Source organism: Carica papaya, chromosome 8 (genome assembly GCF_054855325.1).
Source record: "Carica papaya isolate Zhongbai chromosome 8, ASM5485532v1, whole genome shotgun sequence".
Taxonomy (NCBI): Eukaryota; Viridiplantae; Streptophyta; class Magnoliopsida; order Brassicales; family Caricaceae; genus Carica; species Carica papaya.
Window position 1 is genome coordinate 4364190 of NC_142316.1, and position 70917 is coordinate 4435106.

Below are 70917 nucleotides of genomic sequence, written 5' to 3' on the forward strand. Positions count from 1 at the left end.
TTAAATTTAGTTCATAAAAAATTCAAACCAAATTGAACTATTTTAAAAAATCAAAGTAAACTAAACTAAGTTTATTCATATTAACTTTTTGAAAATTTTATAGTTTTCACCGTGCAATATTAACTTATATTCATAGTAATTCGTCTTAAAGTAACATTTTCACCTAAAAAAAAAAAAAACTTATATGTATAATTTAGCAAAAGAAAAACAAGTTATATGTACATCAACGATAGGTATAGTTAATGGTTTACTATAAATATATTAATGAAATGAACATATTTTTAGCTATTTAATAGTTTATTATGTATTTAATATTATTTTCTAATTATATATAGTTAGATTTTGGCTTTATTTAGTTAGTTTGATTTAAAGTATTTCAAACCTTACTGAAATTAAATAAAAAAATCTTTTAGTTTGATTTCCAATCAAAATCATGAAATGAACATATTTTTAGCTATTTAGTAGTTTATTATGTATTTGATATTATTTTCTAATTATATATAGTTAGATTTTGGCTTTATTTAGTTAGTATGATTTGAAGTATTTCAAACCTTACTGAAATTAAATTTAAAAAAAAAAATCTTTTAAGAGCTAAAAATCAAACCAAAAACAATCAAGAATCGGTTGATTTAGTCTTTTAACGTGCACCAGATAACTTATATTACTAATATATATATATATATATATATATATATGTATAGAGAATAATCTTTATTCTTTATTTTATGTGATAATTCAATATTTGAACAAACAAAGTTATGTAAGAAGAAAATTAAGAAGTATATTTATGGGGGGTTGTGGGTGGCAACGTCACCAATCTTGACTGCGAGAGTGCAGTGCAAATCTTCACAGATGAGGCAAATATATATATACATATATATGTATATATCGATATGTTGTATATTTGACATTTATAATTTTGAGTTGAATAATACACCCTCTTCCTCCCACTGCGATTCTAATTAAGTATAAATACATGAGATTAGAAGATACAATTACACACAACACAATCATGACGACGGGGAACAAAACATCCATTAAAACGACGTCGGATGGAGCCTGGCAAGGCGACAATCCCCTAGATTTTGCTCTCCCTCTCCTCATTCTTCAAACCATTTTGATCATCGCCGTTAGCCGCTTCCTTGCTTTCCTCCTCAAACCCCTCCGCCAACCCAAAGTCATCGCTGAGATTGTTGTACGTATCTCTCTCCCTCTCTCATATTTACACCTATCTATTATTGTTTAGTATCACTTGTATCATTAACTTTTACTTCTCATGCGTTACGCTATCGTTATATTATTTAATAGAATAATTTTGTTAATTTTCAGGGTGGAATCTTGCTGGGTCCTTCGGCTTTGGGTCGAAATGAAGACTACTTACACAGAATATTCCCTTCATGGAGCACTCCGATTCTGGAATCAGTGGCGGCAATCGGTCTTCTCTTCTTTCTTTTCCTCGTCGGACTGGAGCTTGACTTATCCTCCATTCGCCAGAGCGGCAAGCGCGCTTTCGGTATAGCACTTGCCGGAATCTCTCTCCCTTTCGTCTGCGGCATCGGCGTTGCTTTCGTCCTCAGAAAAGTCATCGATGGCGCCGACAAAGTCGGCTTTGCTCAGTTCGTCGTCTTCATGGGTGTTGCTCTCTCCATCACCGCCTTCCCTGTTCTCGCTCGTATCTTAGCCGAGCTCAAGTTGTTGACCACCCACGTGGGTCAAACCGCCATGGCAGCCGCCGCCTTCAACGACGTCGCAGCATGGATCTTGCTCGCCCTCGCCATCGCTCTCGCCGGAGACGGCGAAGGCGGTGGGAAGAAAAGTCCGTTAGTTTCCATCTGGGTTCTTCTCTCAGGTCTCGGGTTTGTTATCTTCATGATGATCGTAATCCGCCCGGCGATGCAATGGGTTTCTCGCCGGAGCTCCGGCGGGAACAACGTAGTAGACGAGGCTTACATTTGCTTGACTTTAGCTGGGGTATTAGTGTCCGGATTCGCGACAGATCTGATAGGGATTCATTCGATATTCGGAGCGTTCGTTTTCGGGTTGACAATTCCGAGTGGAGGAGAGTTTGCAGAGAGATTAATGGAGCGAATAGAAGATTTTGTGAGCAGTCTGCTTCTGCCACTTTACTTTGCGTCGAGTGGTTTGAAGACGGATGTGTCAAAGATTCGAGGAGGGAGGGCGTGGGGGTTGCTGGCTCTGGTTATATCGACGGCGTGCATAGGGAAGATTATGGGAACGTTCGTGGTGGCGATGATGTTTATGATGAGTACCAGAGAATCATTAGCGCTGGGTTTTCTCATGAACACCAAAGGACTGGTGGAGCTCATCGTTCTCAATATTGGCAAGGAGAAGAAGGTGAGTCACTGAGTTTAATCTGCATTAGTTTTTTTTTTTTTTTTCCGTCAACTTTTACAGTTTATTATTTTGGTTAATTGAATTATTAATTTTTAAAACACCTATATACTTAAAATTTTATTAAAAAATATATTTAGATTTTTAAAAACTGTGCTATAAGATATAATTTCAAAAAAAGAATATAGAAAATAATGTCAAAAGTATTTTATGAAAAAAGAATTCTTAGTAAAAATATAAAAACATAAAAAGAATTAATAGAAGATGTACATAATAAATTATATATTATAATAAAAAAATTATATAGATTATAATTTTAAAGTTTATACTAAACTAAAAATTTAAATAAATAATTATATATATATATTTAAATGAAGATGTATTAATATATAAGTAATCAATTAAATTTTTTCGATTAAAATGGGACAATGTTTTTTTCTTAGATTGAGATTAAATTGTATAATCTATTGAGATTTTTTTTGTAATAAACTAAAACTAAGTCTCTATTTTGAAGTATATATATGTATATTATCAAATTAAATTTACTTTAAAAAATATTTTGTGACAATGTTGGTTCCTCCTTATATACATATATATAATTTATTAATAACATATTACCAGAGCCTATATATATATACATATATATATATGTATGCAAGTATTTGTCTGTTTAAATTTGAACTAAATCTACTGGTCTTTAAACCAAACAAAAAAGAAATCCATGACCCACCTACCCCTTGACTTATGCTCATGTTCTTTAATTTGAGCAGATTTGTGCTCGTGTTGAAATTAATTATTAAAAAATTTATTTATAAATTGAGACCTTACAGTATATATATATATATATAACCGCATTTATATGTTAATTTATGATATAATTATTAATAAATAATAAATGACAGGTGCTTAATGAGGAAAGCTTTGCTATTCTAGTTCTAATGGCACTTTTCACCACCTTCATCACAACACCAACTGTAATGGCTATTTACAAAGGACCTGGTAATGGTGGCAAATCTGATTTGAGCCATAAGCATCGTAAGTTAGCCAATAAGAATCCCAAAGACCAGCTTAGGATCTTGGCTTGCCTTCATGGTCTCCAGAACGTACCTTCTCTAATTACCCTAATTGAGTCAACTCGGAGCACCAAAAAATCCCAACTCAAGCTCTTCGTTATGCACCTTGTTGAACTCACAGAACGCTCATCTTCCATTATCATGGTGCAACGAGCTCGTAAAAACGGCCTCCCATTCATCAACCGCTTTCGCCGTGGAGCCTGGCATGACCAAGTTACAGGTGCCTTCCAAGCCTACAGTCAATTGGGTCGTGTCTCCGTCCGACCCATTACGGAAATCTCTTCTTTATCCACCATGCATGAAGATATTTGCCAAATGGCTGATACTAAAAGGGTGGCCATAATCATTTTGCCTTTTCATAAACAGTGGAAAGGCGATGATGATGAGAGCATAGAGAATGTGGGACATGGGTGGAGATTGGTGAATCAGAGAGTTTTGAAACATGCACCTTGCTCCGTTGGAGTTCTTGTTGATCGTGGATTTGGAAACAAGGCGAATCAAACTCCTAGCCCTAATACTATCATCACTCAGAATATTTGCGTTGTATTTTTTGGTGGACCAGATGATCGTGAGGCCTTGGAGTTGGCAGGAAGAATGGTTGAACATCCTGGAGTCAAACTTACCCTTTTAAGGATTATTTTCGATATGGGACCGGAAAGTCCTTCCTTCGTCGAGGATGATGAGATAATTGGTGAATTCAAGAGTAAATGGGAGGCTATAATGGAGTACAAAGAGAAAAGAGATAATAATATTAAAGAGGAAATATTGGAGATCGGACGAAGTGGGGATTATGAGCTAATAATAGTAGGAAACGGGAGGTTTCCGGCAAATATTGAGGCAAAGTTCGCCGACCACCACCAACCAGAGCATGCAGAGTTGGGACCTGTAGGTGACCTATTAGCTTCTCCAGGATACGACGTCGTATCATCTGTACTCGTCATTCAACAGCATCAAATTGCAGATACAGATCATGACACTTCATTGCCAAAAATTACTAGCCCTGATGGATCATCAAACGTTTGAGAGAAGTTTAATTACTTTTGAGCTTTCTAAAATTTGCAGTACATAAAATTTTAAATGATTTCCAAATTATGTCTTCTCTTGGATGTAAATATACTCATCTTGTTTTTCTCAGTTATGCAAAGAATTTGGAGACTGAAAGTAACAGAATTTTCATTTGATAATTTTAATACAATTTTATTATCTTGTTTAATTTATAATATTTTAATTAATGATAATGGCATTTTATCATAATTAACATATTAGAATAAAAATTTTATTTAAATCTGCACTTAACTTTATATATATATATATATATATGTTTTAATGAAAAAAGTTTCTTTTAATCTCTTAGATTATTAATGTAGTTGTAGCTTCCAATTACACTTTAATTTTAACCAAGGCAATCATCTTTATACACACAATATGACTATAAAATATTTGGTCAAAATTCTACTTTTAACTTCAAAATTATTAGGATACATGATGTTAATTTTCTGAATTTGTATGATTTTAATGATTGATAAAAACTTAATTAGTATTAATATCTGTTAATTACCCTTTTGAGATAAGAAGTACAACATAATTCAAGAAAGTGGAATGAAATACTTAAGACCACAAGACTAATAGAAAAAGAAAAGCAATTAATTTGAAGAATATCTAATTTTTCTATTTTGCCGTTTATCATCTATATAATTAAGTGTTTTAATTTTGAAGTCTCCAAATATTTTTACTCAAAATTCTTCAACAAACTTGCTTTTAGCAACTTGTAAGAACTCTGTATATTTAATGTATCGAATGGAATACGTTCTCTTTTCAACTTATTTTGTTATCATTTGAACTCATTTATAATTCTAAAAATTCACTAATCCACTGATACAAATCCATGATGAGTAACAAAATTTCACTTTAAGATATATTTTCGTTCATAACACATTTATGTAATTATCATTAACTCCTCTCTAAAAGTGTTATACATACGGTCAAGTTAAAATATAAACTTAAACATAATTTTTACACATAAAAGAGTTGAGTTTGCTCAAAAATTTGAGCTTCATATTAGAACACACAAATGTAGCATGACTTTCCTTTCTATTGCATATGAGATCAATGTCACTAATTTTAATATCCTCACACGATAAGCAATTGTTGCAAGCAAAGTTAACCACCACCTTAGTTATAGAGGTGTCATAAATATTCTTGAAAACAACATTACTAATCTTAACAAGTGAGTGACTCTTCAAAAATAATATAAAAAAATATATGTATGAGAAGTATGATCATAGTTTTAATTTGAATCAAACAAATTATATGTGATTGTTTGTACCTATAATTTATACAAATTATGTAGGCAGTATTGTTGATTGATAAAGATTGGATTGCTGACGTTTTGCATAATAATGTTCTCGAAGTGCAACTTTGACACTATTAAGTTTACTGAAGTAGAATGTCAAATCTTAATTCTTACACAATTCATGATGTTTCTGATAGTGCAATTCACATTGAGGTCCCTTCTACAAACACTTCATCGTTATACTTGTCAAGGCTTTATATGCTTATTCCATGACTAAGTCTGCACACAACTTTCACGATATTCAAGTTTTTAGTGCTGCCTCCGATGGAGATGCAATTATTGCTAATTGAGATTATGTACTTAGTGATGATGATCCCATTTGATCGACCCAAATGGATGACATTTGTATTGAAACTTTCATCTGGTGTGGTAATATTAATGTAGTGGAAAGTAATATTTTTGCAACCTAAGATGTTGATATGGAGGTTTTTGTTATCTAGGGAAGTTATGTGATGGACCACCGCATTGGTAAGTATGTTGAACCTTAAACTCAGTTTATTTTTCAAATAACAAAAGAAAAGAATAAAAATCTTTTGTTAGTATTAATAAACACCATAGTTAGAGTTAAAAATCTTATATACTTAAAGTTAGAAACAAAAATTTATACTTGTCTCGTAGAAGAATTGAAGATTAACTTGCAATTATATGTAAATAAAAGTATATTTTATTTATTACGCAATCTATATTTTAAGAAACTTAATTAACCTCCTCTAAAATATTAAAAAAATATTAAAAATGGTCAAAAATATGAATGACGAACTTATGATAGACGATTTTTTGTATTTTCTGTTCTTGTCACATTCATTAATGACCGAAACAGTTGTACATTGGCCATCAAAAACTCCATCACCAAGTAAGGTAAGGCGGTCAATATACTACAAGGTAACCCAATTGTCAACACCTTCGAATTTTTTAATGTCATGAGAGGGTAACAAATTACTTTAAATTTCGATTACAATAAGAGTCTTATAAGAACCTTTTAAAATAACATATCCTAAGTAATAATTTTCTTCGGGGATCAAAATTTTTTTGCATTCCAAAAAAGTGTATGCTGCCTTAAAAGCTTTTAAGAAAACTTACAAAAATCCAAAACATAAAAATTCAATAAAAAGTACGTTTAGGTAATATTTTAGTAAATATTTTAAAATAAAAAATTTAATTGAACCACTACATATATCGTAAATTATTGCATAATTAAAATTTAATAACCTTTTACGTAATATATTTGATTAATATCAATCTTTCTATCATATAAGATTACGTCATGTATTCTATTTCTTTGAGCTCTAGCATCATATACCAGCAACAATACAAAGAATGCAAGAGCAAGTTGTTGGAGTTTTATCCTCATTTGCACAAAATTATTGATTTGGATGAATTAACTTTAAAATATTAATTAATATTAGATTTTTTTTTTTTTTTCCAACAATGTTTAAATCTTCTTGAAGGAACTTGCCAAACCCGTACATATCCATAACACGGAAACCCATATACAAAACCAAGGCTCTTGCCATTAAGCCCACAAAAAGCTTTGCTCCATTTGACGGCACCGTTTTGGAGTCCCTTGGGTTCCTTCAAGCTTCTGATCGACAAACACAACACAACGGCTGGTTAGGGTTTCTTCCAACAAGCAGGTACATGAGGCTGAGAGGGAACAAACGAGGCTGAGAAGGAGCTAACGAGGCTGAGCAGCTTCGCGTGGTGATATCAGAGCAAAAAGGCAGAGGTTCTTGCAGAAATTGCCAAGTTTTTCCGAGTAAGGACGACCTGCATATGGTGGAAGGAGCCAGAGAATCCGATAAGGAAGCAGTAGTTTTCAAGGAGCAGGTGGAGAAAGCCAGACTCGTGACTATAAAAGGAGAGGCTGTTTGGGAATCTGGAGGTGAAGGAGAAGAGAAAATCACCGAGTAGAGAAGAGAGCTTCGTGAAAAAGTCTAGGGTTTTCAAAAGGCAATCTGTGCCGAATTGTAGAGGTTCTTCTGGAGAGCTATCACAGAGAACGAATAAGAGACTAGGAGAGAAATCGGGAGAATTCGGAGCCTAAAGAGTTTCTGTGATTGGTATGTTTTCTTTTCACCTCTACAAACCGAAAGCAAAGATTTGGGGGAAATGTTACATAACCGAGAGAAAAATTTACATCTCTGTTTATTGAATAAAGCCTTTGAGTAGGTTAATCCTCTCAAGGATCAATACAGTAAACAGTGTGATGCGATGCTCCTTTTACTTCTTCCTGCTGTCATTGTTCTTTTAGGCATAAATGTCTTTGGGCTTTGTAGTTCCTTCCAGCACGATCTCTTCTGGCTTTCTATGTTCATTTGAGCGTACAAATCGTAGACCATACTGAATAAGTAAGTCAACCATTGTTTTGTGTTTGCATAACAACGCAGACAAAGGCTTGCTTCACGGAAAATATATGTTCACAAAATGAGCATACATCATTAGCGATATCAAATAAGCAAGTGAACTATTGTTTCCTTTTGAATCAACAACTTAGACAAACTAAGGTTTGGAACAACAAAAATACTCTTTATGCAATCCTTCCATGCTTCTTTACACATGTGGAAAAGGTTGTGTGGGTTCAATTCATCTGAATGAGTAAAGTTGCCCTTACGTGTTAATCTGTGCATCGTTTCTGTTGATTAATTATTTTACTATGTTTACTGGTCATTTTTTGTGAGTTTTTATATTTGCATATGGGTTTTTCAACAAATTGATAGTTATAGGGAGATTGGATTGAACTTGAAAACAAGCAGCAGGGCGGGCACACACATTTAATTCCTCCTTAATTCTTCATGTACTTAATTTTTCCCACTCTTTTATTGATTTATATATTGAATTTTGTATTCTTCATGGAAAATGTACACCAATACGTGTGCATTGTAGTAGGACTAACTAATTTTAGGCCCTAATTAATTACTCAACAAGATGAGTGCTTAACATCTTTCTTTCTTGTTTCAGTTTTCTGAATCCTTCCCTCTGAATATAGAACAATACATAGGTGTCCAAAGCTGTTGGTTAATTACTGGGATTTTTGGTGTTTATTTTCCTCGTCATCTTTATGTTTTATTGTGATTGTGAGCTGAACTTAATCATAGATTGGTAAATGAATGTTGATTTTAGTACTTATCATTCACTGTTTGATAAGCCTCGAATAGAAATTATGATTTTGTGGTTTAAGAAGGTGTATGTTTATCCTTTGATTGTATTTGACTTGGTTCATTTTCATAACTGACCCTTTTCTCTTCTCTTCTTGGTTTCAGTTTTCTTATTTGTAATACAATCTCTGCATAGTCTCTTTGTCTAATCTGAGTGTCAAACCCCACCTAGTATGTCTCCTATCAGAGATGATGATGACTATGAGGATGAGGGACTGGATGATGAGGAACAAATCCTTGATGAGGAGGATGAGTACGAGGATGATGAAAGTGTTAGAGGGGGTGGTTCAAGTAAGAAAAGGAGGAGATCTGATTTTATTGATGATGCTGCGGAGGAGGATGACGAGGAGGAAGATGAGGACGAAGAGGATGATTATGGTGGGGGAGGAAGATCTAGGCATAAAGCTAAGAGGAGATCGGGCTCTGAGTTTTTTGATCTTGAGGCTCAGGTAGATAGTGATGAAGAAGAGGAAGAAGAAGATGGAGAAGATGGTAAGTGTTTAACCTTTGTCCATTCTCTGAGAATGTATTTTAGTTGGAAAAGCTAGCTCCTTTGTTTAGTAAATTCCTATAGTAATGGTTGCTTAGTTTGGGTGGTCTTGATGCTGCATTGCAAAACATGCTTGAACTGAAAGCTTGGGATATTTATATTCTGAAATACAATTTTGTAATTTTTGAGTAGCGTTTCTCAGTCAGTGTCTGTTTGCTGGACTGATATGATGGCTGTATTATAAAAGTAGAATGGTGATGGTCAATTGAGTTACTTAGTATATTTGGTTGTTATAAGTAGAGGATGTTTCATCACATTCACAGAAACTAGTGAAAACTTTTTGTTATTCGTGTCCATTCCATGTTGCTTCTTTGTTTTCAATGGGGCATTCCGTGCTTAACAAAGCAAGTTTGCTTTTACTAGGTTCCCTTCTGCTTGGTAATATTTATATCAATATGAGGACACTTTCTCTTATAATTGTGGGTTTTTTTCTACTTTGAGTTTTGTATGTTTTAATTCCTAATAAAATTATGATTTTTCCCCCAAAAAATGCTTTAAAACCAACTCATTTTGTTGAATGTGCAGACTTCATAGTGGATGGTGGAGCTGAACTACCTGATGAAGATGATGGTAGAAGGATGCACCATCGCCCTATGCTGTCTCGGGAGGATGAGCAAGAAGATGTTGAAGCTCTTGAGAGAAGAATTCAACAAAGGTATTCCAGGGCAAATCATACAGAATATGATGAAGAAACCACAGATGTAGAGCAACAAGCTCTTTTGCCATCTGTAAGGGATCCAAAGTTGTGGATGGTGAAATGCGCGGTATGATGTTTTTTTTTTCTTCTGGTTTTTGTTCATAATTCATTTTTATCTGTTGGGAACAACGTTTGCTGAAATTTATCTGGATGTATGTCAGATTGGCCGTGAGCGAGAGGTGGCTGTTTGCCTTATGCAAAAGTACATTGATAAAAGAGCTGAATTACAGATTAGATCTGCTATTGCTCTTGATCATCTAAAAAATTATATATATGTTGAAGCAGATAAGGAAGCCCATGTGAGGGAGGTATGTTATTATGAAGATACTTGCATGATTTGTAATTACTTACCAAATCAGGCTTAGCAATATTCTGAGGTGTACATTATTTGTACATATGCATATGTAGAGTTAATTTGAAAATTTTATGGTTCAGGCTATCAAGGGCATGCGAAACATATATGCCAATCAGAAGATACTGCTTGTTCCAATTAGGGAAATGACAGATGTACTATCGGTTGAAAGCAAAGCAATTGATCTTTCAAGAGATACCTGGGTTAGAATGAAAATTGGGACATATAAGGGAGACCTTGCTAAAGTATGATATCTTTCCTTTGAATTGGTATGATATTTCAAGATTACTACATCTCAGATTTTTGTTGACCATCAAGTTTCTGTAATCTAGGTAGTTGAGGTGGACAATGTACGACAGAGGGTTACAGTGAAATTAATACCCAGGATTGACTTACAGGCTCTTGCAAATAAACTGGTATGGTATCTGTTACTTTATTAACTAGAGGCCTCAGTTCTTTATGTAATGGTGGACCTACTTGTAGAAGCATGTATTTTGAGGGGAAAAAAAAACAAAATTCATTTCAAAGGCACAGAGGAGGTCATCACCTGCATTTAAGAAATTTACAGAAGAGTATTGCTCAAAATAACTAAGTCTCCTAAATCCTCCTTGTTAGAGAGAATGAAATTAAGCAAAATATAGAGGGTCCCAGACCACAAGTCTTTTATTCCTTTGAAAAGGGGTACAAACACCTCCTAGAGCCTTTATCTCTCATTTCTTCCCAAATGATCCAAACAGTGGCCAAAGAAATGAGGCAAGGGATCTTGTTTTTTCCCTTTCTCCTCCTGAATGTTAGACCTTTCCAAGGCCAAAGTTTTTTGGCCATTGAACATTCTACTACCCAACTGACATTTGGAAGACCAAGTTTCCAATTGCATAGGACTCTGCTGCACAAGAGGAGTAGATGGTTGTGTGACTGCTGCATTCATGCATAAAAACTAACCATTTGGAATGATCTGACTCTTTTGAGTAAATGGAATATGGCAACTGGGAAAGAATCTGAAGTATCAAAAGTAAACTAGTTAACATTTATGAAATATTAATAAATAATCAAGGAAAAGGTCTTATCAACAAAAAAAAGCAGAAATTGAAAATTAGAAGCAAACCAGGAAATTCAGAAGAAGAAGAAAATATATGATAAGTTGAATTCCCATTGCAAGGAATTGTTACTACTTTAGTTAGTGTTGTTAGTGGTTTGAACAGGTTTGTCCCAAAAAAGAAAATATATGTTTATTTTCTCTCCAGCTTATATAAGTGAAATAATTATGTTTTCCCTTACATTATGTGATGCTGCATAGACATAGTAGCAATTAACTTTTTTTTTTTAAACAAAAAGTGTGAAGAATGATATTGACAAGGAACCAAGGGGGTATCGTCCATTTACAAAAAGATTTACAATTGTGTTAGTCATAATTGACTTTCCCAAAATATTCCATTCTATAAATGTCATTCCCCAAAATCAAGGACCCAAAAAAACTCATCTATCCATGATCTTAGATATCTTACCTTCATTACCCTCAAAAGCTCTACTATTTCTCTCTTTCCATAAAACCTAAAAGATAGTGAGTGGAATAAGATTTATAATTTGTCTTTTTTTGCATAAACCTTTCCAGGTCCATAGTTCATCCCTCACCGACCCGCCATAACCCAATTGATCCCTAACAGACCGTAAGCCATTATCCATAATTCATAGGCCATTGGGCACCATAATAGAATATGATTATTAAGATTTAGCAGCTTTCTTGCACATGTAGCATCCATTTACCATTATTTTGCTCTTTTTATAAGCTTATAAATTGTCAATATGCACTCATGGCTCGCCTCCCAGGCAAAAGAAGCGACTCTTGGAGGTGGCTTAACTTTCCAAATCTGATAAGCCAGGAATTTAGGAATCCCATCCTGCTCTCTGCCCATTAGATACTTATAATAAGACTTGACAGTAAATTCCCCATTCTGTTTAAGTTTCCACTAATCCAGTCCCTATTTTTATTGACATTCACCGTGGACAGGAGCTGTAGTGTAGCTTCATATTCTTCAACTTCCCAGTCATTTAGGTTTCTGTTCACATTTATTATCCATTCTCTACTGCCATTTTTTTCTCTGTATGCATCTTCAATAAGCATGTTCTTTGGTTGGGCAATGGCATATATTCTCGGGAATTGTCTCTTGAGGCTACCACCGACCACCCACCCATCCAACCAGAAATCGATTCTGTTACCTCTCCCTAATCTCCATCTAATGCAATCCTGGGTTTTAAGCTGATCCAATAGAATTCTCCTCTGAAGCCCTACCTCTGCAGTCTCATCCCACATCTCCTGACACCCCCCCTCCTCCCCTCTCTCATCAAGCCTCCCCCAATGAGCCTCAATAACACTTCTCCACATTCTATCCTCCTCCATCAACCTCCATACTAGCAATTAACTATTTAGGAATCATTTCATGTTTTTCAATTTATACACGTTTGGTTTTTCCTAATATTACTAGTACTTCCTAGTTGGTATTCTTAGGCTAATACTAATTGGAAAATGATTACTTTGTACTCTATGAATAATTTTTTAATCTCCTTTAAGAGCATTATTCAATCAATACAAGTGGCTATAAGAATTTTCTCACTTCTTGATTATGTGATTCAGTCAAATGTTGTAAAAGATATCTGAGAACGGTAAGGTGTAATATCTAACTTTTTCCTGATATCTTACTAGGCAAAGTCTGTCCAAATATATGTTAGTCACTTCATTTAAAAAAAAAAACAATCCCATTTTCAGGCTTGTTAATCAGTCACCCACACAACGCATACATTACAGTAAAATAAATAGAGAAAGAAAGAACACAGAATTTTAATGTGGTTTGGCGATTGGTGATGTGCCTACCCCATGGAGCCACCTGCAAACTTCTTCCCTGAAAAAGAAGCATGTGTAACAACTAGGGTTTTCCAATATACAGTAAAAGGATGAAAACTGAATTTTACAAGGATGCCCCTTATAATAAAAAATTGCTCCTGGCCCAAAAATATTGCCCCATAATTGAGAACTATGTCCCCTTCAACGCCATCTGACTGTTAACAATAAGTCCTCTAAATATGAGCTACTGCCCATCAGTCGGTGATGGTTAGGAATATTTGATGTTGGATTGTGATGATACTTAAATTTAATAGAATTTTTACACTTTTTAAATATATTTTTTTATTGTTTAATCATATTGAAATAATTTGACACATTTTTAATATTTTAGAAATATTTTTGTTAAACATAATAAAAATGAGTTTTTTGGATATTTTGACAATATATTTATATTTTAATTTTAAATAAATATTGCAATTATCATAACAATTAAAGAGTAGGTTGTCATTTAAAACTTATTCCAACTCTATTATGACCAACTAACCAAATAGTGTAATTACCTTTTCGTTACGTGAACCAAACCAGGAACTTAACCACAATTGCTTTATGAGCATATTCTTTGGTTTTTTGAAATAACACGCATATTCTATTTCTGTCAAGCCTCTTTTCCATTTAGTAAACCAAATATGCTGAGGCAATAAGGATATATGGGTAAGAGAGAACATAATAAGAGAGTTGAAGGAGCTATTAACTTAAAATTCTTATAGATAACTGATTGATAAATACCCATTGACATTTAAATAATTTTGTACGTGAGTTTGCACCCCCTTGGTGCCTGTATTCAATGATATTTATTATACTTTTTATTTCAAAGAAAAAAATCTAAGAGACTGATTTGCCTTGCTTATCAGATGCTCATAAATACTTTAAGCATTCTGTTCCAAATCTACCTGTTTTGTAATGTAACGAGCATTGTGTCCATTAAGAAATCGTTGGTACTTAGCTTATTTGTTGCTTATAGTTGCATTATGCATCCTGCTCTAGTATTCCTGTTAGTTAATCTAGAAAAGTAAGGTGCTTATTAGGTTCTTAAAAGTGATCTTGAGAAGAATAAAATGAGAACTCTAGTCCTACTCTTTTAGGTTCTTATGTTTCATCTAAGTGAATTACTTGATCACTCCCTTGATATTCTCTTAAAATTAACAATACATATAATATTGCAGGTCACAAAGTATTTCTAGTAAGTACACATTTTTGATTAATTATTTACTGAATATAACTACTTACTTTTTTACTATCACCACTTTATCTACATATAACTGTCTATTTTTAGATAAAGTAAGCATTCTCTCTCTTACTTTTTTCCTTTTTCTCTTGAATTATTTACTTATCTTTGGAGATATTTTTCTTAGAAAAAATAACAATAATATCTAACTATAATTGTCTTTAATAAAAAATAATAATTGCTTATTTTTCTAAATTAACACTTGAGGATTGAAGTTATTTGAAGCACCCACTACTTTTTTTTTTTTTTTGAAATAGAAGTATGGAAGTTGTGTTAATGACAGACATCAAAGCCGCCCATATGCAAAGCACCTACTATTCTGAAAGACATTTTTCTTAGCAATCCCAAATGCACTCTTAATGAATGCAACTACATTTCTCTGTTTTTTCAGCAGTTTGTTGTTCTTATAAAGTTATCAACTTGCTAAAAGTTCCAAGTTTACTCTTGTCATGGAATTCTGCTGCTTATTATTACAAACACATCTCTGTTTCAGGAAGGTAGAGAAGTTGTAAAAAAGAAGGCTTTTGTCCCTCCCCCACGCTTTATGAATATTGATGAAGCTAGGTACGGTTGCTGTCTCCATCAATCGCAAAAATATGTGATTGTTACAATAGTTTGGGCCTTAATCCTTGTTATGTACCTCCAGGGAACTGCATATCCGTGTGGAGCGCAGACGAGATCCAATGACAGGGGACTACTTTGAGAACATTGGTGGCATGTTGTTTAAAGATGGCTTCTTGTATAAAGCAGTGTCAATGAAATCAATTAGCACTCAGAACATAAAACCAACTTTTGATGAGCTTGAAAAGTTTCGGAAACCTGGCGAGAATGGAGAGGGTGATATTGCTAGTTTGTCTACTTTATTTGCCAACAGAAAGAAAGGTCATTTTATGAAGGGTGATGCAGTTATAGTTGTCAAGGGTGATCTTAAAAATTTAAAGGGATGGGTAGAGAAGGTTGATGAAGAGAATGTCCATATTAGACCAGAAATGAAAGGCCTTCCTGTAAGTGTTTTTTGAATTACTAGTAATTTTCTATTGATATGGTCTTTTAATCTTTTTAGCATATGAATAATATTGTCTCCTAAAATTATTTTGGCCATTGATGTCTCTCTTTTGCAGAAAACTCTTGCTGTCAATGAAAAAGAGCTTTGCAAGTACTTTGAGCCTGGCAATCATGTTAAGGTTGTCTCTGGGGCTCAGGAAGGAGCCACGGGTATGGTTGTTAAGGTTGAGCAGCATGTGCTTATCATTTTGTCTGATACAACCAAGGAACATGTGAGTAACATATTAATACATTTGATAAAAGATCTTTTGCTGTAAACTTCACTTTTTTTTAATCAAGAGAAAAAATTAGATGAAAATTTTTTGTCTTCAGATTCGTGTGTTTGCTGATGATGTTGCGGAGAGCTCTGAGGTTACAACTGGTGTTACCAAAATTGGGGACTATGAGCTTCATGATCTGGTGCTACTGGAGTAAGGGGACATTTTATTTGGATTATCAATTATAAGCTCATGAGCTCATAAGTTATTGAGGAATAGTGAAAATGTGTTTAGTTGATGTATTTTGTTTAACTTATAAGCTTTACCATGCATAACAATGTTTGTTACAAGAATTTTTCGAAGTTGAAAATTTAATAAACTGACTAAAATATACACACAAATCGAAGTACTTTCTAATATGTGTATTTCGGTTAAAAGCATAAAAGGCAAAATTGTCTTTCTTGCGTCACTTGAACCAAAAGAAAAAAGTCAACATTCGTGGATTTTGTCTTCGCTTATAAGCCAAATAGCCTAAAACAGACAACTTATTTTTAGGTCAAAGCTTAATTAGTTGGTTTCCGGAAATTAGCCAAAAGAACGCTCTCTAAGATTTCTTCAAAAATAAAGTGGGATGAAAGGATTATATCTAATTTTTTCTTCATGTTATGCAGTAATATGAGTTTTGGAGTAATTATACGTGTTGAAAGCGAAGCTTTTCAGGTGAAATTTTTTTGCCTTCTTTTGATGTATCTTTTGCGTTCTCCTATGGATTTACTTATCTCCACCATCTATACTTCCCTCTTAAGGTTCTTAAAGGAGTTCCTGAGAGACCTGAAGTTGCACTTGTTAAATTGAGAGAAATCAAGTGCAAGATTGAGAAGAAGGTTAATGCACCAGATCGCTTCAAAAATCCTGTTTCAGTAAAAGATGTTGTCAGAATCCTAGAGGGCCCTTGCAAAGTAAGATTCCTGTTTACATTTTGCTTGTGATGTTAGTTATTTATGTAGCTTTACAAGTTTTGATTCATTTTTTTGCCTTATTATATTAGGGGAAGCAAGGTCCTGTAGAACACATATACAGGGGTCTCCTGTTCATTTATGATCGCCATCACCTTGAACATGCTGGATTTATATGTGCTAAAGCTAGTTCTTGTGTTATTGTTGGTGGATCACGTTCTAACAATGACAGAAATGTAAGCATTTGGTTTTCTTATTTATTTTTCCTAAGATTTGGGATTCAACATGAGTTATTACAGGCTATATTATTCAGGTTTTCTAATTTGTATTTCAATTTTAGGGAGATTCTTACTCTAGGTTTGCTAATTTCAAGGCTCCACCTCGTATACCCCCATCACCTCGAAGATTTCATAGAGGCGGTCCCACATTTGATTGTATGATTCAGTTTTCTATCTCTACTCTTAGTGTTTTCATCTCAGCTCTTGCTTATCATTAGAGGCTTTTCCTGTGCATTTTTTTCTTCAATACAGCTGGAGGAAGGCATAGAGGTGGAAGAGGTGGACATGATGCTTTGGTTGGTACTACAGTTAAAATTCGCCAGGGTCCTTTCAAGGGCTACCGTGGACGTGTTGTAGATATTAAAGGCCAGTCAGTTCGTGTTGAGTTAGAGTCCCAAATGAAGGTTGTTACAGGCAAGTACTTACAAAATTGCAAAATTCTTGTTATTATTCTTTATTAATAGGTATAAAATGTAATTATATTTTTTATAGGATTTTCTTTGGTCTTAACTTGTTTTTGTATGTGCAGTTGACCGCAATTTTATATCTGATAATGTGGTGGTTTCAACACCATACCGGTAAATATCATTCTCGTTCCGGGTTGATAAATCATCTTTTGTTATTCAACACTCTGACTTTAAGTATATTTTTGCAGTGATACACCTCGGTATGGGATGGGAAGTGAAACCCCTATGCATCCTTCTCGGACTCCACTTCACCCATATACTCCTATGAGAGATCCTGGAGGTATTTTTACCTAGACTAAGTGATTTTTCTAGGTTCTATTTTTCACTTGTGTTTGTAATTATTCAAAAAATAATAATTATTACCCATGTTTTCTGCAGCAACGCCTATCCATGATGGAATGAGAACACCTATGCGTGACCGAGCTTGGAATCCCTATGCACCTACTAGTCCTGCCAGGTTGGTTCTTCAATATGACAAGAAAGGAAAAAAAAGGGAATTATGTTTTGCCTTCATCTTAATGAGCCTTGTTAACTTGTACATGCCAATTATAATTGAATAACTAAGGGAATCTAATTTGACTTTTGGTAATATACATTTTGACACAAAGATCATTCAGATAAGAAACTGATGTCTTCAGCGAAAAAATGGCTGATTTCTATTAGTTTTTTTTAGGTGTTCAAAAGACTGTAAAATTCTCGAAGTTATATATATATGTTTATATATATATATATATTTTAAAAGAATGGGTGGTATCGTTGTATAACTAAAGACTTGGTCTTGGGTTTATCAAAAAAAAGACTTAGTCTTGAGACCAAGGCATGTCGCCTAGTGGTGTGTCATGCACAGTTTCTATAGAATGCTTGGGTTCAATGTTGCTCTTGGCACCAAAGTATGAAAAAGACTTTGTCTTGAAATATCTGTTAATTTATCCGTTTCTGTAATTAGTCCACTAGGATTCTGATGTTGATTGATTTCAAGGTGTAGCTGATGGATATTTCAACAGTGAGAGTTTTGGTTTCCTTCTTAAATTAACTAGTAAGAGCATGTACCAAAATATGAGCTGAAGATTATATCTGACAGGCCTTCTTGTATAATTTTTTTCAAAGGTCATCTTCAGAAGATATAGGGGACCTTATAGACATATTGTCCAATTCTATTGTGTAATCTTGGGTGCGGATGGCACCTTCTTGGTGTCTTGTGACTGTACTTCTCTTTGAAAAACAATATGAAACGAGCCTGCTGTAGATTGTTCTGGGTGTGTTATGTATAAAAATTTATTGGGCATAAACAACTTATCCTCTTTTGACTTGTTTTAATAGGGATAATTGGGAAGAAGCGAATCCAGCTTCTTGGGGCACAAGTCCACAGTATCAGGTATTCACTATCCACATCAAGCATAATGCTGTGTTGATCTAGAGTTTTGTTATTTTGTAACTTCAAGTGTATGTTTCCCTTATTATTATTTTTTCTGTTTCAGCCAGGAAGTCCTCCTTCTCGGGCATATGAAGCTCCTACTCCCGGGTCAGGTTGGGCAAGTACTCCTGGTGGCAGTTATAGTGATTCTGGAACACCAAGGGATAACAGTTCTGCCTATGGTACCTTCTTTCTTCATTGTCCTAGCTATTGATGAATATAGTTTTGCTGGTTCAAACTCATATTATCTACTTGCAGCCAATGCTCCAAGTCCGTACTTGCCATCAACTCCTGGGGGGCAGCCTATGACACCAAATTCAGCATCTTATCTTCCTGGCACTCCTGGCGGGCAACCGATGACTCCAGGCACTGGTGGTCTTGATGTTATGTCTCCTGTTATAGGTAATTGATTTGATAATCTGGCATAAGTGATCATAATGACTGACTTCACGTCATGTACAGAAATGAGGCTTTGAAAATTCTATGCCTTGACAAATAATTAAATAAGCTTTTCATTTGATTTGTGTGTGTGTCTCTCTCTCTCTCCCTGCATCAGCTTAGCGTGGCTCATGATGTTATACGCTTCTTTGAGTTCTTTTTACTTTCCCATATTTTCCATATGGGCGGGACACAATATTTTGTTTTTTGCTTGTTTTTCTTGTTTGTCAGTTGGATTCACATAATTAACATCCATTTTTATTCCAGGTGGAGACAATGAAGGACCATGGTTCATGCCAGACATCTTGGTGGATGTTCACAAATCTGGCGATGACAGTGCTGTAGGAGTCATCCGAGAGGTTCTTTCGGTATGTCTTCTATAACAATTTCTCTATCTTTCTACAATATTCCAATTATGAGATTTGGGATTGTGATATCATGAATAGATTATTGAATTCCGCAATTGTCTCAGGTAATTGAGATATAAATAGCTGTTAATTTTAACTGGATAGAATGATTTATCGACTGGAATCATATATTGATGACTGATATTCTATTTTTTGTAGGATGGTTTATGTAAGGTGGTCTTGGGGCTAAGTGGTGAGGGCGAGACAGTGACTGCCCTTCCAAGTGAGTTAGAAATTGTTGCACCCAGGAAATCAGACAGGATCAAGATCATTGGTGGTGCACAGCGTGGTGCAGCTGGTAAGTTAATTGGTGTAGATGGCACTGATGGAATTGTAAGGATAGATGACAGTCTAGATGTTAAGATATTAGACATGGCTATACTGGCGAAGTTAGCACAACCATGATTACAAGGTGAAAAATTAAAAATGTTGTAAATATACCTCACTGGTCCATAATTTTGAGCAAATTTGAGAATTTTTGCCACTTGTGAAAGCATTTACTAAAATTGTGAGAGAAAATTTTATACTAATCCTTCGTGGCATCCCTATTCTGTAAGAGTCTCTATGTTTGCGTGTCATTTACTTTGGAGCTCCGTGGTGTGAGTTTTGGCTTGAATTTCTTGACTGAGAACACTTCTTTTTCTGGGTGACGCAGCGAACTTCATGGTTCGCAGATTTAAACCTTGGCTACCTCTACAGAGGGACTGCCAGTGAGAACTTTAGAAATGTAAATAAGCTGGGCCAGACTGATTAAGCGATCTTTTGGTGAGAAGGAACTGAACCAGGCCTGGCTTGGTAGGGAATTGGATTGGCACACGCCGACCCTAATCCCCATTTGCTTGGTCTGTAAGAAGTAAATTGTTGGAGGGGCCGGTAGCATGAGCCGGTAATGTTTAGCGGGCTTGGCCTGTTGAGTGATCATAGAGAAGTTATTGCTGGTGGCTTGATTCAAGTTTTTTCACTTGGCAATAACAGTCAAGATGAGGAGGTCTTTTTCTTTTTTCTTCCAAAAGAAATTTTCCTGTTATTTTGCTATGAATTATAGATGCACCATCTTAGTGGGAAAGATTGTAGAAATATACAGACTGAACTGTGGGCGATTTCAATTGATTTAGGCTGTTTTTTTGGTGAAAAGATCACCAGCACGGTGAGTCTATAGTTATTAAGGTTTTAGCATTATGTTTGAAAGTTTTGAATTTGAATTTAGCCCCCAGAATATTAAGTTTTTCACTTTTTTTTTCTAAGTGTATTATGAACGGACAATAAAAAAAGAATACAATACAGTAATAAATTTTAATAAAAATATGTATATTTTTTTTATTTGTCTTAGTTGATGCATATGAATTTCTCAAATGTAGTAGTTGGTAATGGTTTCCTAAATAAACCTGTCCAGTTGTTGCTTGAGTAAGTTTGTTGAACTTCAATATCATTATCATTTTGAAGATAATGCATTAAAAAGAAATTTGGTGAAATATGTTTGATTATGTTGACTATTTCGAAAAGAAAAATATGTCATTTTGTTGGCTAAGCTATGCATACAGTATTATTTTCGTAAAATATTGTTAGGAATAGATGATATGTCTTTTTGAATCATCAATATATAACTTGTACATATTTCTTGACTTGCTTGTGAATGGTAAGTGTTTGGAAAAGTAGTAGCTGTTATTTGTTCTGTGAGGCTGTTATGATATTGTTTTACCCTCATATGTGAACAAATAGCATCTTTGAGATCTAGCTTTTATGTACAGATAATATATATATTGTATTCGTATAAACTAGTTAATTACTATTTTGAATGTATATTGTTTCTTAAAAATATCTAAATATTATTTACCTCCGTTTTAATATTTTCTTACAGAAAAAGCATCGAGTCTTAATAATAAATTTATATAAAAAAATATTATGTCGGTTTGAGTATTATTGACGGAATACATTAGTGTATTTATTGCATTAAGATAAAAATATATGAGAATTAAGTAGTTCTTAATTATTCTGTGTGTAAAGTCAAAGCAGAATTTTATGCATACCGAGTGATTGATCAACCACGATATAAATAGTTAATCCATATGTTTTATTCATGAGAAATAGAAATCATCTTAAGATCTTTTTTTTTTACATGTTGATTTATAAGACAAGACGATTTTATTTTTCATTTAGAATTTGTTATTCAAACAAGAAACTATTTTGGAAGGCTCTTCATGAGTTGCAATTACATTTAAATCATTTCCATATGTAACAATTATTATAAATTAATAATTGTGTCTTTCTATTCTGGACAATCATTTCTATATCTACATTATTTGAAAAATGTAGTTTCATTATTTTCTTCTATAATATTGGGCAGCTACATTATTATAAAAAATAAAAATAAAAAAAAAAAATGTTGTAGACAACGGTCCCGACATATTTTGGTAATGATATAATTTATTGATATCTCATTATTATCATTATTAGTTTCTTGAGTTTTATAATTAATTATGTTAATGGATTCTTTACGAGCATATGCCTTCTTAAATCTAGAGTATTTGATTGTTAATTTATTCATTGATTAGGATATCTCAATTATTTGGACATTTTCTTTTTGAGAATTTCTATCTTTAGAATTAATTGGTCTATCGTGCTTTATGGATGCTTTAGATTTATTTGCGATATTAGCATATTGTTCTATAAGAACATAAATATTCAATTGGTGTATTGTATTTACAATCGACATGTAAGTTACATGTGCGATATTAGGTCAATGAATGCATCTTGTAGTTGATTTGCTACATTTTAGAAATAAATTATTTTTTTAATTCTTTTATCCAGTTGTTTATTTTTTTTCTTTTAATACTATATTGTCTGACAGTCAATAAATTATATTGTAAAAATATTTCTAACAAAGAGATTATAAATATTTCATTATATATGGATATTTATATTGAATGTATGTCCCTAATCTTCTTTGATAACTCATTTTGGTGCATTATGATCTACCAATTGAAATATATAGTGCGCGTCAATTGTAAAGGGGATAACTTAGAATGACTTGGTGGCTTATGCAAATAAGTCCTACTACATGCAAACTATCATTTTTCCATATAGTGATAGAGAGTTTTGTTATCATAGATAATGATTTATCTATTAATTAGAGGCTTTTAATTAATGATTTAGTCAAATTATTTTTTGTATAAACATGAGTACAAAATATTTAATCATTAAAAGCTTTAATGTAGGTTCACCGTCATTATCAAGACAAAATCTTTTAATTGTATCATATGAAAATTTTGTTTTTATGCGAATTATGTGAGAAAGTAACTTTCCAAACACTAGTTTATAAATACATATGTGATTATCTTGTAGATCATCTATCAGAATCATAAAATATCTAAATATATATTGTGGATGATCCATTAATCTAGTGTTCTATTTTTTTTATTTATCTATTTATAATGGTTGAAGCTAACTTAAAAGACATTCAAAATAATAGATAACTGTTGTAAAAGAAAAAGTATCTCAATGAAGTGGTGAGTAACTTTAAAATAAATTATAGAATTATTTTATTTTATGGGTATTGAACTACAATAATAGAAACAGTTATTAACACATTCAATTACCTTAAATGTATTTTGGCATCTCATCTCATTTATAAAAGAAACACAAATTCTCCTTTAAATATATCTTTCATCAACTAAGTTCTTCATTCTTATGCATAATAGTTAGATAGAAAGAAGAAGTGGGTCAAAGAATTAAGATTTTTATCAAAATATCTTTTAATCACGCTATAATTGCATTGTTTTTGAATGATATATAATTCTAATATTCTGATACTTTTCTTTTCTTAAAATATGTCGAATTCAATAAAAAATAACTTCCGCATCAAATTTTTTAACACTATCTCCTTATATGCATTCCAAAAATGCAAGAGATTTAATTTTAATTTTCACTTGTGATGACTTAGAAACAAGCGGTACATGCAAATTCATTTGATTTAAGTATTTTATAGTACTTTAGTAGATGCTTATATGAATTCTCAATTATTTTACTTATCATTATTGAATTAGGAGCATATTCGAGTCATGAAAGTTAGAGAACATTTCTCTTACATAATGTTATCAATAATATTTTTTCAGCACAACTTTAAAGCTCATAAAAATATTTTAGAGTTTTATTCACTTAAAATTTTGAAGCTTTGGAATCGCAATCGAATCAAATTATAAAGATTTTTTTGAACAATTACTAATTTTATGGTTATATACTCTCTCCAATTTTTCGAAGTTCAAGTTGATCTTTTACTATTAGGTAGTTAACCTTTTTAATCTTTTTATGGACCTATTAAGAAAAAGATTTATCGTTTTAACACAATTTTATATCGATACTTTATTATTTTATTATTGCATCTTCATGATACATAATATTTAAATGAATTTCAATATTAAATATCAATGACCAATATTTTTATAGTAGTTTTAAAACTCACAAATTATACTCTAATAATATTTGATATATAAAATTTATTATAAAATATATCAAATCTATTAAAATTATGATAACAAGAATACAATAAATATATAATATGCAAAATCAATTAGTAAAAGAAGATTTATGCGCATATATTAGAAATAGTGATAATAATAGTATTATGAATTTAGACAGATATAATGAATTAAGCGAGTGATGATACATAAATCATACCTAAGCAGATGAATTAAAACGATTTAGGAGAGAAAATTGTAGAGCTAACCTTGCTGATAATGTATTATAAAGTTAAAAAAAATATATGGTAATAATATAATATAAAAATACAAAAAAGAAAAGATAATAATAAGAAGTCTTTTTTCAAACTTGTCATATTACAAATTTTGAGTTCGAAATTTTTAAAGAAAATCATATTCAAATTCAAATTCAAGTATTCAACTCGGACCCAATTCTCATACATGATGTCTACCATATTATTCATGCCTCCCTATATCACTCTAATATAGTACAACAAAAGGATCACTACCAAGTGATTTGTTCACTGAAATCTTCATTTATAACAATATCGAACTTAAGTCAAATTATTTTGAGATGAATAATTTTTGAATTGTTAGCCATAAACATATTGCAAGCACTACCTACACACTTCAACTTTATAAGGAGTTACAATTTTGTTAATGTTCAAATAAGTCTAGAGGATTCAACACGTAAAAGAAAGATTTACGGTAAAATAGTTTTTTATTTACATAATAATAATTTAATAGATATAAAATCATTTGTGCATAGTTTAAATTAATCAATCGAGACAATTTTCTTATTGACTCTAGGACCGTATTAATTATTTAATTTGAAATGAATGTTAACTCACTAAGATTATTTATGCCGTATAAGACATTTTGTCATTACTAATTTTTGATATGTTATATATATTTGTCAAATTTTCATTTTACAAAAATTCAAAAACAAAGAATGTTGGTAGAATAAAAATTTATCCTAAGCTATTGGGTTTCATTCCTTTTTCTTCCTTTCTCTAGTTTTATGATTTCTTCTCAAATTTGTTTTTTTTTTTTTTCCAACTGAACTCGAGTGTCACAAATTTTTTTCATCTGAAACTAAATCTGGACTACTTTCAAATTCTAAACAAATTTCAAAAAGTTATTCTCTAACTCTAGCTTTTAAAACAATTTATAAAAATTATTGACTTAAAATTCTAAACTCTTTTCTCTATTTATCACTCGATTCTCTCAGTTTCTTAACTCTAAAAAAAAAAAAAATCTCCCAACCTCTTAAATCAATCTTCTCTCTCATAATTTAATTTCTAAAAGTTAAAAAAAAAAAAGAAATCTATGTTCATCTAAAACTATAATTTTTTAACTTTAAACTTTATCAAATCGAAAAGAACATCTTTCATCACGCAAATCTCGGTTTTAAGAACCAATCAATTCGTCTCTCATCTCTCGCTCAATTTTGTGCCAACAAAATTCATGAAGCCATAATCTCCTCTTCTTTTTCATTATATATTTTTTCTTTGCCTTTTAGTTTAATATTTAATTTTCTTATTTTTTAAAAATTAAAATAAATAAAAAAATATTACACATATATGTCACATTAGTATCATAAAAAAAATAAAATACTTCAAAATAATTTTTATTTTTCCCACTAAAAGAAATAGATTATTTAGTTAAAATTTGAAAATTAAATTATAAGATATAAAATTAACGGGGAAAAAAGATCCATTTGTTAAACCCTCTTTCCGTTTTCTTCGCAGCCAGCGGAAGTACAAAACCTCGACCTTCCATCTTTCCCCAAACCCCAACCCTCTATCTTCCGCTCCCTCAAGAATCTATAACCCCATACCTGCACCGCTCTTGGCACCACAGTTCACTGTTTAAGGAGTGTGGTGTTTGGAAAATGGCGAATCGCTTGGACATGTCCCTCGACGATATCATCAACTCAAGTAAGAAGTCCGACGGTTCCAATATGCGGGGTAGGGGTTCTCGCGGCTCGGTTACAGGCCCTTCTCATCGCTTCTCTAACCGCGCCGCTTATCGAACGGCTCCGTATGTAAGAAGTGCTATTATTGTTATCTTTATTGACATATAGGTTGATTGATTTAGCTTTCATTGTAAGTAAGGATGTTTGCTGTGTGTTCGCGTGAATGCAGCCGGTTCAAGCGCCCTATGCTGGTTGGCAGTACGACACGTTCATGGAAGATGCGGGGGGTTTCATGGCACGAGTAGGTGGGCCTTCCTCGATAGAGAGCGGGACTAAGCTTTATATTTCCAATTTGGATTATGGGGTTTCGAATGAAGACATCAAGGTTAGTTCTTAGTTGAATATTTTAAACATAGGATGCTATGTTTTCTTTGTCATATACGTGATTAGATTAGTGAATTCAATCTAAGGGTGGCGGCTTTTGGCTTTTATTTGTTTGGCCGATTGTGTTTAGTGAATATTTAAAGAAGCTTTATTAGAATAGTGCGACTAGTTCGGCTCGTGAATGTTCTGATTATGTATGATAGGTTAAGGTTTTAGTGAAACAGGAGGTCTGTTGTGGTAAAATGTCATGGTACAAGGAGTATTACTGTAGTATTTTGGAAGTACTTAGTAGTCCACTGGATGGCTTGGTGATTAACATCTTGTTCAACTGTAGCATCTCAGGAATTATGCTACCACTGGGTTCGATTACAAGTTAACTGATGTAACCTTTTTCTGTGAGAATGAGCTTTTTTGACAATGAGGAAGTTCTAACATCTGTCTTGAGATTTCCATATTCACTAGCTCCCTTAGGGTCCATTTAAGTTTAATATTATTCTTAATTCTTTTACTGAATTGGTAGAATATTTTTTATTTATATAAATTTGATTTTAATTTTTTTTTTTGAAGCTGTAGCACTTCAAACTTGAATTCTTGAGAGAGAGTTTAATTCCAACCTAGTCTAGTATGAGCTGAAAATATGTCTTAAATTCCAAAGATAATAGTAGAATTAATTCAACATACTAGGTAACTCTACTTATCAAGGATATTCTAGTAATTAACTTTACTATGCTAAATTGAACCCAAAAGCCACTTATGAGCTGTTCAGAACAGTTAGTACAAGTTGGGGGTGATGATGTTCTTCATTCTCAAGGGGAGATGTTTCTGCTAAATAGCCTTTTGTAATTATAGCACGATCGCATGATCTTTTTCTTTTCCTGACATGGAAGATTAGGACAATGAAGGTAATCTGGAAAATTCTTTTTTTAGTGGGATTTTTAATTATAATGAGAGTACTTGGTCTTTTTATCCCCACATGAAAGATTAGGACAATGAAGGTAATGTGGACAATTCCTTTGTTATTGGGGATTTTTTTTTTCTCAATTTTAGCTTCATTTCCAATTATGTTTAATTTTCTGATATCAATGTTTATTTCTGTTTCACTTTGACCATAAATATGTTTCTAGTCATTGTGCTTAGTGCACGTTGGTGTTTATCATGCAGGCCTTTTTGTAGCTGACTTGTTTTCTATGTGAGAGATTATTAGTTAAATCATAATTGTTTGCCTATGCAGGAGCTCTTTTCAGAGATTGGTGACCTAAAGCGGTATGCAATTCATTATGATCGGAGTGGAAGGTCAAAGGTATTCTCTGAAATTTTCTTACCCAGCCGACCCACAATCAATTCTCATTGTAACTAAGGAAACTTGTTTTTCTCAGGGAACAGCTGAAGTTGTCTTCTCAAGGTGGAGTGAAGCTCTGGCTGCTGTCAAGAGATATGATAATGTTCAACTAGATGGAAAGCCTATGAAAATCGATATTGTCGGACCAAATATCATGGCACACTCTGTTCTGCCTTCAGCTACAAATGGAATGTATGTAAATCGATATGGAGCTGCTAGAAGGTTAGTGTTGTACTATTCGACTTTTGTTATGTTTTTTGTTTTACTTTTGACATTTAATTTTATGTTCTCTTTGATTTATGTCAATTGTTTTTTTTTATTTGGCAATTTCAATTAAATACATTTCCTTTTTGAAGATGGATTTTCCCTTTGTAGGCTAATAAAACTTAATAATTTTCTCTCTGGTCAATACTTGACTCAGTAGTTTCATAATGGCTTCACATCCATATATTCTCTAGGAGTTCTATGAATGTTCTGTGGGTTATGCAATGAGTTTTGTTCGATCTTCACTTCTTGTATTCTCTCTTTGAAGAGGAAACATTTAGGACGGAGCCACTAGCCGGTTACCTTGATTAATACATTTTTCCATTCTTTACTTCTGGTATTGCCAGGTTACTGGAAAAAAATCTTTGGGGTGACTAGGAGGGAACTAGAGCGTGCTAACTCTTATTATTATATGAAACTAGCATTGAAGGGTTTTTGGTAAATATGTAAAAAATAATGTAAGTATTAATTCACATACACAAAAGTTCTATAAAGTAAAAGGAATTCTAATAAAATGTAAAAGAATTGTCTTACCTTATTTCTTAGTGGAAGATCTGCATGATAATGTTATCCATTTAATTCTAATTTGTCTATTATTTATATATATTTATTCTCATTTTAACTAAAACTTTTTGTAATCAACTAAAAATGAAACTCTATTTTAAAATATATATTGTCATATTAATTGTATCATTATGTTTTAAAATTATTTAAAATATAAGAAAACATTTCAAAAAAAAAAGAGAAAATACCATGCGAATTTTTTTTTAATGTACAGATTATGACTTCCTGTATACTCTCAGAAACTTTATTGAGTGATTGGGTACTAATGCATTTTTTTCACTTCGCAAGCTGTTACCTGGTCCATTGGTGGATCACTAAACATATTTCACTATGCATTATGACAGAGGTCGAGGTAGAGGTAATGGAATGGGGCAGCCTCGTGTTAGTGGCCGTGGAACCAGGAGGGGTCGTCAGGTCAGAGGTTATGGTGAAAAAATTTCTGCCGAAGATCTTGATGCTGATTTAGATAAATATCACAAAGAAGCAATGGAAACAAACTGAAGAAATCTTTATTCGGCTTATCATCTGCTGCAGAACTTGGTGTCTTTGATAACCTTCAACCTTTGTACATGTACTTTTATGAATATTAATCATGCGAGGCATTTTAGCAAAGGAAAAGCAGTCAATAGATTCCATGACTTTTCTAATTTGGAGGCTTGAGTCTTCTATTGTGATTTTTCTATGACTTTGTCTTGTTTCATTGTGATTTTTCTATTTTTGTCAATCCCTTCAATTCTATTGCCTGATGGCAAAACTAGGAAGGCTGGAGAAGGGAATTAGTTGAAGGTTGAATGTGGATGCAGAAGTGGAGGTGACGCTTTCTATGATTATCCATCAAATCAGAATCTTAGATTCTCCTGCTACACAAGGATCAGAAATGAAATCAAGGTATGTTATTTATTTTTTCATCAAAATATCATCCAGCAAACAAATGCTGTGATTTATAGTGTTTTTGTTATGATGAGTTTAAACGGAAGATGCGGGCGTAATCAGTTTAAATTCTCTTGGTTCTCTTGGCCTCAATAGAACGCTGGTTTATCAGGATTTTTTATGGATGGCAGATCTTTGACATTTTACCGTGTATGTAGGTAGAGGAATCCGAGTGACGGGTTTCTTCCAAAGCTACCATCAGCAACAGGACTTTGACAAGCAATGAAGACCAGACTTAGGATAGCAAAAATTTGAATGTTCATATGGATGTTAATGCATTTTGGAGACTGATGATACTCAGTTGAAATTTCTGAATTGTCAGCCAAAGGATCCTTCACGAACTCCGGTATATGCTAACGCTGTCATTTTGCAGTAACTGAATAAGATTGCTAGAAAGACGGTAGCAGCAGCTTCTGTGGTTTGGTTTTATGCTAGCAGGCCTTCTGTGTATCCTCAAAAGTCATTCATCCTCATATAGCAGCACAAAAGAGATTCTTATCATACTGCCTTGAAGGAAACAAGCGATTGTTTATTCCGATAATTTAGATTTAAATCCTGAATTTTCACAATGAGCATGTCCAATTATTTAGTTATTTATTACAATGCGAATGCTTAGCTTAAACGAATGTAGCATCTGTCATAACGACAATCTCGATATAAATTCTTTTGGTAAATGAGAAATGACAAAGCTGAGCAAAGAAATGATGATTTGAATACTAATGCTTGTTGATTGTCAAATAATGATATCTGATTGAAATCATGCGGCAGTCACTGTGGGTTTTATGTATCTTTTATGAATTGTTCCAAATTTTGTAGTTTTTCATATCCAATGCATGTGATTTAATTTTAGTACTATTATCATAAATTGTAGACAACTTAGATTTTAAAAAATATTATATTTGAAAAAAAATCTTTTTAGACTATACAAACTTTTAAGAAAATTCTGTATGACAACTATCTAAATATATTACCACCTTAAGAAATAAACATTTTATTGATATATTGTTATTTTATAAATTTCAGAAAATTTATTATATTTTAAAAAATATTCATTGAAAATAGATATCATATTATGATGGTAAGGGAAATATTGGATATTTTCATATTATAAATATCGTATCTAATAAAAAATTATTATAAATTTTTTTTGTACACTTAAAGAAAAAATATTTATTCAATTAAAATATATGCAATAGTGAACACAAAATAAATTAAGTTAGATAATTTCGTCAGAGTCCAATATAGTTGGGTGGGACCTCTCAATTTAATTATGCATCATCGAAAAATTTCGTATATATTTATCATGACCCGGGTACGTAATCATAATTTATGAAAGTTATATTTGAGTTTGAAATCAAGGAATGAAGAACGAGATGATAAATAAAAGAATTTAAGAAAGACAGAGTGAGAATACTAAGAGAAAGAAAAAAAAAATCAGAGAAAAAATATAAATATTGAGAGATATATAGATAGAAATTTAAAAGAGATAGTAACAATATATTAAAAATAATTCATTAATTATATATATATGAAGATAGATGATTTATATAGAAATAAAAGATATGCATATATAAGTAAATAGATAGTTAATCTTCTATAGAAGCCCAAAAGATTATAGAAAAAAATTTCTAAATTCATTGAATAAAGATGAAAAAAGAAGTGTTTGGTTAACTAAGATTTTAAAATTATTAAAGACCCTTCGTGTTTGAATTTTATGTAGACATTTTCGTAATTCTCTTGGTGCAATTCGTGCATGTTTTGTATTTTTTATTTCATTCTTTTCTGTTTGTATTCAGAATTTTTATATTTTTATTAAAAAATTATAAGATTTAGATAATTATTATGTTGAATAAAATTTTATTTGTTGTTTCTTCTCGCGCAGTAAATTTCTTTCTAGATTATTACTAGATAAAGCTATAAGACTAAATTGCTTGTATTTCTAGAATGCATATGTGGGTTCATACACCTACCATGTAAATCATTTAGATGTTGTATAATTCTAAAAAAATAAATCTACGAGATAATTACTACATATGAATTTACTATCAACCTGCAACCTAATATTTGTGAAATTACGCTGTTCATATTTATGCGCAGAATGATTTGACTCAAATCCTTAATATTTATGCGCAGCTTGCCTCCATCCTTGTTTATAGGAGATGAATCCATGGCTGTCGACAGTCTGCAACAAGCTCCTATACCGTCTGAACCAAACTCGAACCTTCATAGACGCTAAGGTGAAATGGGTTCGTGATGATCATCTCGACAATGTAGTTCAAAGAGAGAAAAATCTGCAACAAGTTCTCTCCTTCATCAATCAAATCTTCTCTTCTCCTTCCAAATCTCTACCTCTCTCCTCCCTCTCCCTTCTCAAACCTCACTTCAATCTTCCCACCTCTACCTCCCGATTTCTGCAAACTTACCCCTCCATTTTCTCCCAATTTCAACCCACTCCCTCTCTCCCTCTCCACGTCAAGCTCACCCCCATGGCTGTATCTATCCACAAAGAAGAACAAGCCATTCACAGCCTCACTCTTCACAGAAACGACGCCGTCAAAAGACTCGCCAAGTTCTTGATGCTCACCAGAGCTACCAAACTGCCTCTGCATATTGTGGATAGATTCAGATTTGATCTAGGTCTCTCTCATCATTACGTAACTCGCCTTCTCTCCGATTATCCCGATTATTTTCAGGTTTGTGAGGTTAGAGATTGTTTGAGCGGAAAAATCACGCTTGGGTTAGAAATTATTTCGTGGAAGGACGATTTTGCAGTGTCTGAAATGGAAAACAGAGGCGCAAAAGGTTTGCCCATAAGGTTTTCGATGAATTTACCAAAAGGGTTCGAGTTGGAGAAGAAGGTGAGGTGTTGGGTTGAGCAGTGGCAAGATTTGCCGTACATTTCGCCTTACGAGAATGCATTTCATCTGGGGCCTGTTAGTGATCAGGCAGAAAAATGGAGTGTTGCAGTGCTTCATGAGTTGCTTTGGCTGTTGGTGTCAAAGAAGACGGAGAAACAGAACTTGGTTCGCTTGGGAGAGTATTTAGGGTTTGGGAAAAGATTTGAAAAGATTCTGAAGCATCATCCAGGGATTTTTTATATTTCGAATAAGATTAGAACTCAGACTGTTGTGCTTAGAGAGGCTTATAGGAAGGATTTCTTGTTGGAGAAGCATCCGGTGATGGGCATGCGCCATAGGTATATTCATCTAATGAATAAGGTACAGAAGAAAAGAAAGTTTATCCGTGGATCCTCTCTGTCTGCAGATAAAATGGAGAGGAGGGAAGAAGAAGAGCAATAAAATGATAAACTGATTCACAGTTTGAAGGTATTACTGATGATGACGATTTCATTTCTCTACCTATCTTGGTATTAAAGTTTCTCTACCTATCTTGGTATTAAAAGATTCTTTGCTTTCGTAACAATGAGCCATGATGATCTTGTCTTGACATTTTCTAAATTCAATGGTTCTTCCAATTTTCTGATCTCGATGTTATTTCTATTTCATTTCGACCATAAAATATATTTCCAGTCATTGATGCTTAGTGCAGTTTGGTGTTTATCATGCAGGCCTGTTTGTGGGTGGCTTGTTTTTCTTTGTGAGAGATTATTAGTTAAGTCATAATTGTTTGCCTATGCAGGAGCTCTTTTCAGAGGTTGGTGACTTAAAACGCTATGCAGTTCATTATGATCGGAGTGGAAGGTCAAAATTATTTCATTTCTGATCCTTGTGTAGCAGAGGGGTCTAAGATTCTGATCGGATGGATGATCATGGAAAGCATCAGCTCTATTTCTGCATCCACATTTAACCTCCAATAATTCACTTCTCCTGCGCTCCTAGTATTGCCATCAGGCAATAGAATTGAAGGGATTGGACAAACTAGAAAAATAATAATGAAACAAGAGAAAGATTTAACATTGCAAGTAAAAGAAGTCTCGAGTCTCCAAAATTAGAAGTCATGGATTCTATTGACTGTTTTCCTTCACTAAAAGCCTAGCATGCGGCATGTTCGTAAAAGTAGATGTACAAAGGTTGAAAGTTATCAGAGACACCAAGTTCTACAGCAGATGATAAGCTGACGACCCCTCCTGGTCTAATAGACTAAGTAACAGTTTGTAAAACAAAAAAATGGGTAACAGTACTCTATCACTTAATAAATTTTCTCAGAGTAAACCATCTGCAAAAAGAAATGTAGTTAATTGAATATGCCAAATAAAATAAAAAATATTTTATTGAGTGATAGGATACTGTTACGCATTTTTTTGCTTTGCAAACTGTTACTTGATTCATTGGTAGATCACTAAACATATTCCACTATGCATTGTAACTGAGATTGAGGTAGAGGTAATGGAATTGGACAGTCTCGTGTTAGTGGCCACGGGACCAGGAGGGGTTGCAGGTTAGAGGTCATGGTGAGAAAATTCCGGTCGAAAATCTTGATGCTGATTTAGATAAATATCACAAAGAAGCAATGGAAACAAACTGAAGAAATCTTTATTCAGCTTATCATCTGCTGCAGAACTTGGTGTCTCTGATAACTTTCATCCTTTGTACATGTACTTTTATGAACATACTGCATGCTAGGGCTTTAGTGAAGGAAAACCAATCAATAGATTCCATGACTTTTCTAATTTTGCAGACTTAAAACTTCTTTTGCTTGCAATGTTAAATCTTTCTCTAGTTTCATTGTTATTTTTCTAGTTTGTCCAACCCCTTCAATTATATTGCCTGGTGGCAATACTAGGAGGGCAGGAGAAGTGAATTAGTTGGAGGTTAAATGTGGATGCATAAATAGAGCCGATGCTTTCCATGATTATCCATCAGATCAGAATCTTAGATTCCTTCACTACACAAGGATCAGAAATGAAATAATTTTGGATTTCTATAGAAAGCTGGGAAGAGATGAGAATTTAATGCGGAACACATGGTATTTGGCCAGAACATCATTCTTTGTGCTTATTTCGCAACCGAAACCCCCGTGTTATTTGGCCAGAAAATCATATCCAGCAGGAGCCAATAACTTGCGTCAAGTAACTACTAAAAATAGCTTGGTGTGATCCAATTAAAAAAAGTATATATGGCTGGTCGAGTTTGGAAGGGTAACTCTGAATCCATTTTGACCCGCTCTTTTTTTTTTTCTACTGACTTGAAATCAACTTGCATTTTTAATGAGCAAAAAAATTATATTAAATTAACTTCTGATAAATCATATTAAACGGATTCACATATAAAATATTATCTTTAACTAAATCTAGAGTTCTATAGACATTCAAGTCATATGGGATGCATTGAACTCCTGCGCCCACCTTGGACAACTAGTAAATGCATGCAGCTCTCCGCGTGCTGTGCGCTACAAGTGTCTCCGCATTGCTGGTCTTGTTCCTCATGTGCGTTTTTGGCCATGTTCCAGACACATGAGACACTCATCTGTTACCACCGGATGCTACACACCCTTCAGTGTCCGCCATTGCTCAGTGTGCCTGCTTGTCTCAGCAACTCAAGACGTGCCCGCTCATACTTCCTGCTTACGGAGTGCTCACAATACATAACATGCTGTTGCTGCAATATCCTTCAATGCGCCTGTTCATTACCCGTGAGCTCTGCACCCTCAGCATTGCTTGCAATACGTTGCTATCTTGCAAGCTACTAAGAATAGCTAGGTATACACCGTAACTATCAAAGATCAGGGGTCTGACAAATTACCGCCACTAGAAAAAGTCGGTGCCCTCAGAGAAAAGAGTCTTTGTGTTTTCTAAGATGCTTCTCAAATTTCCGCAAGTCTGTAGCCCTCTCCTAGCTGTTGTTGGCTGCAGATAATCCCTTTTGCTTGACTACATAGAAAATATAGACAACATTCTTGCTCTTGCCTTCTATCTTGTGGTCTATGATGAACTGCACCTCATGTCCATAGCAAAGAGTTTGTATACTCTCCAACATGCTTCTCAAATTTTAGCTAGTCTGCAATCCTTTCCCAACTCTTGTTGGCTGCAGATACTTGACTACATAAAAAAATATGGACAACCTTCCTGCTCTTTCGTTCTATCTTATGGTCTATTATGATGAACTCCATCTCATGTCCATATTTCTGCTGAAAAAGATACAAAAAATATACAGTATATACTATAAAAACACAATGAGATTTTTTATTTGAAGTAGATCAACTTTTTTATGAAAATTTTATATTATCTAAATTAAATATCTTTCAACATAATAAAATAGTTTTATAAAATATAGATATATAAATTTAATATAATTAATACATGATAACACAAGTATTCTCAGATATATAGCTAATTCTACATTAGATATAAATGAAATAGTTTAGTTTTCCGAAAACGGGAAGATGAAATCTGACGGTGGCGCACGAAAGTGGAAGAAGAAGGAAAGAAGAAAAGTGGATAAGAAGATGATTCTCAGAGGATTTCTAGCGCCAAGTATTGATCAAAATTGTCTCCCTCCTCTGCAGAGCCCGAAGCTGTGAAAGTAGGGGGAAATCCAAGCAGAGAGAGGCCGAGAGGGGAACTCGCAAAGTGAGAAGCCGAGGAGAGAAGGTTGCTATGAGCTCCAAGAGGTGGGAGGGAGAAACCTGTGAAAATTTTACCAAATTTGTTAGAGTTTTTAAAAAAATAGTAAAAAGTTTGTGAAAGAATTCTCGTAGTGTCTTGTATATGAATGATCGAATGTGATGATGAGTTGGAAAAGAATTTGATGGAACCTTTTACCAGATTTGGGATTTATTTATAGCTTTATGTTTCTTCATCTGCAGTTTCGTTGCTGTTATAAAATTCAATCACCTGCAACAATGGCCAAACTAACATACATATAATCGTCAGTCAACGATTAAAAAAATCAAAACGTGGTTCGCAAGGCGTAAACTTAGTGATCAAGGAATCAAATCACTATAAAATTCCAGCATCTTCGTCTTCAACCTCACAACTCTTGAAACATCAAGTAGCCAAGCAACCTGCAAAAGTTTCAAGACAAGTTACAACGATGGCTTCTCCTACTCTTCTTGGTCCACCAGAGCTTCAAAACCCAATCCCTAATTCATCATCTACCGTCGATGGCGATTCATTCATGAATCTAACGGTGGCAAATTTCAACCAAACAAAGGTGTCTCCCCCACCACCTGCAATAGGTTTTACAGAGAATTCATCTCCTACATTTCTTAGCTCCGGAAACCCATGTCTCGATTTCTTCTTCCATGTCGTACCCAGTACACCACCTGAATCCCTAACCCAAAGGCTCCAACTGGCCTGGGCTCATAACCCTTTGACCACCCTCAAGCTAATATGTAATCTCAGAGGAGTTCGTGGTACTGGAAAATCTGATAAAGAGAGCTTCTACACCGCCGCGCTTTGGCTCCACTGCCTCCATCCCAAAACCCTAGCCTGCAACCTCGATTCTTTTGCTAATTTCGGCTACTTCAAGGACTTGCCTGAGATCCTTTACCGCCTTCTGCAAGGACCCGATGTAAGGCGGGTCCAGAAAGCTGAGTGGATGCAGAGGAAAAAGGGTCCAAGGAGGTGTCGAAGGCGGGTGGGAGTATTTCCTTTCAAAGGTAAGAAAAGGAAAGGAAAAAGAGAGAAGAAGCCCGCCATTACTAGAGACGCTAGAATACAGAGAGCTAAACAAAGGGACGCCATGGAGAAAGAGAAAGCCAGCTCCCTAAGGAAAGAGAAGAGACTTGCCATGGCTAAAAATGTCATTGAGAGATACTCGCATGACCCTGATTTCAGATTCTTGTACGATCGCGTCTCGGATCTTTTCGCCGAATATCTCAAATCCGATTTGCAATTCTTGGATTCCGGCGAGGTCAATAGAGTGAGCCTTGCCGCTAAGTGGTGCCCTTCCGTTGACTCCTCGTTTGATCGGTCAACGTTGATCTGCGAGAGCATCGCCAAGAAAGTATTCCCTCGCGAATCCTACCTCGAATACCAAATGATCGAAGAGGCACATTACGCGTACAGAGTTCGCGATCGGTTGAGGAAACAAGTGCTGGTTCCTCTTCGAAAAGCGCTGGAGCTGCCCGAGGTGTACATAGGAGCAAACAAATGGAGTTCAATTCCGTACAACAGAGTAGCCTCTGTAGCCATGAAGTTTTACAAGGAAAAGTTCTTGAAGCATGACGGCGAGCGGTTCTCCCAGTACCTCCAAGATGTGAAAAGTGGAAAAGCAAAGATAGCAGCTGGTGCTTTGTTACCACACGAAATAATTGCAGGCTTGGACGATGACGACGGGGGACAAGTAGCAGAGCTTCAATGGAGGAGAATGGTGGATGACCTGCTGAAGAAAGGAAAGTTGAGTGACTGCATTGCAGTATCCGACGTGTCGGGTAGCATGTCGGGGACGCCAATGGAGGTTTCAGTAGCACTAGGGTTGTTGATATCGGAGTTGAGTCAGGAGCCATGGAAGGGAAGGTTGATTACTTTCAGCGCAAACCCAAAGCTGCAGGTGGTGGAAGGAGACAATCTCTTATCAAAAACCCTGTGGATAAGGAGGATGGAGTGGGGCATGAACACTGATTTCCAAAAGGTGTTCGATCTAATCCTGCAAGTTGCAGAGAATGGGAAGTTGAAGCCGGAGAAGATGATAAAGAGAGTGTTCGTGTTCAGCGACATGGAGTTTGACAAGGCATCAGCGAATAGTTGGGAGACGGATTACCAGGCCATAGTAAGGAAGTACAGGGAGAAAGGGTATGGCGATGTGGTGCCGGAAATAGTGTTTTGGAACTTGAGGGATTCAAAGGCAACACCGGTGCCGGCATCGGAGAAAGGAGTGGCGCTGGTTAGTGGGTTTTCCAAGAACTTGATAAAGGTGTTTCTGGATGTTGATGGCAAAATGGATCCAGAGATTTTCATGGAAACTGCCATCTCTGGACCTGAATACAGCAAGCTTGTCGTGCTTGATTAGTTGAAAGCATCTTACACTTCTGTGTGTGTGAAGTTATTTTGTTTTAAACATGAAGAAGATAAACAGTTTACGTAAGTATAGCATCCATTATATATACAACTTATATATATATATATATTAAGGGTATGTTACATTAAATAAACATCAGATACATCTGTCTTTTTCATCACAAAATACAACAATTTCAATGTTACAATACGTTCCAAATATTATCAAACTACCTAACCAAAAAATTAAACCCCTGCAAAAGTTAAACCATTTGTGGCTGTTTCGCTTCCGATGAATGCATATGCATTCCAAATAAACAGCATTGTTGAACACGATATCTAATTAACCAGATATTACTACAACACCGAAAAAGGAAAAAGAACAAGATTCTAAGATCTATAATTCGATTACCTACACACTGCTTGACAATGTAACAAGCAAAGGCACAGAACCATTGTCTCTATACATTTCAGTCCAACTTCCGAATTGAACATTAATAGTCAGCACCTCATTTGTATGAACCTGCACCTCCAAAAGAAAAGGCTTAAATTAAAATTATGCCAGAATACCAGAATGACCTTATCCCTTGTATCAATTATTAGCCGCTGTATATCATTAATGTATCATTTGTACTGAATTTATGTATCATCTGTATTGACACATCGAAATCTCTTGTACTGATTAACATTTTACCTATTTATTCCAACATGCTACATTTTCAGGGAAACACAGATCAGTAAGATTATCAAATATCAGACAACATACCAAGATCATCTCAAGTGTCCACTGACAGTTCCCCAAGCATTAGAGCAGCTTAATGCCAGATGCATTAGATTTGATAACAATCGTCAATAACAAACTAAATGCTACTCAAAGGCAAACTCTAATTTAAGGAACTATAACAAACTAAATGAATATATACTTGCATTACTCAAAACCTATATGCGCAGGGATAAGCCAAACTTCATAAAAAGTTTAGGCTCAACTCAGTTAAATTGAAATCAGCTCAGAGTTTCACCAGAATTGAACTTGAGTCAAAAAAGAAGCTTGCTCAACTAAACGACTCAAACTTAAACCCAAAACTTCTGGATCAAATGCTCAGAAACACATTTACTTATCTATCACTAATTTGAATGAAGTTAGTAATTAAAATATGTAGTATATTCTATATTTTTAAATATAATACTATTTTATATTAATCAGATCGTATAGTTACATACTTCTATATATTGAAATAATGATAAATACTATATACTTCTTTTATTTAACAAATATCTTTAAAAAAAAGTTCTTTATCAAACTTAATCGAGTTTAAGTCTGTTTTGAGTTTATTCAAGCTTCAACTCATGCTTGAGCTTGATATCAATGATATTTTGCTTTTACAATGTTCTTTTGGAATGAAACCGGAACTTTCTGTTTCTTTAAATGAGCCAAAACTCAAAAGATGAAAAACTTGATTCAAGACTTCAAACCGAATAGCTACAAGCAATATTCATATCAACCAAGGAGGAAACATAATAATTTGGCTCAGTTAGATTTGTGGTACAATTAGATATCCAAATCCCCAATATGGGGTCCATCTTCAAATCAACCCTCTGAAATCTAAACCAAACGTACCGTACACCTGACAATTTATCACTTGATTTTCTGTTTTCCAATTTACTCTTTAGATTTACCTTATGCTCCTCAATTTAACTGTAAATGCCAAAGCTCTTCCAGAAACTTACAAGAACTATCTTCGCCTTTTCTGTGATGCAGGTGTACTCCCTGATGATAAAATGAGATACAAGGCATCACGAGAGCAGTTATTTCTTTTTCATTCAATTAATCCGCAATAGTTACTCAAACCAACCAACTAGAAAGACATAAGAATATTAGAAACTCCGGTAATAACTTAATGATATAGAAGATATGCTTCACTAGAACACAAAGATATCTGTTGATGGGCCCTGCATGGTTAAACTTTAAAACATATATAAGCCGAAAGGAATCATACTTGATGGAACTAATTTTGTTTCAGATTTTGGATCAGAAATATAACAAATATGTAAATGAAGTTCCTTGTTTTTTTTAAGCCAAATAATTTTTTGAGACAATTCATTCTTATCATGGCTGTAAGCATCATTATTTAAATGGAAATAAGTAGGAAAAAAACTCAAGGTTTTATCCAAAAAATAAAAACAAAAAAGAACTTAGAAGGTTGCATATAAGACAGGTCTGCATCAAACAACGAGGAAGTAATACCTCCTTGTTATGTTCAATGATAAATTCATTGGTTCAGTCACAGTTCAGAAGAAAGCAAACCTCTAGATTGTTTTCCAGTGCTCCCATCATCTTGAATTCCAGTGATACAACGTGCCTGAAAATGGAAAGGAATGTTTATTGTCTCATCACATAGGATGAAAGAACTACTACAGGTTCGTGTTTGTAAGCAGTGACAGAGCTCTAGAAGAGGGTCGACCAAAGGGGATCATGATTCTCAAGGCTCCAGAGGAAGTTTGCACTAGATATAGAGAAACGTCACCATGAATGTGTTCTATATGTGTATGTGTATGCGTAAAAGATTTACATTTAGATAACTTTAAAAAGCAAAAAAAAATTATCCTTCTATTAGTTTTGAGTTTAATTTACTAAATAAATTTGACTTCTACAGGAAAATAAGAAAATAGCTTGTGGTAATATATTAGACAATGACCAATAACTTTTTGTGTACATTCTTAGTTTATTTGATATCGATGAAAACTTGATTAGAAATTTAATTTTAAGCTCAAAACTACATCAATACGTTGAGAAAGAGTAAGTTCATTTGCATTAATTTTGCTTTATTAACAATAAACTTACAAGATTTATATGGTAGTAAAAAAGAAAAATAAAATCAAGCCCACCGTTCCAGGGGAGAAAAATCCTTCCACCCCCATTCTATATGGTCTGTGCTACTTAAGAAAATGGATATTTCATCATTACATAGGAATACCACTTATGAATAAGAACAACTGATTGCTCTCATTGAATTTACTGTCTATCAACCTTGTGATTCTAGTTATGATAACCTTGTGATTGTGATTATTACCAGTCTTTGTAATTGTGGATTGAATATTTTTCTTTAATGTTATTTTCTCTCTTTTGAAACCTTATAATGCTATGCTACATTAATTTCTTGTTAGGGCCAAAATTCTTCTCACCTTTACCATATTTTCCAAATCACAAACAAACAATAAAACCCAACAAAAGCATTAAACCAAGCCCAAGTTGAGGGGAAAATGCAAAAAAACAGGTCACACTCGTTGGCCTTCTCTGATCTCCAACCACCATTCAGAGGTGAGTGACACCACCTCTACCATCGACCTCAAAAGAATCTAGCCAACATCCCCACCAAATCTCAACATCTAACTGTCAAAATGGGTCTCCCTCGCTGGCAGCACCACTAAACCATCACCATCTTGCCAAAATTAGTCATAACCAATCACTATAACAATCATGAATCACCAATTTGTAATCAACATCGTCAGATGATGTTGTAACATGAAGTGCCAACCCCAACAATCACCAAATGGTCATGCATAAACATCACGCATGATTTCTCATCTCGTGAAACAAATAGGTGGAATTGTGATTATTACCAGTCTTTGTAATTGTGGATTGAATATTTTTCTTTAATGTTATTTTCTCTCTTTTGAAACCCTATAATGCTATGCTACATTAATTTCTTGTTAGAGCCAAAATTCTTCTCACCTTTACCATATTTTCCAAATCACAAACAAACAATAAAACCCAACAAAAGCATTAAACCAAGCCCAAGTTGAGGGGAAAATGCAAAAAAACAGCTCACACTCGTTAGCCTTCTCTGATCTCCAACCACCATTCAGAGGTGAGTGACACCACCTCTACCATCGACCTCAAAAGAATCTAGCCAACATCCCCACCAAATCTCAACATCTAACTGTCAAAATGAGTCTCCCTCGCTAGCAACACCACTAAACCATCACCATCTTGCCAAAATTAGTCATAACCAATCACTATAACAATCATGAATCACCAATTTGTAATCAACATCGTCAGATGATGTTGTAACATGAAGTGCCAACCCCAACAATCACCAAATGGTCATGCATAAACATCACACATGATTTCTCATCTTGTGAAACAAATAGGTGGAATTGTCAAAGGCTCTTCGTTTCTCTCTTTTAAAACGACCTAAAAAATAGAAAGAGGAATAATAGAAATAATCTTCTTTTTCGATTTTGACGTAGCAACACCACTTCATGCCCACTGCTCATCCTTTACATAATCACCCACAACCAGACTGAGGTTAAGAAGCGATAGAGCCGAATTCCCAGTTTTCTAGTCTCAATACATTAAGAAGTAGATTACCAGGGGATTCCATGCCATTCATGCATATAAAGGATCTGTTTGCAAGTGGCTTGGCCCTTTTCATTACCTTAACCAAACTTAAAATATGGCATCAAGCTGCCTACCAAGTAAGAAAGCCATGTGGCAAGAAGCTATTAGTTTAACAAAATTGTTTCTAAGGAAATTTATCCAAGATTTGGTTCTCTTACACGTAAGCATAGAAGGATTTGATTGAGAACTTTCCATTTCAACTATCTTGCAAACCAGAGAGTCTTCCTTGGTTGGAACGCTAGAGAATTTCTCCAACATCAGGAGAAAAGATGTCATCCGTCAATCTCTCAATCATTAAGACTTCAAAGGAGAAAAACGTTTCACCAGATTCCACCACTATACACCTCAAAACAATAGTTAACTGTCACCTCCTTGAATCTAACTGCATTGAGGGAAGGGAAGATTATTGAGTGTCTTCATAGGAATCCAGTGATCCTGCCAGAAACTAACATCTCTATCATAATCAAGTTCGAACCTGATGTTGTTCATAATGTTGTGTAGTCCTTGGTGACCCATCTCCACCAACTACAACCATATGCTCCTAAATGGTAGAGATCAGGGGATTCCTCTTCATAAGTTCTCTCTAATCAAAGTGATCAAAGGGTTTTCTCTCAAAGAAACACTTACCGCTAGAGATGGATGGTTGTCTCTAAATAAGCCTTTACTCTTTTCAACGACAAACCATAACTGTATCCTTTGTTAAGGGACCATAACATTTTCTTTACAAGCACAAATAAAGAGATTGATGACAAAACATAAAGTTAAACCAGTGCAAAGAAAAGGATTTTGATGTTTAAAAGTTAGATTTTATCCTAAGCCTAAGTGGAAAAAACAAATTCAACATCTGCTAAAAAGATATCACAAACCACATCATAAATTGCCACTTGATTGCGCCAAAATTCCAGCGGAGGTAAAAGTAATCTCCCTGCAACATATAAATAAAGAAAATTATTCACAACTAACAAATCTAATTAAAAAAGTAAGCATCATGGTATGTAGAAGGAACTAAAACATCCCAATGAAACGAACATATATTTCTCTCGATAATAAGAGAACCAATCCATGACAAATACACAAGGAATTCAAACAACTTGTAATTTACTACCATATATGAAGGATAATTAGATGTCATTTCTTACTAAATGAAAAATATTACAGAACATGACGTGAAATATTATAGAATGTTGTTTTTATTGAATAACTTGCCTCTGTATATACAACTTCATGAGAAAAAGAAAAAGAAATCCTAATCCTACCTAAACACTTAATTATATAGGTATATTTACTAAGAATAACCTTTTTACAAAATAATTACATATATATATATTCTAACATTTTCCCTCAAATTTTATTTTAAAAAAAATTGCCCCTCAAATTGATGAATGGAAAGTACATCAGAATTCACATGAGTTTTTGTATGAATATAAGGTTGGTGAATAAGTTGGGGACAAGGAGCACATTTTTAATTTAAATGATGGATTAATATGAATATCTCTTACACCAGCTACCAATGGAGAACTATCTGCAATAATTATATTTTGATTGTTTGGACAAAGCGTATGAGTGCTAAAATTTAGTGAAGAATGGATCATATAACATGTGGCTCCTAAATCTATAATCCATAAGTTTCAAATAGGTTCATCTGAGACAATCAATTCTTGAGTAGTAGAAAAGTTACTTGAGATTGCAAGAGAACATGCACCACTCTGCCTGGTTGTAAGTCTACCAGACTCTGAGAGGCCTTTTGAGATTTACATATATGCCTCTGATAGAGCTATTAAAGGTGTCCTTGTGTAGGATGGGCACCCCATCACTCTTGAGAATCGGAAACTGAATCTTACGAAACAGAAGTCAGCATATAAGAAGCATTACCTCTTAGTATGAAGAGTCTACCTATTAGACGCAGAGTTTCTAGCGAACATAGGTTATGTGGCCAATGGGAGCAATTATTGATATGCTCATCGACATGTAAATATATTTTGGTGGCTCCCCTTTGGAGCCTTTCTATTAATATACTTCTCTTTTATCTAAAACAAAAAATAGGTTATGTAGCCAACACATTTTTCAAAACCCAGAAAAGTTATCACCAAGTCAGGCTCAATGCCAAGAACTTTTGGCCTGAATATCACTTCATGTAGGAGCACAAGCCTAGAAAACACAATTTGGTGGCTAATTTCTTGAGCCAGAAGATGACAGAAATGCTGGTCACCACGACTCTTGGAGGCATACTTGCTAGACAAGGTGAATGATGTTGCCAAAGTGTCAAAGCCTACCAAAAATTGACCTAGTGGGTGAAGGACGGTATCATGCAGAAATACTGGCTACAGAATTACTTGTTTTATGCCAAGGGACACAAACTCTATGTTCCCACTGCTGTCATAAGGTAGTGACTGCTGAGAGAGACATGACCCACAATGGGCAAAAATCTAGGCCAAAACAAAATGCTGGCTCCATTTTCTAGGAGTCATTAGTGGCCAAAGATGGATGAGGACATAGAATTGTTTGTTAGGACTTGCTTCATAAGCCAACAGGACAAGATAAAGAGAAAACAAGAAGCAGGTTTGCTTCAACTTCTGGCCATACTAGAGAAGCAAGGATATCAGTCTCCATGAACTTCATCAACGTGTTACCAAAAGTTGACGGCCTAAGATCAATTATGGTGGTGGTGGATCCCAACTCCTCATGCTTGTCCAACAGAGAATGTTGTCAGCTTTTTCTTAAAGCATGTTGTCAAGTATTTTGACATGTTTGCAGATGTCATCAGTGATAGAGATGCTAGATTCACAAGAAAATTATGAACCTGCCTATTTGACATGCTTAACTCATAATTGAAATTCTCTACAACAAATCATTCCCGAACCTCTAGGCAAATAGAGAGGGTTAATGCACTGGAGGAATTTCTAAGACACAATGTCACAGCAAGCCAGAAAAAATTGGATGGAGTTATTGGATACACTCTAATTTTGTACGATCGGCATAAGTCTTCTTCAAATGGGAGGAGTCATTTTGAAGCATGTATCGTGATTCAACCATTGACTCCTCAAGAGATAGCAAAACAGAGTGAAAACCACGGGTTCTCAACAGCCTACCAGTTTGCTAAAGATGTCAGGAGATGCTTGATGATGTCAGGAACAGTCTTGAAAAGGTTAGCAGAAGGATGAAGAAATATGCCGACAGAGGGAGAAGACCTCTGAAATTTAATGTGAGTAACCATGTATTGCTAACATTCACACCCCATATGTGGAAGAAGTCTACAGTAATGTGAGGCACCATTGGTTGATAGAATGGTATACCTTTAAATTGATCAAAGAGTAGGCAATGTAGCCTCTCGACTAAAACTTTTGGATAGGCTGAAGATCCATCCAACGTTCCTTGTAAGCTTTTCAAAGTCTTAATATGAGGATATTGATGATCCTCGCTGGTAAAGTTAAGAGACCACTCTCTTTATCCAAAGAAAATATGAACATGAGAGAGAGACAGCAAGAAGGTTGGCCGCACCTACTATCTATTCAAGTGGATAGGACTATCTGCAACCAACAATAGTTGAAAAAGAGCTGCAGATTTATGGAAATTTAAGAAGTAGATTAGATCGTACAAAGATTATTTGCTTGCATCAACAAGGGAATCGCCTCTTTCCAGTAGGGTGGTTTGTCAGACCCCTCATCCTTGGCACATGTGGCGCATGCTTCCAGCACCTTATATGCACCTATGAGCAGCGAGGAAGGTGAAGATAGGCTATTCAGAATGTTGGCCCGAATTGCAGCACAAGGGCGTGCAATCACAAAGCACTGGCCACACACAGTGCAAAATACTGGTTGCACATGCAGGCGCACAGCAATTGTCGCGCACAGAGGCACACAACACTGGCTGTGTGCGCGAGCCTTGGACAGTTATGGTGCACCTGCAAGCAGATGCAGGGCAAGCATAACAATGGCACATCATGTGTGGGCGAGCAATGCGATGCCAGCGTGCTGGGCATGTGAGACTAAAACATGCAGCAAGCAACTCAAGACAAAGACATGTTGAAAGCAGTGGCGAACGCACAGGGGGTGTGGGTGATCAGCAATTGCGCCGAGAGATGTTGCACGAATAATCACACAACGACATGTTGTAACTTGCAAGCGCTTCAAGAAGAGCAAGTGCAGGTGAGCACACAACGAACTACCAAAACAAGCAGGCACACCGAGTGACGGTAGACCCTTGGAGGTGCATAACAAGCTGTGGCTGCACATATATGTGTGCCACGTGTGGAGCAGGCCCAGCACCGAGTTAAGGCACATGCCATGCAATGCGCACATGGAACAAGGTTACTAGCACAAGTGAACTATGCTGCACATAAGGTGTGTGTGAAGATTATGGGTGGCATCAATTGGGCAAGGCACGCACATGAGAATTAATTGCATGCCAGATGAAGCGGATGTCTACATAACTCTTCAATTTGTGATGTAATATTGGATAGATGCTAGCATCGACATGGCGGCATGCTAACTTGACACTGACAAGGCTGGATCAAACCAAGCAGTTACTGATAGTTATTGGCTGCTGGCAGACAATAGGCTCCGACGGGATGGGGATTCCTGGCTGAGTGACATGTGGCCTCGGAGTGAGACATGCAGATGACTTATCTGCATGTGCGACACATCACTATGTGGTTGGGGTTGTCAACCACAGGGACAGGTAACTTTTGGCCCTTGTTCGAGACATTATAAATGGAGTTTCTTCTCTATATTTGGCAGGGAGAGTTAGGATATTCTGCAAACAATTTTGCTTCCTTTACGGCTATCCAGCCCGTCCCATTCTCATCCAAAATGTGAAAGGCTAATTAAAAAGCAGTGACAAAAAATGGACTTATCCCTCCCCCCAGTCCAGTTTTCGCAAAAGAGGAGGTTTGGGAGTTGCCTATAGAATCTAAGGCATTATAATCCTTTATTGTGATTAATAAAGGTTTGGATTTACTCCTGTAAATTGAATTGCTTTACCTACTCTGCATTTGTGTGCTTGATAAGATAATTTGTCCCTAACATTGGAATTGGCTGAGACTATCCTTAAGACAAGGATAATGTCATTACAGGCCTAACATTAAGATTATAGAACCTCAGTCCCGTGACACTTACCATTCAGTTTCCAACACTTACCTTTAGTCTTCCTTGATATTTTGAGATGACAGACCAAAGAGAATGTTACTGTCGCTTTCGAAGTATCTTGACAAATATGTCATCACATTTTCCTATATCAGCAATCTTTTTGCTCTTTTCACCATTGTTGGACCTTCTAGGACGTAGGGTTCAAGCATAGTCACCTGGACTTTCCTCAGCTCAAATTATTCACTTAAAGATGGTACCTCTTCCTTGCCAAAAACCTGAACTCTGACTTAATCAAATTCTATACTGAGACCTGCAATAAAATTACAAACTCGATGTTTTCCAGTAAAAGTCTTTAAAATTGTAGCATTTTCTTCAAACTTAATTCCAGGGTATTGATAATAGTCAAGTTCTTGTCACAGGCGCTGCAATAGATTTACATACTCAGTAACAGTTTTACTGCTTCGTTCCCTCGTACTAGTTTAAACTTTAATCTCGCATATTTGTGTTGCATATACCAATCTCAGAGTATGTCTACCAAACAACATCTCAAATCTTTTTAGCATGAATAAAAAATGTAAGTTCCACTAATCTCAGGATTCATTGAGTTCCATAACCAGGACATTATTATTGAATCTGCTTGACCCCATGCATTAAATTTTCAATCTCCTTCCTTCGGTCATTTCGCTAAGAGATAGCTGAGTTTCCCTTTTCCTTTCAAATGTGTTTAAATAAAATGGAACCACTTGAGATAATTCTTCTCATTCAATCTATTTGCTATATAAATGTTTTAGAGCTCTCCTACAGGTCAATTGAAGGGAACTTTCTTGATCTGGCAAATGGTCTTAAAAGATATTATCATCTTTGATGTTTCTGACATATTCTTCTCCAGAATGATGTCAAGCCTACTTTTATAAGGATCCAACAGTAAGGATCCTACCAATTGAGGCTGCAAACAGAGAAGTCAAGTTTAATGAGGAGCCAACAACATAGCATGGGTTCAGCTGTGCAGTGATAAAGGCCACTGGAAAAAAAAATGAAGAAAAAAGCTGCAGATACAGGAAATTATGTGTCAGGACAGGCTTTCGTGCGCACAAGGACAAGCAAGGAGAGCCTGCACACTAGGACGAAGCTGGAGCAACTTCAGGGAAACGAGGCTGTGAACTCTATTAATTTTTTCCTTAATAGAGTCACAAGAGTATAAACGATTATGAAGGTCGAGAGAAATCAAGAAGAGCCTAACCATATAGAACTTAGAGAGAGATTGAATTTCTTGCATATTGAGAATGAGCACATACACAGGAATATGTAGCTTTTACAAGAAGAGAAAAATAGAGAATTTATTACAGCAAATCAAATCAAATCTATATATCAGTGGAGATTTTAGAAAGATTTACTTCTTAATCTTATGATAGAATATTAAGGGATTTTCTAATATGTATCATCTCACAAGAACAACAAACATACAGGCTAACCTTTTGGATGTAGGCCCAACTACATGTAACATCCAACATTCAATAAGGAAAAACATATTGATCAAAACTGCTTCATATAGATCTAATTTAAGGGTTAATGTTTCAGTATAACTAGAGAAGCAGGATGTAAAACATTACTGACCTGCCCTGGATCGTTTAAAACTCAAGAACTCTGGGGATCGAGTACATGTTTTTTCTGTTCCTTCTTGTGTTTGAGGACTCGGCTATGTTCACCGCAAAAGAAAAATTTAGAAAATTAGAAAAAATAAAAGTATAAAATTGAGATAAAAATAACATTAATCAGAATTAACTGTGGCAGACAAACAGCAGCCTGTAACGTGGCTTGTAAAGAATTGAAATTGTAAAAATAATATACAGACATACAGAAAATAATACTAGTTTCTGCAAGTCCACTGATAGAATTTCTAGAAAAATGAAGCAACAGTATTGAGCTAAATCAAATTTAGATGAAGATTAAAGCATCAAATGAAAAGTGAAGATTTAGGCACCAAATAATATTACTCAAATGTAAGTACTCCCAATCAGATTTTTCCTTTGATTACATAGGAAGTTGAATGGGAGTGATATAGTTATATAAAGTGATCGAGTAACAGTGAAGCCACTGAAGTGGAAGGAATAATATCAAAGCATATCTCAAAAATAAAACCACTAAATCCATTTCTTAATAAATGAACTATTAAAGTTTTTGGAGAAAATAAACTTCTAATTTTATTATTTATTTTTTATATTTACATTTAGAAAATATATATAATGTGGTTATTTTTATTCTAATTAAACTTTAATTATAAAATATAATTATATTATTAGAACTCTAACTAATATAGTATTTTATTTATCATGAATCTATATCAACACTCCCCCTCAAGTTGGCGCAAAGATATCACACAAGTTCAACTTGCAAATTAAGTTCTGAAGAGATTTGTTATATAATCCTTTAGTAAAAATGTCAGTCACCAGCTCGTCAGAAGATACATGATATAAGCATAGAGAGGCACCAACCATCTTCTCTTTTATGAAATATTGATCAATTTCAATGTGTTTTATTCTGTCATATTGAATTGAATTATGAGCAATATTAATTGCTGCTTTATTGTCACAAAACAGGGATAGTTTCTCGTCTTTAAGCAATTTTAACTCCCTCATTAGCTTTTACAACCATAGTAATTCTCATACTCCTTGAACCATTGTTCTATATTCTGCCTTATCACTAGAGCGGGCAACCATACTTTGTTTCTTACTTTTCCATGTAACCAAGTTACCTCCTACAAGTGTACAGTAATCTGTACTTGATCTTCTATCATTTAGGAACTCAGCTCAATCAGCATCTATAAATGTTTCTATTTTAAGGTGACCATACTTAGAAAATAGTAGATATTTTCCTGGTGCAGACTTCACATATCGTAATATCCGGAAAACAACATGTAAATGAGTCTCACGAGAATCATGCATGTATTGTCTCACAAGACTAACTGCATATGCTATATCAGGTTTGGTATGTGAGAAATAAATGAGTCTTCTAATTAGTTTCTAATATCTTCCCAAATCAACTGATGTACCACAACCTACTTGCAATGTGGTTGCTTTCAATAGGTGATTCTACCGATTTGCAACCCATCATACCAGTCTCTTTTAATAATTTTATGATACACTTTTTTTGAGAAATGAAAATCCCTTTATTGGATCTGACAACTTTAATCCCTAAGAAGTATTGTAATTTTCTTAAATCTTTTATTTCAAACTCTTAAACAAGAAGTTCATTCAACCGAGACATCTCCTTTATGTCATCTCCAGTCACCACAATATCATTCACATAAATAACAAGAAAAGTGACCTTACCCTCACGATATTTAATAAATAAGGTATGATCCGCATTACTTTATTGATATCCAAAAGAGATCATAACTCTTCTAAACCGTTCAAACCATATGCTCTTAAAGGCTGCTTCAATCCGTATAAGACCTTTTTTAATTGACAAACTTTTCCTTGCGTCCTCTCATTTTCAAATCCATGTAAAATTTTCATGTACACCTTTTTCTTTAAATCTCCATGGAGGAATGCATTTTTTACATCAAACTGTTGTAGATCCCAATCAAGGTTAACTGCTTAAGACAAAAATATCCTAATTATGTTCATATTCGCAACAGGTGCAAATGTCTCCTGATAGTCAATCTCATAAGTCTAAGTAAATCCTTTAGCCATTAATGTAGTTTTGTACCTTTCGATCGATCTGTTTGTTTTGTATTTTACAGTGAACACCCATTTGCAACTAACTATTTTTTTTCCTTGTGGAGGTGAAACAAGTTTTCATGTTTCATTCTTTGTCCATGCTCTCATTTCTTCAATCATGACTTCCTTCCACTTGAGATCTCCTAAAACTTCTCTCCAATCCTGTGAAATAGACACAGAGAAAACAGACAAGACAAAAACTCTATAGGAGGGAGATAGAGAATCATAGGAAACAAAGTTAGATATAGGGTGCTTAGTGCAAGTTCTCGTTCCCTTTCTAATAGCAATAGGTTTATCTGATAAATCACAAGAAAGATAACCACCAGTATCTTCTAGAACTAGAGAAGATTCTTGATCTGAAACAGATTGCATAATGGCCTTTTCAGACTTCTCTCTCATTGAATACTTTTTCAAGTCTGTTTTATCTACACGTCCAACATTATCTTCTTGATTAACACTTTTTGCAATAGAATTATCCCATTGGATATGACTCTCAATTGTTACCCAATTAGATATCACTTTTTTTTTCTCACTCTCCTACTGAAGAGGTGTCGGGGTTGAGTTGAAGTAAAACTCATTCTCCCTAAAGGTAACATCTATAGTTACAAAAAAATTTCTAAATAACGAATAATAACACTTGTAACTTTTTTTGGTATAAGAATATCCAACAAATATAAACTCAAGAGCTTTATATTCTAACTTACCCACATTTCTAGCAGAAACAAAACACACACATCCAAACATTTTTGGGGAAACAATGTAGGAATTTTTTCCTTACAAAACCTCCATAGAACTTTTAAAATTTAGAACCCGCAAAAACATTTTATTAATAAAATAGACAGCTGAGAGAACTACATCTCCCCAATAACTCTTTGGTAGATTCATGGTGAACACTAGTGATCAAGCTACCTCCAGTATGTATCTATTTTTTCTTTCAGTAATCTCATTTTGTTCACTAGTGTAGGCACAACTTGTCTGATAAATTATCCCATTTAACTTCAAATAGGCACGGAACCTACTATCCATATATTTTATATCATTGTCAGTTTGCATAATCTTAACTTTAGCACCAAACTGTGTATATATCATTTTATTAAAAGATTGAAAATATAAAAATACATCACCTTTTACTTTTAACAAATAAATCCATGTTAATCTAATACAACAGTCAATAAAAGTAACAAACCGTCTATGACTAGAAAGAGAAATATTCTGAGTAGGTCCCATACATCAGAGTGAATAGTCATAAAAAGATCAGTACTTCTATTATTACTTAAATGATAAGAGTTCCTCTTATGTTTAGCAAGTTCGCATGCATTACAAAACAAACACTCTATAAAAAGATTTTTAAATAAATTAGGATATAATTTTTCTAAACAAAAAGAAAGGATGTCCCAATCGTCGGTGTCATTGTAGTATCTTCATATTGACTTCTTTATTTCCAGTGGTTGCTTGATTTCCAATTAAGTTCAAATGTCTATCCAAAACATATAAATCATCTTGCAGTCTACCAGTGCCAATCCTCTTCCCGATTTGAAGATCTTAAAAAATGTAATGATCAGGAAAAATTTCAATTTTACAGATGAAATCTTTAGTTATGGCACTAATGGATAAAAAATTATTAGAAAAACTAGACACATGTAAAACTGAAGACAGTGTAATAGTAGAAGTACAATTAATAGAACATGTTCCCAACACAAGAATGCATGACCCATCCGCTATACGGACATTATCCTCTTCAGTACAAAAAGAATAGGTTAAGAATTCTTTAGAAGAGCCTGTCATATGTCTGTTAGCTCTAAAATCTATAATCCAATTATCAGGAGTGGAAATAGGATGAGTAATACCTGATTTTACCATATTTGATGTGCCAACAGTTGATAGAGAGTTAAGTTGACTCAGAAGACGCTTCAGATTTTAAATTTCTTATGTGGAAAATGCTATAACGGATGGTAAACCAGGTGTTTCCCTAACTTCAACAAAATTTGCTTGAACTCTTGTGATTCTACCTATTTTTCCTCTCCGACCTCTAATTGGTTTTCCATGCAACTTCCAACAAATTTTCCTCGTGTCTTTACTTGCCACAATAGTCACACTTCCATATATCTCTGTATTGATCAAACTGAACAACTAATCTAACCTTCTCAACTGGTGCAATGTGAAGCATGACATTTCTTCTACTCTCTTCTTATTGAACATAAGCATAAGTTTGTTCTAATGAAGGAAATGGATCCTTACCAAACACTTGAACCCGTATTTAATCATATTCGCTGTTCAAATCAGCTAAAAAATTATAAATTCACTCTTTTTCTATCAATTTATGAAATTCGACTGCATCTGCAGAACACTCTGCTTGAAATCTTGATAGTAATCTAACTCCTGCCATAATCCATTTAGTTCAAAAAAATATTGAAAAATAGTCATCTCTACTTACTTTGTGCCATAAACTTTATTCTGAAATTTATAAATCTGAGCGTCATTATCCATCTGTGAATATGTAAAAGATATTGCATTTCATATTTTTTCGACAGTGTTAAGACACAAATATGTTCTGCCAATATGGGGTTGCATGAAATTTATGAGTCATGACATTAGCAATGAACTCTCAGAGTCCCTTCTATTTTATTCTAAACAACCAACATCTGATTTCTTCACCTCACTAGTAATGTAACTCTGCAATCCTCTAGATTTGATGAACAATAAACAAAATCTCGAGCAAGCAAGATAATTAATTCCATCAAGTTTTACGAGACTGATTTGTAATGAAGGGTTACTAAAACTATTAACACTCATATTTTTTATTGTCATCTTAGAGTGCTAAAAATAAGAAGAAAAAATATTCAATAATAAAAACTGGATCTCCTATCTGCACCAAAGAGACAAAAAAGGACCCAAAAAATCAGAAAAATGACCAAAAAACCAAAACTAGATATGGCTCGGCTCGACTTGACTCTGCTCAGCTTGGTTTAGCGTCGGCTCGGACACGGACAGCTCTACTCAAGTGCAGACGGACCAGGTCGGAGTGATCTGGTGCGCGGAATGGCCACACCAGACATCCCGTGCGCGGAAAAGCAAACTAGCACGAGGGATGGTCTTTGTCCGATCAATGCAGCGCGACTCATCGCGCGACCGGAGCAGCCTGGCGTGCAAGAGGATCAATCGACCCGTCTCCAAACACGGATCGGCCAGATCGGAGCGACAGAGGGCGCAAAATGGCAAATCTCCCGAACACATGCAACCGCGTGAAAAAAAAAAAAAAAAAAAAAGTCGGATAATCGCGATCAAGCCGGATTTTGTGCGGAAAGGAACCAGATTTGTCTCAATCAGGCTTTTCTGGCAGTATTCCACCGTTGTTCGGGCCAAATGGGATGAAACCGGCAGCATGTGCGGCTCACGGACCTCTGCTGCTAGCGGCACGTGTGGCGGACGTGCGCAGAAACTATGACTGTTCTAGCCAGGGTTGAACGGCAACTCCGTTTGGATGATGTTGGGTTTGGTTTCTTTGGTAGTTGAGTACCAACTTTGGCATATTTTGGTTATTTTACTGTTTTAAAAAAATCCTAAAATAACCTTCATTTGTCTTTGATATCATGAAATTTTTAGAAAAAAAAAATTTCTAATTTTATTACTTATTTTTTGTATTTATATTTAAAAGATATATATAAAGTGGTTATCATTATTCTAATTGGACTCTAATTATAAAATATAATTATACTATTAGAACTCTAACTAATATAATATTCTACTTGGTATGAAATCTTTATCAACAACTATCATCAAGGAGCTATTCACATCCTAAAATGTAAGAAACGTGGAAAATTTGTTAAGGACATGGATGATATGCACAGAGAAACCAAAATGCGTCCTTAATACATATTGCTATTAACACACGATTAAAAATGTAAATATACCTCATTAAATTCCCTAGCATTGATCAATTATGACTATAAGGACTGGATAGATGGTTGTTGCAGTTGACACAATTCACAAGGAAGACTATGATACTTGATTTTAATTAAAATTATCATAAAATTACTTACTACTTCTCATTAATTCAATAAAAATATCTTAACTCTTAGATCTTAAGTAGTTGATATGTGATCTCAAATTTAAAAACAAAAACAAAGTTAACAAGAACTTCCACTATCATAGTGTGATTTCTCTCAAAATTACCACACTGCACAATCACTTTTGAAGGCAACATATCATCAGAAAACCTTGATATAACTGCAATATAAACCATTTTAGTGTCTATGACATGAAAATGTCATTGAAGCAACAGGAGAATATGCATTACTATTATCCAATTAGTAGGTTACAATGAAAAAACAAACACAATTAACTGTTCATAACAAAAACATCTTCAGAATATTCATGGCTTTATAAGTTAAGGTAGTAACCAATAAGTCCATGGAAACAACTAATGCACACATTGCAGCACTGCAAACAACTTACATGTGCATTAAAACAAAGTCTCCTCTTAGCTTTTTCTTTGCATGAGCTTTCCTGAGAACAAGTTTTACCCCCTCCAACTCGAGTTTCCAATTTGTGACTTCGATTCACATCATAACACTCATCAGAAGACCTGACTGATTTATTTAAGTTCTCATTCGCAAGGCTAATTTGAGTCAGCTTTCCACTGTCTTGTGCCAATTTAATACTGTCATCTCCCACAGTACCACACTCTTGCACCGAAAATCCATCCTTCTGAGGATTTAAGATCCCACAGCTCACAAAAGTATCATTTTGCAGAGTATTGCTCGTCATATCTGAGACCATTGGAAGAGATTTCTTCCACCTTTTTGCAGATTTCAACCCAAGGATTAAAGTCTCGGGTTCCTTCTCTTTTTCTCCTGAATTACCTGATGGATTTCTCAACAATCCAACAGTAGATTGACTGGGTGATGCCTCAAAGGAATTCCAATTTAATTTCCCTCCAGTCAGGCCCCGAGAACCCTTTGGTAACTCTTTCTTTCTTCTATTTCCAAAATTCCGGAGAGATGAAACACAGCCAGGGTTGATTTCCAGCTTCGATAAACTAACATTAAAAGTATTTTTGTTTGCCCGCAGATCGAGAGAGTCTGTTAATGCATCATTCCTAGTACTGGGACTTTTTAAACTAGCTGATTCTTTGGTCTTAGACCTCCTCAACCTCTGTTCATTACAAGTACCACTTATTTCTGCATGTCCCATCTTTTCAGAAGATTTTCCAACAGAACTGGTGGAAGGTTCTCCTGGCAGACCTATGTTACCCTCCAGTGAACTGGCGTCATTAATTTCCTTCTCAACATAGTCCTTTTTAGCACCACTATTCATGCCAACACTTTTATCATTATCCTTCACATCATCAACTTTATGTTTTCCTCGTCTTGACACAGAACAAGAATGGCAGCCACTTTCTGACATTGTGGAGAATTTGGACGCATCAGTGGGGATACTGTCAGACACATTTTTTGAGGAAATTATGTTAACACCAAGACCTTGCTCACTTTCCTTAATGTCCCCCCAATACTTAAAAGGACTTAAAAAGGATCTAAGGTCTTCTGGACCTGCAAAAACAGCAGTAACCCATGATGAAGGCAGCAAATTTGAAGCAGATAAAAATCCTAACGGCTTATCAAGCAAGATCAGCATAAATAAAAACATCCTGGAACCTAAACTTCTATCTAGGAAACTGATGCTGCCTCAAGTTCTAACCTTGTTCCATTGTTGGCTTGTTGAAATCAAGGATACTCTCTCCCTCCAAGCACCTCTCAGCATATTCTTCCCAGTAAGGAGGAAATCCAAACAAGAAATGACAGAGAACCTGTTAAGATAACATGAAATAAATACAAAGCATATTCTTTGACTAATAGTCACGGCCACCCATGAAAACCTGGCAACAGAACACAACCACACACGCATATCCACGTGCACCCACACCTCATGCACAAGCAAACATGCATGCATATCCACACAAGCACTATGCACACAGATACAAAAGCACACTGGCACACTGCATAAGAATGTGAGTGTGCACACACACGCACGCAAATGCAGACACACAGGCATGTAAGCAACACTAACTCAAACATGGCATGAACACACTAACACGTTCACCACCACATCCACCTGTGCCATGACCATTGTATATGCGCACCCAAGACACAAGGCACAAGTATGCACACTCACATGCACAAAAGCGTGACAGAATCATGGACCAGGACAGACATGCACATACACGAGCGTGGACACGAACACATTACACAACGTCCACAGACACCCAACTTACATAAACACGATAAACAGACATGAATATTCAATACTCGCAAATTGCTTAATTAAGGTATTAAGATTAATTTATATTTTCCGCTAACCTCAGAGGAGAAGCCATTTTCAATAGTGCGTGACTTGTTAATGAATCCATTGACAATAAGGCAAATTCCATCAGCTGTCTCGAGAGTGAAAACGTCGAAACGTTTGACAATAGGTGCCGAGATAAACAAGCGCGCTGGCTTTAAGCTGTGCACGAGAGTAATTACCTCATAAATCAAATGGCAAATTAGAAAACTAAATTTATATTCTATGCTTTCATTTTCCGTTGCTCGGTTTCATGCTTCTCAGCAACCACAATCTCAAGCAATAAGGAAAAGAACAGAAAAATCAAAAGAGAATGAGAATGAAAATGAGAAAAGAAACCGCCAATTAGTGAACAGATCAATTAGAAAATAAAAAATCAAAAGCGGCATAGAACGTGATCTTACTCCCTAGATAATGTAAAACCAGCAACCCCAAGTTTCTTCCCTCCAACATCGTTGGCTTTAATCAGCCACCAATTTTGCAAGCATACCTATTGGTATGTGTGTTAGGAAAGCAAAATCAAAACTCAGTCGGGAAATTCAAAGAGGTTTGGGTTCGAGGAATAAAAATAGAGCACTAACTGTTTTCTGAAAGTGCGATGTCTCGCGAACATTGTCGCTGCTGGGACCAGAACAGGAGGCCATGGGGATGATATCCGACAACCGACCGGCCAGTCCACGAAAGAGTTCCGCGGGAAAACACAGTTTCAGAGAAAGCGTGTCTTTTTCAGTCCTTTTTACTGAATTTTGAAATAGGGAAGAAAGACAACTTCAAGATAAGACGGGCTTTTCACCTTCTCGTAAAGTAATCATTTTAAGTTCTCGGGTATACGTGGCAACCTGCAATTTGTTGTAAATTTTAAAACTATTGTTAATTATAGTTATTCATAAAAATTAATTTTGATAAAAATTATTTAATTTTTAATAAAAATAGGTTTATTAATTTAAAAATATAAAAATTGTTTTTTTTTTGTGCAATTATTGTTTGATATTTTAAATATAAATTTCTAATAAAAATTAAAATTATTTTTTAAAAGTTACATATTAAATTTTTTATTCAAAATTATTAAAAATATTTTTTAATTTTGACTATTGTTAAAAGTATTTTGTTTTTATCTTTAATTATAAAAATATTTTTAAAATATAAAAATTAAAATCAAAACTGAAGTTAAATATTCCCTTTAGTGTAACGATAACTAAATATAGTAAAATAAAGCTAGTATTTTTCACTAAAACTCTTAGTTTACTCGTTTGTTGAGATAGCTAGAATATGTACTTTATGTAAGAGTGTTAAATTGTTCTTTAAGGACAGTAAATCTAGTAAAAAAAGTTAGTATATGTATAGTGAGAAAAACTTTAGAAATGTTTTTATTTTGAAAAGCGAAAATTATATTCGTTAAAATTAACTGTGAATACCAAAAAATGTATAAGAAGAAAATAAATTAAAAAAAATAGTTATTTAATGAAAATAGTTGTAAATAAAAAAAAATTAATTTAGATTGTGTTATATAAAGCGTGCACTCATAAAAGAATGTTACATAAGTGATATGCGCGTAAATGACCAAGGGAGCTACACACAAAATGTGAGTGACATAATGTATTAAGTAACACATAAGGTGTGAGTACATGTTAGATGCGGCAATTGTGTTGCAGGTACTAAACAAATTCTTGGAAGAATGCTCTTAACTAGCACCAAATTGATGGAAACAAATAAGAGATAAAAATTATTATATCCTTTATTTTATTTTCACTAGATGGCACAAAGGCTTGAAACATCACCTATGAAGTTGGGATTGTCAATTGCCTAAGCAGGTGGAGTAACACCCATTGAAAGCCTTGTATTTGAGAAATATGATAGTGAGTGATCTATAAGTATTTTTCTGAGACTTACATATTTTTATGATTTTATCTTCATTTGTTATATGTTAATAAATATTAGGAATGATATTCTATAATTGATTTGTCTTTTTACCTAGAATATTTTATGTTTAGTAGACCTTTGTACTTATAGGGAGTTTAAGACTATTATTTGTTTTAAAAAGATTAGTGTCATTCCATGACTACATTTAAGATATTTAACTTTAGTTCTCTGGTAACTAATATCAGAGCCAAGTATTTGAGAAACAATAGTTATTGATGTTGTGATAGAAGTGGTACATGGGTGAGTGGGCTAAAAATGTTATTGAGCCAGTCTCATAGGACACCTTGTTAATGGCAAACCTTACTGAGTGATTCAATGTTTGACTTTCAATGAAAACGAAGGAGCAAAAGAAATGATTTAAGAGAAATTTGAGGATATCTTGCACGAAATTGTATCCTCAACCGATGTTATAGGGGCATAAAAGAAAACATTTATAGAGGACATAACTTTTTAAAGAAGGTGATAAGGGACTTACAGTGAGGTGAAGTTGTAATATCCAAGCAGCGGCAAATATATATATATATAATTAAATAACAAAAAAAAAAGAAAGAGATGAGAGATCGAGAAAGGAGAGATGCGACTATGAAAGCAAAGAGGGTCAAGCTGCATTGACGATCGAGAGAGAAGAGTCTCACCGCGTTGCGCGATGCAGCAGCCGAGAGAGAAAGGAAATGAGGCACGATGGCCATGGCGCATACGGCGGTGGAGAAAGGAAGCAGTAGGGTGAAAAAAGAAGAAAGAAAAGGAAAAAAAAGGCAGAAAATAAAAATGAGAAGAAGAGAGAGAAGAATCATGTCGGGTAAAGAGAGAGAGAGAGAAGAAAAAGAAGAAGAAATGAAAAAAAAAAAGAGGAGAGAGAAAGGCCACGGGGAAAAAGAAGGAAGAAGAAAAGAAAAAAAAAGAAGAGAAAAAAAAGGGAAAAAGGAAGAAAAAAAGAAAAAGAAAAAAAAGAAAAGAAAGAAAAAAAAGAATAAAATGATGAAAGAAAAAAAGAAAAAAAAAGAAAAAAATTAATTAAGGAATCAAAATGGAGGGGTGGTGACCAAATATGATGTTGGTGCGCCACATGTGACAACGCAAACTGATTCGATCATTAGCGCATGATATTTTCGATGACACGCGTATGATGACGCGTGGTGGTGCTAGCGACCGAGACCATGTGTCTGAAGGTAAAATCCATTCTTAATTTTGCGTAATATAATTTTCAAAATTATTCATAATTTAATATATGTGTTTCTATTATAAACAGAAAAAATTATCCAAATATTATTCGGATTTTCGAGATGACCGTAGACCGAGGTAGAAAGGATTTCCAAAACTTTTCTGATCACACCATAGATAAGAATTATGTGTATTCTATACGGAGACATAAATTATATGTTTATGTAAATGTATATATGTATAGTGCATTGTGTATGAATATTTAAATGTATGTGTAATATAATAAGAATATAATTAGTATGTCTAATTTGTATTTGTTTGTGTTTATATAGTATATATATATATGTTGTTACGCATGTGTGTGTATATATATAAAAATATACAATAAATGTGATATGAATTGATAAGAACATAACTGATAAGAGCAAATACGTAAATAAATATGTATATGATATGTTATGTCTGATTGTGTGTACATGTTTAAGTGTAAACACGTGTGTATGCTTCTGTAGAAATTATGTGCGTGTGTGAATATAAATATATATTACGTTTGAGACATGTAATGAAGATACATGTCTGCATTGTAATATACGTGAGTGTGTATTAATATGTGTATACATATGTTATACATATTAAATGTATAACTAATGTGTGTATGTTTAAAATTTGGGTACACTGCACTGGTTGTGTGATCTGGTGTAGATGTACAGTGCACTGTACTTGTTGTGTGATCTGGTACAGTTGCGCGAGAAATCTGAGTATCCTGTGCTGGTTGTGTGATCTAGTACAGGATAATTCAAAAAGTGTTTTGAAATGTATAGTTCTGATATGAGTGATGATATCGTATATTGTGTATATGTTTGTATTTAATTGTATGTAGAAGTTAGGATCTTAAATTAATATAAATTTTAGATTTTTAAATAAGAAACTAAATAAGTTAAATAAATCTAGCAAACAAACATTAAAGAAATTGAGAAGTGTAAGTTAGTTAGAGAAATAGATTGAATAAGCCACTAGGAAGGCAATCATACGAAAACTGTGAAGAGTAAATAAGACACTTAATTCGTTAGTCGTGAATTGAGGAGAGGAGGGTGCGTGTGTGGCTGAAATTCAACGGGTATGGTGAACATGCACATAGATAGAGTTTAAAACTTATTTCAAACGTGGATAGTTGTTTGTGAATGGGCTACCTATCAAATATAACTGTTGTGGCTAATGTAAGATTTTGTGTATGTACTATCTATGCAAATGAGTGGATCTATTTCGCCTCTCCTCGATAACGATATAACATGCATCAAAGTGATGATAACCTAATTAAACTTTAAAATACTAAATAATATGAAATTATAAATCCGAGTGAAGTAATATGTGTGTGTGAGGAAACCCGTTTTAGTTTGAGAAATCTGTTAATCCCTGAGTGTGATTTAAAAGGAGAACAAGAAAAGTTAAAAGAGTGAGGATTAGAATATATTTTGTATGATGATTTGTTTTATTGTGTATTTTGATTGTGATTCTTGTTTGTCATTTTCTTTAATGATAAAAATTATTATATTTTATATATTACGTGAATGTATGTATATAAATTTTCGTTATAAAATCTTTTTTCTTACTGAGCTCGTGAAGCGCACTCCAATTCACCCACATGCAGATCAAAGGAGATGAGGAATAAGTTCAAGATCAATAAAAGATGGTGAAGAAAAATTTAATTACCTTTTATTTTAATATTGTAAATTTATTTAGATGTCTCATTTTTTTGTAAACGAATAATTATTCTATCACAAGATATATGTATTAAAGTGTAATTCCGCTGCATATTTAATATTTATCTGTTCCACTAGTTGAAAATGTTGTACTAACGTCCGTACCCACCGACATTGGGTTCAGGATGTTACAGAAGTCACTAGAAATGTGTGAATTCCAAACCTAAGATCAATCACCAGTACTCGATATCAAAGACTAAGAGAATTTCTTCCTTGGATATAGATTAGCACTTCATGCTACTCATATGGTAGAAGAACACAAAAATATATTGTCTTATAAGCAGTATGCAAGAGGCAAGCACGAGTTATAGCGTAGTAAACTACTAAGGCAAGTGAGTGCCTCTAAGTGATAATGGACACTTATGAGCGCATGATTGGTTATAAATGCTTAGAGTGTGTTACTAGTGAAGTAGTTCTATAAACACACACATACACATGATGCTCACAACGCGCATACCATAAGGACAAGGTACATGCGCGAGAAACCTATACGCAACAAATGATGTGGATACATATAGAGGGTTTTTTTTTTTTCAAATTTATGATGTGATAATGAAATGAATTATGGTATGGGTGTATTGGTATGATGAAATGTCGTTGACATGTTTGGATTATAAAAATGGTTATGGTGATACTTAGTCTCTAACGGGATATTGGCTCTTAAAAAATAAAATTCTTTTATTGAGGAAAAACTAGTGTCATCGTAAAACTTAATTTGACATACTAAATTTTTTAATCGTGTAAAAATTGATATCAAAGTTAAGTTAAAATAAATGACATCACATGATGTTGTGATAGAAACATTATTAAAAAGAATAGTAAGCTAAAAAGATGTTAGGTTCAACCATCGAATAGATGATGTTTATAACACAACAATTTGACCTCTTGTTCTAATTGATAAGTGTTGTAAAAAGAAGGACATAGGAGTATAAAAACTCAACCATGCTGAAGTTTTTCAATATTCTTTGAGATTTTATCTCATTAATCAACTTAATAAAGATTAAGAATCAGACTCTCTCTAACAATGTTATTCTATTGAAGATGTTTGCCCAAGGCACATCCAGTGGAGCTGAACTCACTAGAAAGATAAAAGTTATTAATTTGGAGAATTTCCTATGGTATATGGACTAGTATTTTAAGACTGCTTATATTTTAAAGAAAGAGAAAATATAATTAACATGTATCTTGTTGGAGACGTCAAGTTCTAATAGAGAACTATAGTATAAATTTTACTAGGCCCTTTTATTCTAACGAGTGAAATATTCTAGAAAGAATTAAAAGAGCAAGGAGTAATTCTTTCCCCTGAATACACCTGGATAACTAAAGAGTCTCTGAAGAGACTAAAGCGGACCAGTAGAATTCAAGATTATGTGATGCAGCTTAGTTTGTTGTCCTAGGGGTCAAGAACATGTCAATAGAGAGGAAGTTGTTTAACTTCACGTTTGGGCTACAATCATGAACCGAAATTGAAATTCGAAGGTAAGGTGCGAAGGATTTGCATAGTGTGGCAATTATGGATAACTTTAAATAACATAGACAGTTTATAAATTATATTGAAACAAAACATGATAATAAATTAATCCAATTGATAAGTTTATGCTATCTATCATCATCATCAGCGTTTTGGTTACAAAAAAGTAATCAGTTTATACCATCCTAAAGTGCTTATTAAAAATAAGAACTTACAATTTAAAATGAGTAAAATACTCTCAAGCTAACAAGCATTTGATTACATGGTGAATTTGAAAGATTCATAAATTATATTGAAACAAAACATGTTAATAGATTAATCCAATTTATAAGTTCATGTTATCTACCATCATGATCAGCTTTTTGGTTACAAAAAAAAAAATAATTGTAAAGTGCTTGTTGAAAAAGAAGAACCTACAATTTAAAATGAGTCAGATACCTCTCAGGCTAACAAGCATTTGATTACATGGTGAATATGAAAGGTTCAGCACCTACAATTTAAATATTCTCAATCTAACAAGCCTTCAATTACATGCTGAATATGAAAGGTCCTGCATGTTATATTGATTCATTCACTAAAATTTAGATACGCACACACAAATGAACTCAATTAGTTATTTCCTTTCTTACCAAAAACTGAAATAATTGAAGATCTGTTGAAAACTTTGAAGATAGTTATTCTACCACTTTGCGTAAAGAAAATATAAAAACACAAATAAAAACTAAAGTTATAAAAAATGGAGGGGAGAGAATCCTCCAATTGATTAAGAACTTGCACCCAATTGCCATTGTTCTTGGCTATAATTATACAAGAACTTTCATATTAGTACAACTGTGTATAATCTTAATCTTAGATGTTACCTCTTGCATAGTGAACAAATAGAGATCGATGAAAACGACTTTGAGTAAGGATATAGTAAACTTGTGAAGACAGATGAAAAGAATCCTAATATATATCTGGAGGGAAATGCCCATGAAAAGAGCGACTTTCTTGTGTCCTCTGAAGATGGAGCTTCAATGCATAGTTGTTAAGCTGCATAATAACAAGACATAGCAAAGTAACTTCTTTAATCATTGACAATATTCGCCTATTTTTCTCTTTATATTAAGAATCATTCAACTACCATTCTTGCACATACCAAATAAACTGTGCACTTGGCAAAGAAGAATTGGTACCAAGTAAATGTTAACTAATTGGCACATTTGACAAAGCATCAAAGAGGATCAAAAAGCATGAATCAAATTCATCTCCAAAGACTTCAAACTAAAGGCGTAAGTAACTAACATATAAAAAGATTATCTCATTCTACTTTTGAAGAATATGCTAGTAAGCAATGTAAGAAAAAGGATGGAATTAAATTAAAGAGGCCAAAATTTTCGACATGATCTAGTAATTGAGTGATGAAAGAATGAGAATTGAATTGAATCAGAAACAGACACAATTAGTTTCTTTCCTTTTCCTTTCTTTTTTTGTTGAGAACATATGGACACAAGCAATTACAATATACAGGAAGGTCAAAGAATATTACCTCCAAATTACGAACTTGTTCTTGGTACTGGCCTAGGACAAGCTTCAGATGTTGCACTTCCTTAGTCTTCTCCTCTTGCTCAAAATTTCGTTCACACTGAATGGCAACAGCTCTCTTCAAAATTTGATTGTCATTTAACAAGCTCCGTAGATGTTCCTTTAAAGAAGCATACTCAACCTGCTCCATGGATAAATCCATTAACACCCCACCCCCCCAGCCCAGCCCAACCCAACCCCATGGGGTGAAGAAAAAATGAAAAGAGTCTGAGTGATGGACACAATCACAAGCATTAATGTCATATATTCTCAGCCAGAGAACATAGAAGAATGAAAATTTTTATTACCTCCTTCACAGCCCTTGAGTTGGCAGTTATAGCTTCCTCAAAAGCCTCTAAAATTCTTGCAGCTCGTCCCTTGGCATCATCAATATCTCTTGCATTTGTCATCTCATGCACAAACAAATCCACCCACTTGGATCCGTCTGTCATATTTACATAATCAACAGCTGCTTGCACATCATTTACAGGTTCAACCTCCAGGTGTGAAATTTGACTACCTAAACCATAAAGATTGAAGAGGAAGCTTCATAAAACAATCTAACCACAAGCATACTGTAAAACTCGCAAGTAAAACACATAACAGGTATGACTACCAGTTCAACAGCTTACATTATTCCTAAAATAGTTCAAGCCACTGAATGATTTTCTTCCTCCAGTTACGCAGTCTTAAGTTATAGCTACTTGTCTAAATAAATTAATAAAGGGAAATCATTAATAATAGATGACTTACAAGTAGCCATGCTCTGTCCGAAAACATCTGTACAACTTCCAACAGTAGTCGAATCAATGCTAGGTGATTTATTCATTTCAACAGCATCACCAACAGAAAGAACACGTAGACTCTCGATCGCATCTTCAATCTTATTGTTGTTATTTCTGAAAATAGTTTTTACCAACTATATGCAGAAAGACAATAGAAGATTATTGACTGTTGGAATCAAAACGCTCCAAACAAATAAGGTGTTAGCAGAACAAAATAATAAACACTAATTAAAGCAAGCATAAATTCTCCAAGATCGTCGGAAGAGCCATAATTGACTCCAATCCCAACTTTTACGTGTCTCAAAGATCCCTTGTCGATTAGCTAAGACACGTGGAATACATATTCACATCGTTTAGAAACTAGAAACCAAGCAAACTAATTGAGGAAAACCATTTTAAACTGATAAAAGAAAGAAATTTGTGTAACTCATTTCATATTCATACCACTTTGAAGAAAACCTGAAGAAATTTAATAATTTGACTTCAAAATGTTGGACACACTACAACAATGAAGATAATAAGATAACACTTACTCCATCCAACTATAATATCGAAGACATGAAATTAATTAAAAAAAAAAAAAAAACTACACATAATCTTTAACAATTAACATGAAAAACTGAAATTACTACTGGAAATGACCGACTTACATTATTCCAATCAACCCGTTATGAATCATAGCAAAATTTTCCAATAAACTTATAAACATGAAATGTTTAACAATGAACACACACCTCATGATCCAAGGCAGGAAACATATCGAGCAAGGCCGATAGCGGGTCATCTGATCCGGACCCAATATCGGAGGATCGGACAGGAGATCCGAAAGTCGAACATCTAGATCGCTTAGCCGATGATCCAGAGGAACCAAATATCTCTTCAAACCCAACCCGTTTCCCACAAACCCCGGCAGACATCTGCACCAACCTAAAACCCTAAGGTTTTTTTCTAACAAATTGCTCTCAAAATATTCACACAACAAAATAAAAGGAAATTTATCAAAAGAACACGTTAATACGAAAGGAAAACAAATATATACATATATATATATATACAGCAATATTATTTATATCCAAATATTATCTAACTTCATTCAGTATTACGGTTATACGATCTGGAAAAACCCTACTTTTGATGGGGAAGGTAAGAGAGATGTTCGAGATTCGATTATTACAGGAACCTGAAATTGTCTACCGTCGAGGTCCGCGGTAAAGATGAATGATGCAAGTAAAGTATAGTTGGGTGAAGTAGCTAAGCTGGTTTCTACTTGATTCAATGCGCTGTCTCGGGTTCCTTCTTTTATCACGTGAAATTAAGTCTGCATTTCTGCTGGTCCTATCTCATGCTTTGATTTTTAAAATAGTTGGCAATTAAAAATATATATTTACTTAATATTTGAAAGAAAAAATTATAAAAAAAAAAAATAGTATTATTTTTAAAAATAAAAATAAAAATTTTATGTGTAGTGAAATTGATATTTGAAATTTATTTATAAATTTTTAATAAAACATAAAATTATTTTTTAAAAAATTATATATTATAATGTTTTGTATTAAATTTATCAAGAACAAATTTTGCTTTAACTTGTTACTAAAATATTTTACATTCTATTTGTTTAATTACAAAAGTATTTGTTTAAACCTAAAAACTACAATTAAATGTTTGACCAAGTAAATGACAAAGATATTAAACCAATAAAAATAGACAACATGTTAGTTCAATCGTTTAATTAATCGTCTGTTTAGCCTTTAAAATTAGTATACTAACTGTTTTCAAACAATATTTACAAAAAAAAAAAATACTATAAAGTATGTTATTACATTTTTTTATTAAAAAAATGTTATACTGTAATTTTTTAATTTATTATAATTATTTTAATTAATAAAATTTAGACACTGCAAGATATTCTTTAAATTCGAATATTTGATAACTTATTGGGACAAATTTAACTTAGTTACTATAACCCACCAACATACTAATGATATAAACTATAAACTCTTCTGAATCTTTTTCTAAAAGTAAACATATAAGAAGAAATTCTTTTGAGGATCTCCGACTTTGCTCAAATAAAAGGATGATTTATGTTTTTGGTTCCTTAAGAAACATGTTAGGAAATAATGATGTACGATATTAAAAATCTAATAAAATTTTAGATAACTATCTCAAAATATTTCTTTAAGATTAGAATGTAATTAGAAATTCTTATTTGATTTCTCTCCAAAATAAATGATTTTGCTCTTAATTTCCCTCTCAATCTTGTTAGAAATCTTGTAATTGAATTATATTTAAAGACCTAAACACTTATAATTGTTAAAGGCAAGAGAAATCTAGAGTTAGTGCATTTAGTACACCTAACAATCAAATTTAGAGTTATAATTACATATGTAATGTGTGATAGTTCGACAAATATCTATAAGACATAATAAAAAAAAAAGTGAATAAAGCCTTTATATTTATGAAAAGTATGCATCACTCTATACCATATAACATATTTTAAGTAGTACAGAGTGTTATGTGTATGCTTCCATGTATTGTTGTAAAACACATCACATCTTTTGAAAACACGTTTGTGTAATGTAACAGAAAGCATTCATTCTACACATTTTTGAAAAAAAAAATGTTATTTTGTTTCTGAATATTTTTCCATTTTAATATAGTTTTAAAATAGTTTTTCAATTAAGTTTTTTGTGTAAAGCACCAAAAGTAATTTTTCAATCATTTCAAAATAAAAAGTTTTGATGTGATTATTTCATCACACCCTTGCTATACGTACATTTTAAATATGTTCTTATGATGTATTTTTTATATCACATTTTTTATTTCAAAATTTTAAAGATAAAATCTTTAGTCCAAATTCTGAATTGTATACGGATAAAGATGTTGAGTTATACATGTTAGATCTTTCATTCTTCTTCTCTTTTGTCTTTTTTCTCCCATGAGTTCTTCACACTTGATTTCACCATCCTTATTTCTTATTGCAGTTTTTCCTTAAATTCTCATTTAACTAATGTTAGTATAATTAATTTTTGTAATTCATCAAAATCAATTCGAATAGTTTGACAAACTTAATGGATTATGCCTTGAATGCACATCTCAACTATTGAAACTTTCGATCGGCAAGTTATGCAATCAAGATTACATGCTCTATCTTGATTGATAATCAGCAACTGACTCGTCTTTCTTTTGTTTGGTGTTAATAAGCTTAGTACTGTTTACTGTTTGATAAGTATTGAAAAATCAACTAACGAACTATTTTATAACTGTACCAAAATATCATAGATTCAACCTCTAAGTTGGTGTACCAATTGCATGCAATCTCACAAATTATTTGGCAAGTAGATCTTAAGCAGCACATGTATTATCAAAACTTTCAACGAAGTGAACATTATAGTATTTGAGATTATTTATTTAATTGAATTGTCGAAAATTTAAAGGTTAACAGCTGTTGGCATCACCATGATGTTGATAATCTTTTTGTAAGGCTTCAAATACAATATATAAATTTGGAAAGAACCACCATGTTATACTTTAACAAGAATCTTGATTATGCATTACGATTGCTGCACTGACAACAAAGTCAATATAATCTTATTCTTGCAGTACTTTCATATTTTTAATGCTTCATATATGATTTAGTTTGTGAGGGGATTCATCATTATTGTTCATCCCTAACTTAGTCTTAAGGGTAAAAATCTCTTGATATTTATCCTTCAAATATTGAGAAAATGTTGAGTTTTTTTTATCTTTTTTTTTATCTATTTTAATAATTCTTTCTCCCACGTCGGAAGTGTTTATCATAATAATTAGTATCATTTCATACAAATAAGAAATTATGCTTGCATAATTTGGTGAGACATATTGTGCTTAATACTTACCCTTCGAGCCTCTTGAAGTTGTTGGGAGGACAACTTAACTTGTGATAGTGGACAAGATGGTTTGTGGTTTGTTGTAGAAGGAAGAGATGAGAGACAAAGTCATCCAACCAGGTGTGCCAAGTTTTTAAATGAAATAATACAAAATCTATTATAAAATATTAATTTATTGATTTATTGAAGAATGTGA

At 33.9% G+C, this 70917-nt stretch overlaps 7 protein-coding genes across 14 annotated transcripts; 5 read left to right on the forward strand and 2 right to left on the reverse strand.

The window, feature by feature from the left end:
- Nucleotides 1-895: 895 nt before the first annotated feature.
- CHX20 (cation/H+ exchanger 20) lies at nucleotides 896-4638 on the forward strand. Its single transcript, XM_088209885.1, has 3 exons — nucleotides 896-1195; nucleotides 1330-2355; nucleotides 3255-4638. The coding sequence occupies exons 1-3, from the start codon at nucleotides 977-979 to the stop codon at nucleotides 4446-4448; spliced, it is 2439 nt and encodes an 812-aa protein (XP_088066011.1). The 5' UTR covers nucleotides 896-976; the 3' UTR covers nucleotides 4449-4638.
- Nucleotides 4639-7290: 2652 nt separating this feature from the next.
- Nucleotides 7291-20408, forward strand: GTA2 (global transcription factor group A2). Of its 2 annotated transcripts, XM_022032025.2 has the most exons (23): nucleotides 7292-7838; nucleotides 9039-9425; nucleotides 10009-10247; nucleotides 10342-10488; nucleotides 10616-10777; nucleotides 10865-10948; nucleotides 15150-15220; nucleotides 15303-15660; nucleotides 15778-15933; nucleotides 16034-16131; nucleotides 16590-16638; nucleotides 16725-16877; nucleotides 16967-17110; nucleotides 17215-17308; nucleotides 17405-17566; nucleotides 17682-17730; nucleotides 17808-17899; nucleotides 17998-18076; nucleotides 18940-18994; nucleotides 19098-19215; nucleotides 19292-19435; nucleotides 19739-19839; nucleotides 20038-20408. In XM_022032025.2, exons 2-23 carry the CDS (start codon nucleotides 9107-9109, stop codon nucleotides 20281-20283), a joined length of 3120 nt encoding a protein of 1039 aa, XP_021887717.1. In that variant the 5' UTR covers nucleotides 7292-7838; nucleotides 9039-9106; the 3' UTR covers nucleotides 20284-20408. The 2 variants fall into 2 exon arrangements, with proteins under 2 accessions (XP_021887718.1, XP_021887717.1); XM_022032026.2 differs by lacking the exons at nucleotides 19739-19839; nucleotides 20038-20408 and having other exon boundaries at nucleotides 7291-7838; nucleotides 19102-19215; nucleotides 19292-19388.
- Nucleotides 20409-26068: 5660 nt separating this feature from the next.
- On the forward strand, nucleotides 26069-30468 carry LOC110807029 (RNA-binding (RRM/RBD/RNP motifs) family protein). 2 transcript variants are annotated; one of them, XM_022032047.2, is made up of 6 exons: nucleotides 26069-26400; nucleotides 26501-26656; nucleotides 27887-27955; nucleotides 28032-28216; nucleotides 29167-29710; nucleotides 29911-30468. In XM_022032047.2, exons 1-5 carry the CDS (start codon nucleotides 26248-26250, stop codon nucleotides 29321-29323), a joined length of 720 nt encoding a protein of 239 aa, XP_021887739.1. In that variant the 5' UTR covers nucleotides 26069-26247; the 3' UTR covers nucleotides 29324-29710; nucleotides 29911-30468. The 2 variants fall into 2 exon arrangements, with proteins under 2 accessions (XP_021887739.1, XP_088065906.1); XM_088209780.1 differs by having other exon boundaries at nucleotides 26255-26396.
- A 1272-nt stretch (nucleotides 30469-31740) lies between these two features.
- LOC110807012 (Ubiquitin carboxyl-terminal hydrolase family protein) lies at nucleotides 31741-34854 on the forward strand. Of its 2 annotated transcripts, XR_015814163.1 has the most exons (3): nucleotides 31741-33078; nucleotides 33392-33439; nucleotides 34607-34854. XR_015814163.1 is itself a non-coding variant. In XM_022032030.2 (2 exons), exon 1 carries the CDS (start codon nucleotides 31912-31914, stop codon nucleotides 33049-33051), a length of 1140 nt encoding a protein of 379 aa, XP_021887722.2. In that variant the 5' UTR covers nucleotides 31743-31911; the 3' UTR covers nucleotides 33052-33078; nucleotides 33392-34854. The 2 variants fall into 2 exon arrangements, 1 of the variants encoding a protein (XP_021887722.2); XM_022032030.2 differs by having other exon boundaries at nucleotides 31743-33078; nucleotides 33392-34854.
- Nucleotides 34855-36744: 1890 nt separating this feature from the next.
- On the forward strand, nucleotides 36745-38739 carry LOC110807010 (uncharacterized). The gene has a single exon (XM_022032029.2). The coding sequence runs from the start codon at nucleotides 36745-36747 to the stop codon at nucleotides 38662-38664; it is 1920 nt and encodes a 639-aa protein (XP_021887721.2). The 3' UTR covers nucleotides 38665-38739.
- Nucleotides 38740-38777: 38 nt separating this feature from the next.
- LOC110807013 (dentin sialophosphoprotein-like protein) lies at nucleotides 38778-58973 on the reverse strand. 3 transcript variants are annotated; one of them, XR_015814162.1, is made up of 10 exons: nucleotides 58777-58973; nucleotides 58600-58685; nucleotides 58213-58357; nucleotides 57554-57662; nucleotides 56312-57405; nucleotides 49752-49833; nucleotides 43920-43978; nucleotides 40957-41011; nucleotides 40329-40419; nucleotides 38778-39174 (listed from the first exon to the last, which is right to left on the reverse strand). XR_015814162.1 is itself a non-coding variant. In XM_088210095.1 (10 exons), the coding sequence occupies exons 1-9, from the start codon at nucleotides 58837-58839 to the stop codon at nucleotides 40385-40387; spliced, it is 1728 nt and encodes a 575-aa protein (XP_088066221.1). In that variant the 5' UTR covers nucleotides 58840-58973; the 3' UTR covers nucleotides 38778-39174; nucleotides 40380-40384. The 3 variants fall into 3 exon arrangements, 2 of the variants coding, with proteins under 2 accessions (XP_088066221.1, XP_088066222.1); XM_088210095.1 differs by having other exon boundaries at nucleotides 40380-40419; XM_088210096.1 differs by lacking the exon at nucleotides 58600-58685 and having other exon boundaries at nucleotides 38778-40419; nucleotides 58777-58970.
- A 6261-nt stretch (nucleotides 58974-65234) lies between these two features.
- LOC110826212 (UDP-glucose 6-dehydrogenase) lies at nucleotides 65235-68193 on the reverse strand. 3 transcript variants are annotated; one of them, XM_088209867.1, is made up of 6 exons: nucleotides 68036-68193; nucleotides 67590-67772; nucleotides 66824-66989; nucleotides 66379-66590; nucleotides 66036-66212; nucleotides 65235-65539 (listed from the first exon to the last, which is right to left on the reverse strand). In XM_088209867.1, exons 2-6 carry the CDS (start codon nucleotides 67770-67772, stop codon nucleotides 65453-65455), a joined length of 825 nt encoding a protein of 274 aa, XP_088065993.1. In that variant the 5' UTR covers nucleotides 68036-68193; the 3' UTR covers nucleotides 65235-65452. The 3 variants fall into 3 exon arrangements, with proteins under 3 accessions (XP_088065993.1, XP_021912505.1, XP_088065994.1); XM_022056813.2 differs by having other exon boundaries at nucleotides 68030-68187; XM_088209868.1 differs by having other exon boundaries at nucleotides 67985-68178.
- Nucleotides 68194-70917: the final 2724 nt, after the last annotated feature.

Coding starts and splice junctions, on each gene's coding strand:
- CHX20 (XM_088209885.1), top strand. CDS start 977: ATGAGATTAGAAGATACAATTACACACAACACAATCATGACGACGGGG. Junction 1,196..1,329: donor AAGTCATCGCTGAGATTGTT/GTACGTATCTCT, acceptor GTTAATTTTCAG/GGTGGAATCTTGCTGGGTCC. Junction 2,356..3,254: donor ATATTGGCAAGGAGAAGAAG/GTGAGTCACTGA, acceptor AATAAATGACAG/GTGCTTAATGAGGAAAGCTT.
- GTA2 (XM_022032025.2), top strand. CDS start 9,107: ATGTCTCCTATCAGAGATGATGATGACTATGAGGATGAGGGACTGGAT. Junction 16,639..16,724: donor TTGAAAGCGAAGCTTTTCAG/GTGAAATTTTTT, acceptor TTCCCTCTTAAG/GTTCTTAAAGGAGTTCCTGA. Junction 17,111..17,214: donor GTTCTAACAATGACAGAAAT/GTAAGCATTTGG, acceptor TTTCAATTTTAG/GGAGATTCTTACTCTAGGTT.
- LOC110807029 (XM_022032047.2), top strand. CDS start 26,248: ATGGCGAATCGCTTGGACATGTCCCTCGACGATATCATCAACTCAAGT. Junction 26,657..27,886: donor TTTCGAATGAAGACATCAAG/GTTAGTTCTTAG, acceptor TTGCCTATGCAG/GAGCTCTTTTCAGAGATTGG. Junction 28,217..29,166: donor CGATATGGAGCTGCTAGAAG/GTTAGTGTTGTA, acceptor GCATTATGACAG/AGGTCGAGGTAGAGGTAATG.
- LOC110807012 (XM_022032030.2), top strand. CDS start 31,912: ATGAATCCATGGCTGTCGACAGTCTGCAACAAGCTCCTATACCGTCTG.
- LOC110807010 (XM_022032029.2), top strand. CDS start 36,745: ATGGCTTCTCCTACTCTTCTTGGTCCACCAGAGCTTCAAAACCCAATC.
- LOC110807013 (XM_088210095.1), bottom strand. CDS start 58,839: ATGGCCTCCTGTTCTGGTCCCAGCAGCGACAATGTTCGCGAGACATCG. Junction 58,358..58,599: donor GGTTTTACATTATCTAGGGA/GTAAGATCACGT, acceptor TCTCGTGCACAG/CTTAAAGCCAGCGCGCTTGT. Junction 41,012..43,919: donor AAGTGGCAATTTATGATGTG/GTTTGTGATATC, acceptor TTCCATTTTCAG/GCACGTTGTATCACTGGAAT.
- LOC110826212 (XM_088209867.1), bottom strand. CDS start 67,772: ATGTCTGCCGGGGTTTGTGGGAAACGGGTTGGGTTTGAAGAGATATTT. Junction 66,990..67,589: donor TTCCTGCCTTGGATCATGAG/GTGTGTGTTCAT, acceptor TTCTGCATATAG/TTGGTAAAAACTATTTTCAG. Junction 66,591..66,823: donor CGGACAGAGCATGGCTACTT/GTAAGTCATCTA, acceptor TTTATGGTTTAG/GTAGTCAAATTTCACACCTG.